Source organism: Zonotrichia leucophrys, chromosome 1, assembly GCF_028769735.1.
Source record: "Zonotrichia leucophrys gambelii isolate GWCS_2022_RI chromosome 1, RI_Zleu_2.0, whole genome shotgun sequence".
NCBI lineage: Eukaryota > Metazoa > Chordata > Aves > Passeriformes > Passerellidae > Zonotrichia > Zonotrichia leucophrys.
The window spans coordinates 5,095,417-5,153,320 of record NC_088169.1 but is presented as its reverse complement, the minus strand read 5'-3'; the positions used below and the strand labels follow the sequence as shown (position 1 = coordinate 5,153,320).

At 42.5% G+C, this 57,904-nt stretch overlaps 1 protein-coding gene across 6 annotated transcripts; it reads left to right on the top strand.

Moving 5' to 3' along the window:
* The first annotated feature begins 2,093 nt into the window (after window positions 1-2,093).
* Window positions 2,094-37,804, top strand: PRDM15 (PR/SET domain 15). 6 transcript variants are annotated; one of them, XM_064705613.1, is made up of 25 exons: window positions 2,094-2,156; window positions 5,926-5,972; window positions 8,937-9,030; window positions 11,211-11,364; window positions 12,082-12,334; window positions 13,464-13,589; window positions 15,900-15,998; window positions 16,811-17,038; window positions 17,673-17,808; window positions 18,833-19,014; window positions 20,317-20,411; window positions 21,172-21,259; window positions 21,946-22,113; window positions 23,317-23,411; window positions 24,708-24,839; window positions 25,207-25,341; window positions 27,620-27,783; window positions 28,227-28,306; window positions 28,888-29,007; window positions 29,713-29,844; window positions 30,347-30,430; window positions 30,617-30,792; window positions 31,893-31,973; window positions 32,308-32,520; window positions 33,573-37,804. In XM_064705613.1, the coding sequence occupies exons 2-25, from the start codon at window positions 5,936-5,938 to the stop codon at window positions 34,053-34,055; spliced, it is 3,555 nt and encodes a 1,184-aa protein (XP_064561683.1). In that variant the 5' UTR covers window positions 2,094-2,156; window positions 5,926-5,935; the 3' UTR covers window positions 34,056-37,804. The 6 variants fall into 6 exon arrangements, with proteins under 6 accessions (XP_064561683.1, XP_064561714.1, XP_064561705.1 ...); XM_064705644.1 differs by lacking the exon at window positions 2,094-2,156 and having other exon boundaries at window positions 5,142-5,972; window positions 18,890-19,014; XM_064705635.1 differs by lacking the exon at window positions 2,094-2,156 and having other exon boundaries at window positions 5,142-5,972; window positions 18,836-19,014.
* Window positions 37,805-57,904: the final 20,100 nt, after the last annotated feature.

Here is a 57,904-nt window from a genome sequence, read left to right as displayed (position 1 = left end):
CACCTGTACATGAGGCAGAACTTCTCTATGCAGTGACCAAACCCTAAATAGATTGTCCAGAGAGGCTGTGGAGTCTCCCTTGCTGACCATGGTGGAGGCCACCACTGGATGGTTGGAAACCTACCCTGTGTCTCATGCTACAGCCCTGAACACCATCCTGGGCCTTGAAAAGCAAGTTCTGTGGAGACATGGCACCCCTGAGAGGATCGAGTCAGACAATGGGACTCATTTCAAGAACAGCCTTATCAACACCTGGGCTAGGGAACATGGCATTGAGTGGGTGTACCATATCCCCTACCATGCACCAGCTGCAGGAAAAGTGCAGGACTACTAAAAACCCAGTTGAAAGCTTTGGGTGGGGGATCTTTCAAGAATTGGGAGCAGCATCTGGCAAAAGCCACCTGGTTAGTTAACACCCGAGGTTCCACCAACCGAGCAGGTCCTGCCCAGTCTGAGTCCCTGAATGTAATAGAAGGGGACAAAGTCCCAGTGGTACATATCAGAGGTTTGTTAGGGAAGACTGTGTGGATCAATTCTGCCTCGAGTACAGACAAACCCATTCGTGGGGTTGTCTTTGCTCAGGGACCAGGTTGCACATGGTGGATAATGCAAAGAGATGGAACAACACGATGTGTACCTCAGGGAGATCTGATTGTGGGGTAAGAATGATATTGGGATAAGGGGTGGAATGTCCTTGGGTGACGTTATGATGCTTGTATATCCCCATTCATCTGTTCTGTGCCTTTAAGACCGGCTCTGAAGAGTGGAAGTTTTGTTTGGGTTTCTCTTATCAGGGACACAGAGACGAGCAGTACATAGGGCTATTTTTCACTTCTTGCTTCAGCTTGCTGCTTTGCTTGCTCCCTTTTCTGCTCTTGCTTCCGCTCTGCTTTGGCCTCTGCTTATTAGCTAGTTCTAGCTAAACAGTCCACATTCCTTCCTGGACTGTTTCTCCTCTCCTGTTCCTGTGACCATCTCGAGCCTGCTCCGGACTGGGACCCGGGAACACCGAAGGTTTGGCTGCAGCAGCTGGCCCAGCGCCGGAGGGACTGAGAACAGAGCAACCACCCCCGAAAGAGACTTTCTGATTTTGTCATCTTTCTCAGAGTGGTGTCATCGGGTATTGTTCATTTTGTGTGCTGGGGGATGCTGGGCCAGTCAAATAAACAGGTTCTTTCCACCTCTCTCCAAGGAATTTTTTCCCGAACCGGTTGGGGGGTTTTGCTTTCTGGAGGGGCCCTCCTTTGCAGATTCTTTAACAAATTTGCCCTAAACCAGGACATTATTACATTTTCTGGGCAGCAGAAAAAGGACGCTCATTAACAAAGGATTAACCCTTAAAAACAATAACCTGTTGCATATTGACACACCTCATATATGATGCATAAATTCCATTCAAATACAGGATTCTGTCTGGTCATCCTCAGCTTCTTCCTCTAAATCCTGACAGTGCCTTTGAGGTGGGAAGAAGTTAGTTTCTTCTGATAATGGAGCAATAAATTCTTTTTCTGTGAAAGATTTAGGTCCCGTGGCTGCTATCTCACTGGAAGTCCTTTCTTTAAAGAAAGTATCTTACATAGCATAGTTTCTATTTTAACATCTTTTATAACCTAAAACTATATTTAACACAGTACTTAAGAGAACTAATACAGCATTACTTTCTGACACAACACATATAATATTCATTTTAGTATTTGTGAAAAGCCAATCATAAAATACGCATTTTTCACAGACAGGGTGGTGTTGGGTCATAGCTTGCACTGGATGGTCCTGGAGGTCTTTTCCAACCTATTCGATCCTGTGGTTCTGTTTCAGCCACCCCGCTCCCCGGCACTGCCCGTGAGGAGACGGGAGAGCCACCCGGGTGCTCCTCTACCTTCAGCGCGGTCTCTGCGCCTCCAGCCCGGCCTGGGGAGCTGCGGGGGCTCAGGGGTGGGATCCGCCCGGGAGGGGACGCAGGTGGCAGCCCCGCAGGCGCTGAGGCAGGGCCATGGCCAGGGACGCGGCCGGGGTCAGGCCCAGGGCCGGCCCCGCCGCACTACACTTCCCGCCCTGCTCCGCGCCCGCCCGCGCCAGCTTCCGCTGGCGCGTGGTTTCCGGAGCGGATCGGAACCCGGAGCGCGGATCCGATCCGGGTCTGGCCATTCCCGGGGCAGGTAACGCCGGCTCCCCGCGCTCCTCCCGCCGCACCCCGTGCACTCCCCGCCACCCCCGCCCGGGACCCCCCGCGCCCGCCCCGCCGCCCCTCCTCCCGCCGCTCCCCGGGACGCGCGGCGGGGCCGGGGCGGGCGCGGCGGCCGCTCCGAGCGCTCCCGGGGCGGCGGCGGTGGCTGCGGCCCCGCCGCCTCCTCCTCCTCCGCCGCCGCCGCCTCCTCCAGGCCGCCTGTTCTTTGTTACAGCGGCCGGGAGGGCGGTAGCGAAGGGGGCGAGGCGGGTCCGAGGCAAAACCCGGCGGAGCCGCTCCCGGATCCCGGGCCCCGACGGGCTCCGGGCGGCGGCGGCGGCAGCGCGGTCCCTGAGGGGAGGGCGCGGAGCGGGCGCGGGGCGATCCCCGCGGGCTCGGCCGGGCTGGGCACGGAGCCCTGGCGGCCACGGGGATGCGGGGCCGGCAGCGGGGAGCGGCTTGGCCGCAGGGGATTGGGGATGGAGGGGGGTGGGAGCTCCCAGGTGCGAGGGCGTGATCCGGAGGGAAGAGGCTGGGAGCGGCAGCAGGAGGAGGAGGGAGGTGCGGGGATGCTGCCCTGCCCCGGTGTGTGCCATGGGAGAGGGTGCGGTGAGAGCCCGAGGAGACAAAAGGAGCAGAGCCGCGGTCTGCGGGGCTCCGCACACGTGAAATTTCCTGCAGCACGCTCGTTTTCTGCTCGGGGCCATTAAACTTTGCGCGTAGTTTATTCGCAGCATCGCAGCAAGCGCTGGGAAGGGCAGGTGGCACAGACCCCGCCAGCTGCTGTGTTACTCCATGCCCCCCTGACTGGCCTAGAAATCGGCTCCCTCCTCAACAATAATTGATAGAATGGCCCTAATTTTTTTAAGAAATACAAGGCCTCGCTGTAGTTCACCAGATGTTCTGCAATTCCTTTGAGCGGTAGCATGAACAAGTTTTACTACATCATGAGGAAAATTGCATTTTTAAGCGCATCCTTCCACATACATATGTGCAGCACCCATCTGCTTGTACTCTCTAGTTATTCACACTCATAGAAACCCATTCTCAGACTGAAGAGAGGAGAATTTTAATTCTACCTTGTTGATCATTAAGTTCAGACACAGATTTTCAGGTCTTCTGTTAATTTTTCTGACCTACTTTTTTTTAAAAAAAAAAATCCATTAGCTAGATCAAAATGGCTCAACTTAGCACTTGAGCCTGATATCTTTATTCAGCAGTTTATAAGGAGAAAGTGTGATTTTACATCCATTCTTAAATTTTTACAGCTCAAGTAGTTCCCTGACAGTATTTCTGTATATATTGGGCTGCAAACAGGTACCTGTGATGCTGCAGCTCCTCAATATCTTAATTTGGGTTCCCTCAAGTTCCAGATACGCTCCAAGGCTTGTGTTGCAGCTGGAATTTTTGTGCATAGCTGTGTTGCTCTACTCTCAGGCATAAAATCATTCATCTAATTATAAAAACCAAAAAATGTAGTTTTCTACTCTTTTGCTGCCATCATAATTAAGCTTTGTACCTGGTTTCGTTTCCTCTGTGTGGCTTTTCTCCTGATTATTGACTGCTCATGATTACTCTCTGTTTTATGTAAAAAATACCTGCGACTCCCAGAAGCTTTGCAAGACAAGAGCAGAACTAGGAACAGTGGGATGAGCGATTAGTTTTCTGTTACAAATGTTTGAAAAGAAAAAAAAAATAGACCCTGTGGCTCTTAGCAGCAGCAGTGAGGGCAAAACCAGCCTTGTGTTCAGTGCCACCATGTGAGTGGCACATCGTGACTCTGTTTACAGCTGGTGGCATCGTGCTGTGTGGTTTCTTTCCAAAACCCCTGGGAAATACAGCTGAGATCAGGGAGGAGGGGCTGGAAAGCACTTGGGTGAGCAGGGTGTAAATCAGAATTGTGGAGCAGGCAGCAGTGTGTGTTGGGGAGCAGGGGTGAGGCTGGACCAGGCGTGTTGGGAGTGCAGAGCAGCACGAGTCAGTCCTTGCTGCAGAGAGGGAGCTGCGCTAATGCAGAGCTGAGGCTGCCCGAGGCACCTGTGAGGGCCCTTCACGCTCCCTCCCCATCACCTTGAGCAACGCTGCTGATTTCTCCACCCCTTTGGTGCTGTTCTCATCTCTAGGCTCCTGTAATGTCACTTGTCCCCAGTCTGTTTGCCAAGGATACGACACAGCAATGTCCCAGAGGCTGAATGCCTTTGGTGGTGTGGCTGCACTGAGCTTCTGAACCATTGATCAAGGCCATTATTTCTTAATTCACCCATATTTAGGATTAAAGTTTTGTCAGGACACAAACTATCTAAAAACAGCTGGGCATACCCCTCTTGAAATAGTGCAAAGCATAAAAAAATAAGTGTGTTTAAAAAGCAAAGCAAACCATTTTTGACAACAGCTTACATCACTTGTTTTTGCAGCATTGTGCTTGGACTCCCCTCAATACCTGTTGCATTATTCAGGAAAAGAGCTTTTGGGGAAATTTCCTGAGTTGCTGTTCCTGCTCAGCACTGAGCTTTTGTATAAATGTTTGTTCTGTTACTTGAGCTTAGTCCCCAAAAGCTGCAGCCCAGAAAGGCCCAGCTTGTGCCACGGATGGGAGCGTTTGCCCCTGGGAGCAGTGAGTGTCAGGGAGGGATCCTGCTGCTGACAGTGGTGTTAGGAAGGGCAGTGCTTGGAGAGTCCTGATCCTGAGCAGTGCCTGTGCTCCCACATTTCTGGCTTGGCTTTTGTTGCTTTATCTGTTTTCAAGCAGGTCTCTGTGAGTTTGGTGTGTCATGTTTGCTCTCCCTCTCAGAGATTCAGGCTCTTACTCCTTCCTGTCCTCCTCTTGCTGTTTTGCAGCCTCACACCTCTCAGACTTGGGTCATGATCTTTGTGTTGCTTTGCCTCTCTGCTGGGGCACTGGCAAAATTGTTTATTTTAGGAGGAGAGCGTATTGTGGTCTATTGTGGTTTATTTTAGGAGGAGAGCGTATTGCTTGTATTGTGGTCTTAGCCATACGTAATCAGACATTGTGCCAACCATAATTTAATTGTTGAGGGGCAATAGTGTTCATGCAAGTTTTTAATACAGACTGACACTAATGAAGTGAATATAGATTAACCTTATTTAACTGTGAAATCAAATTGGTTAGTTACCATTTCATAGAATGAAATCCTGCCTCAGTGACAGAGGCAGGATTTTATTTCCCCAAGTTTTCTGGTGCTCAGTACCACAATATGCCTTTGCCTCTGGAAGAGGTCTGTGCCTGTATCTGCAGTTTTTAATATTACTGTGTTTATTAAATAAGTTATCTGCCTCTCAGAGATAATGTTTTTAAGCTAAATAAAATGTTGCAGTGTTCAATAAAATGTTGCACTGGGCCTTGTTCCTGCAGTGGTTGCTACTGACCTGGATTATCCTCTGGCCCTGAATGTTCTGAGACTCCACAGGAGCTTTTTAGCAGGGGATGCAGGAGTGGCTGGAAGTTTGTCAGAGATGGGGAACAGCAGGAGACAGCATTTCCTCACAGAGAAATGCCTGAGAACACACAGACATTGAGGTTTCCTTGGTAGGGATGTCTGCAACACATGTAGTGATGCAGCAGTCTCTGGGGCTTTTAAAAACTTGAATTTCTTTATTTTCCATTGATACTCCTGCAGAAACATTAATGTGTTTGTGTGGGCTCTGGGTCAGTCAGCATCATTACTTCACAAAGGAATGTTTATATGATACAGAAAATAAAAATCAATTCAGAACTAACTTTGTCTTTTGTGTTTTGGCAGGTTTAAAATAATGGCTGAAGATGGCAGTGAGGAGATTATGTTTATTTGTAAGTATTACGAAAAGGATCTAATTCTCACTGTGTGTGACTTGTCTACTCAGAATGCCTGAAATTAAACCAGACTTAAGATTTTATTTAGAAAAATTGCTCTTTGTAAAGGAGGCTCATGCAGCTAATGGGTGAATAGAGAGGAGTTTGTGTAATTTAAGCATACACATTCTGATGCTGTTGGCAAACACACAATGAAACCTCTGAATGTGAGTGAGCAGCACAGCTTTTTCATGGCTGAAGTGAGTGAGATTGAAGGTCTCACCCTGGTGTAAGCCCTTTGTTTATACAACCAGCTCTAGCAGCCAGGGCTGTCTGGGGATAGCTCTGACCTCTGGCCTGCCTTGGGGATTGCACCTCCACAGCAGGGGCAGGCAGACTCAGAATTCCTTCAGAATAAGCCCAGTTTGAGATGCACCAGCTGCCCTGGCAGGTTTCACTCATGGCATTCACTGCCTGTGCAGCCTTGGGTGCCACACTGATCCTGTCCTTTGTCAGCAGCCTGGGCAGGCAGGACCTGGTGCCACAGTTAAGGGATGTAGAGTCCTTGTGTGAGCACAGAGGGCCCAGATGTTGTGGATCCAGTCAGGGCAGAGCAGAATGGAGCACATCCTTGATTTTAGGATCCACATATTTTACCTCTTATGGTTCCACAGCTGCATTTATGGCAATTGTCAGAAGTTGAATTTTCTCCCTCCACCAGTTTCCTTCAAAACTAGTGTTGGCTGTTTGCCTTTTTACTGAGATGCAGATACCAATAGTGGTTACCTTATCTTCCCTTTCACAAAAGGATTCTGGTGGACAGCAAAAAAGAATGGGGATGTGATGCCACTCCTAATTAGATAGAAGGTGTCACACAGAATTATTTTATCCCTTCCAGTGGGGGCTGTGGTCACTGGACTTTTTCTTGTGCTCTCTGCAATTAGTTTTTCCCATGGAATATGAGGACTGTTTATGTTCTGAAAAAATTAGTTGCTATAATGGCACTGTGCACTCCCAATAATAAACATCCTTGAGTATGTATTTCATAGACAAGAGAATTTGGGAATTTTTCTTTTTATGAAGTGTGTGAGTATAGTCTCCCTGGGGTATTTTTTTAATATTCCCATGCTTGTTTTTGTGTCTCTCCTGTGGCTGTAATCTCTTGAAAGTGTCACATATGGTGGGTGTAACAGCTTTGGCTGCTGTAGGACATCCCTTGGATATTGAGCTGTGCCACGCAATGTCACTGTCATATTCCCCTGGCTTTGCTCATTGCTCTGCAGAGGAGAGGAATGTGTGCCTTATTCCTGCCTGTAGCTGTGGCCAGTGCTGTCTGCACCTTTCAGAGGCTTATCCTTGCAGAGGTGAGGAGTGCCCTGATGCAGTCAGATGAGGAAAATGACAAAGTGCATTTTTCTTTGGACAGCAAAACCTATTGGAGAAGCTGTTACTCAGGCTATTCCTTCCTGTCCCCTTGGTTATGACAACCCTTTATGGATGACAGTCCATTTCTTTTCAGCAGTCAGGTTTACACTCTGTCCTCTCTGGTTTGGGAAATCTGCGTTTAGCCCAGATTATTTCAATAATATTTTCAGTAATATTATTTCAGTAATATTTTTCAGTAATAATTTCAGCAGCCTGGGCTACAGGCACACCTGGAATGGTGGAACATTGAACAGCTGTAGGCTGAGCTTTGGTGCTGCTGCTTTGTGAGTAGTACTTGCCCATTTTTCTCTGGTACAGCAAGCCAGGCTGGGAAATTCCTCCTTCTGAAAAACCATGTGAAGAGCTGGTTGTTTCATTCCTTGCCTCACCAGAAGGCAGCACAAACAGGAGGCAGTGACCAGGCTTGGGGGCTGCACCAGCCAGAAATGCTGTTTGTCAAATATATGTATTTTTTCACTACTAAGCTGGTTTTGTTGCCAGAAGGAATGTGAAGCAGTTTAAAATCCCTTGTTTTAGAAATCCTTTTGTTCACTGGGATGAGTAGAAGCTTCCAGTTGGGAGCACAAAGTGGCTTTGCCAGAGGGGATATACCTTGGAATGACTTGGATTTTGTCATGTCTTCCCAAAAAAGGTGTAGTGACCCTTACATTACACATTTTCTGGGGTTTTACTGACTTGCCCTTGTAAGCTTGGAGCTGAGATGCAAAAGGCAGCACAGCAATATAACCCCTGTGTGATGATCTCTCCTGAAGCTGTGTCAGCAGCTGACCAGGCAGGGCACTTTGACAGCTATTTTTTTCCCAGTGAAGCAGTGTATAAGCATTTGGAATCCTGTTAAGTTAGCTTATTTTAGAAAGCCTCAAATTATCCTCGCCTGAAAATTGTTTCTTAGGAACCACTCAGTTCTGGGTAATTTACAGGCACTTAAACTGAAAGTTAATTTAGCTGAGCTGACAGTGAATTAGGTGGCCAGAGTGTGTTGTGCAGCAGCTGACTTGTCTGGAAAGGCACCAGGAGGCACCTTGGAGGTGTCTGTCCTGCCCTGTGGGTGAGAAATGTGTGTGGCCAGGCAGGGCTGGCCCTGCTGGTGCCCTGCTGAGCCCTGTGCCAGTTCTGCTGCTGGTTCTGGGTTTGTGCCTCCTGTCACTGGAAACACCAAGCTGTTCAGATCAGCCCAGCTCCTGGGGAAGCAGTGATGTGGTTTTCTTTAGCTGCCATGTGTTGCAGCACTTTATCTGAAGAATAATGCCATCTTTAAGCAGAATATTTACTGTGGGTGTAAGGCATTTATTTGCCTTGGTGAGAGGATTTAAACAATTGTCTTCTGATGTACTGATCACAGTGTGTGTTATCTCACCTACACAGGTGCCAGCTATCCACTCAGTGTTCAATTATTTATGTTCTTTTAAGCAGTATAAATAAACATCTGCTTCTCTGTGTATGTATTTTACCTGGTGCTAGGTTTCTTTTGAAAGAGAGAGGAAACTGTCTTAGAAAAATGTTTTCCACCAACCTTTTGTGTCTGGTTCCTTGCAGGGTGTGAGGACTGTGGGCAGTACCACGATTCAGAGTGTCCTGAGCTGGGCCCAGTGGTGACAGTCAAAGACTCCTTTGTATTGAGCAGGGCAAGGTAAGAAATGTTTGTGTTAATCCTGACTAACCCAACACCCCCATGTTAGTCCTTTAAAGCATATTTGCTGTTTGGTGGCTGTCACACTGACAGCTGGAAACTGAAATCCCAGAGGATGACAGAAATCTATGGAAAGCACATGGCCTTGATTAAATAGAAAAATTGATGCACACACTTAAGTGCTGCACTGAATAGAAGCCAAAAAAATAACTTGCTGCTCATCAGGACTCTGTTTCTTTGCTGAGGTTTCTGGCACAAAGTCAGGGTGCTGCCAGATGGGGTGATGATTTCTGTCACAGTTGAGTACCTGCCCCTTTTATCCCCCTTAGATACACCAGATTCATTTCAGAGAAGTGTGTGAGGATTTCTCATTCATGTGTATGAACTCTCTCATTCTTCCACTTAGAAGCAAAACAAGTTGTTCTCATTATTGTGGGGCTTTGCAAACGATTAGGGGTAATAGTTCTGTCAGCAAATCTGTGACAGCACAGCAGAAACACTCATGTTTGCCAAAAGAAACAAATAGACTCAATCTAGTTGGGAGAAAACAACACTGAGTAGTGATTTTTACAGGGAAAGACAATCAGGCACTGTCAGCAAAATTCATTTTAAGATGCAGAATGTAAAGCTAAGGAAAAGAATCAACTATTGTGAAGGTGTAGTGCAGATCCAAAAAGGGAAGTGTTCAGATGGCTTTGTGTGTTATATAATGTGTGCAGGGCTTCCATATTTCTTCTTGGGAAGTCACAGGCAGAAAACAGGCACGTGGGCAGCAAGTCTGGCACGTCCTGCCTGTGTGGGCTGTGCTGTGTATTCCCAGCATCATTTTGGAACAAATTCTGTTGTGCTGGATCTGCCCCCTGGGTGCCACAACCCCTTGGCCAGGGCAGGATGCTCCTGGTGCCCCACCAAGTACAGTGACTGACCCTGCTTTTCTTGGCCTTCCCAGAAGAGGAATTTCCCTGCAGCTCCTGCCAGGCACTGCCTTTCTGTGCCTGGAAACCTGCCCTGGATGGTCCTCTGCAGCAGCTGTGCATGGATAACAGCCCTGGCACTACAGGTGCTGAGGGTCATTTAAAAATACCCCTTGGAATAATAGAAGGAGAGGTGCTTTTATTGTATACAAAAAATGGGCAGTGCAGTAATTCTCTAGCCTGTGCTACACACATTCCATGACAAACTACTATTTCCTACCTTTTTCTGGTTTTTAACTTGCACTTTCATGTCCAGATGTTCCAACTGGGAGTGTTTGCAAATATGGTCCATGCACTGGTTTTCAATCTCCTTTTGACATGCAAATGCAAAGTTTTCCCTGGTGGAAGTGTGGGCTGCTGGACCACAGACTTGAAAGCAGCATTTTAAATTGATTTTTTACAGATAAATGTATTTCTTTTCCTGAAGAGTTTTCAACTGAAATCAGGTAAGGTAAGAAAAGGAAAGAAGAAATTTAATTGTAGCCTTTACATCTGGGGAGCAGTAACTGAAAATGAGTTATCTGAGGTTGAGGGCAAGTTAAACCACAAACTGGATATGAATCTTTTAAAAACAGTCTGCTTGCTTAACCATGTTTGTTGTTCCCTCTGTCTTACTGAAAAGATCAAATGGATGCTTTATGTTAGAAAAGAAGTGCTGAGAAACATCTGCTGAACTTCTCTGTCTCTAACACTGCTCCTTGTATGCTTCAAACTAAAAGTATTGTTTTCAATACATTTGTTTAGCACTGTGATTGCAATCTTTTTGTATTTCTCTTTATCTGGGCAGTAAAGCAGTTCTGCCAGTGTCAACCTCAGGGTAGTCAGTAGCCTGTCTGATTATTTTAGCTTTTCATCTGTTAGCACAGACCTAAAAAAAACAGAATTACATTTGGTTTGTAAAACCAATACAGTGGGGCCAGTCTAGTGAATTTTTGGGAAGCTGTTCTCTGTGTATTATACATAGTAACACTCTTTGCTACATGTAGTTTTCTCAGAAGCTTGTTTGGGAAAAGAGAGAGGCTGGGAGCACAGAAACACTTGAGTTTAATGCTGATTTCTTTCTTCAGGGGTTCCTGCAGTGCATAACTGTTACTGGCTGAGGTGGTGTTCAGCCAAAAGTTGAACTTGCTGATCTTGGAAGTCTTTTCCAACCTAATCAGTTCTGTGATTTATTTTTTTTTCCTCAATTCTCTCTTAAATTTTTAGATCATCTCTGCCTTCTAATTTGGAGATAAGGCAGCTGGAGGATGGGACTGAGGGAGTGTTTGCTCTGACTCAGCTGGTGAAACGTACCCAGTTTGGCCCCTTTGAATGCAAGAGAGTTCTCAAGCTGGAGAAAGAATCAGTTTTTCCCCTGAAGGTAAGACACAGAATTTGTAAAGCAATAAATAGCAAGGAGTCAGTTTAACCTGTGAGGAATTAATGCTGGCCAACACTATGAAAACAAAGATACGAAGGGGGATTATTTGGCACATCTTTTAGGTGTGCCCTGTAAGGGATGAGCTAAACAAACATTCTCTGGGCAAAGAACAGAAGAACCAAACTAGAAGCTCAGTTCTTTTAATGAGTCTCTTCAATCTGATTGAATTTTCCTAATGATTCCCATATGTATTAGGTTTATGGAACATGCAGAATAAGTGGGTTTTTTTCTGTCTTGCATTTGTTTTATTCCTCTCTTGACAAGTTTTGGTAAGAAAAATGCTACATTAAGAATGGAATTCAATCTTAGTTTCCACTAATACCTCATGCCCTCAGAAGTAAAGATTTAGAATTGTGCCTTGGGCTGATGGCTGTTTGGATACCCTTCCACTCATGTATGCAGTAATTTTTTGGGAAACTGGTGGCTATAGAAGAGTTCTTGGGATGATTTTGTTCAGTTTGTTCCAGTCATGCTCCTGGTTGTCTTTCTCATCTGAAGGTATGGCTAAATAAAAGATTCCTGATGCAGGACTTGAGGTTTGCTTCGTCCCTGATGTCCTCTGAAAAGAAACCACTGCAAAAGCAGAAAATCATTTATTTCCCCTTAACTTTATATCACTCCTCATGGTTTTTATTCTGTGCCCATTTTGCTTGGCAGGTGTTCCAGAAGGAAGGGCCCCTGGTGTATTTTGACACCACAAACGAAGATGATTGCAACTGGATGATGATGGTGCGCCCAGCCACCGAGTATGAGCACCAAAACCTCACAGCCTTCCAGCATGACAATGACATTTACTTCACCACCTGCCAGGACATCCCCCCAGGAACTGAGCTGAGAGTGTGGTATGCAGCTTTTTACGCCAAAAAAATGGAAAAGCCAGTGCTGAAGCAGGTCACTAGTGTTGCCAATGGTATGTGTGGGGGCCTTTCTTCCTTCCTAAGGGCCCAGTGCTGGCAGGGACTGATAGTCCCTGCCTGTTGGAGTTGACAGTGCTGTTTATCCAGTGGGTTCTTATCCTGCACAGTCAGGCCAGCCTGCACACGTGGGTGCCCTGCAAGAGGAAAGTGTAGATTCTTCATCATGATACAGCCAGGTTTTTTTAAAACAGGTGGCCTAGTTACTGATTCAGCCTCTTCAGAGTGGACAGACTGCAATAGTCCTTAACTAAAGATTTGGTGTATCAAATCATTTCTGGGTGGGTAGAACAGCAAAGGAGCTCAATTATCAGAGAAATCTGTATACAGATTTGATAAAGAAGCCATTCTTCAGTTACAGTGAAAATGGTTTGGTTTTGCACAGAACTGTTACAGAGTTCTATAAAACTGGATTTCTCTTAAGCATCCTCACATGGGACCCACTAGAGCAAGATCCACGTGGCTGTGCATTGGAAAGAAAGGCAGCAGATATTTTAATATCTGAATTAAAATTACCACAGATTCCAGTGTTTCCCCTTTGTTTTCTCCTACTTTTCCATTTCTCCAGCTGAAAGGCAAGGCCCTTTGACATTGTAAGGGCGTTTTCTTCCTGCTCTTGAGCTGGGAGTACTCCCTGGATGTTATTACTGCTCTGCTGGGTATAATTTGGGGTGACAAATTTGGGAAGAAGCCATTGCCACCAGTGTCAGCTTTATTGCTGCCCTTGATCCTAAGCAGAGTCTCAAGTGCTGCAGCTGAATCAATGCAGTTGACATGTTTCTGAGCTCTGAGATGTTTCCACTTGGTATTAACTGAGAGGTTTCATATTTTCCCTCTTTAATTTAACCTGTTCATGTATTTTTTGGGGGTTATGGGTGTTTTAAAATACTGTTAAAATATGCCCTGCACTCTCTGTTCAGCACTTCATGGTTCACTTCAGAATATTTAAGGCACAGTGGGTGAGATTCAGCTGTAAGAATGCCCTGGTTGAAATTTTCCATGAGAATGTTATTTGCAGGCCTGTTACAGAATAAAACTTTCTGACTGTTGTTGCTGCCCTCAGCACAGAGCAAGAGTCAAAGGGAATGGGCAGTAAAAATGATGAACTCTTTTTCCTCTTCACAGATACATCCTTGGTAGCAATGGAGTCTGATAAAGAGGGGAATAATAAAGTCTCTTCAAAACCTTCATCTGCTGTCTTACCCCATAAAAAAAACAAGAAATCCAGCATTTTGGCAGCTGATCCAGCAGGTATGCAAAATTACTGTGCTCTTAAGGAAGAGAGAGGACAGATACAGGTGTGCAGAGCTGTTAGGTCAAACACTCCTACATGTCTGTTATAGATATAGAACTTCTGGCAAATACTAATTTAGAGAGGATTTGAAAGCCTGATTTTTTTCTTTTCATTTTCATGGGTACAGTGCTTAAAGTACATACACAGGTTAAAAAGTGACAGAGGGGCCAATAAACTTTTAGGCAGATTATTTTCATGAAAACCACAAATGCTCCTGACTTTGGAGATGGTTAGTGTTGGGATGGGGGCAATCCCCAATAAAATCTTCATTCTGCCTGTGCATGGTGTAGTAATTCAAATGATCAGGCCAAGCTCTAGGAGAAAACATTTCAAATATTTGGAAATGACAAGAACATTGGCCATACCCAAATTACAACAATACCACAGTATATGCCACTATTAGAGCTCAAACTGTTCTAAATTACAGAAATTAAAATTTCAATAAACTTACAAGCAATACATGTCCTCTTGGCAAAGAATACATGGCTGAGGAAATACCTGGTAGTGCCACAGGAACTCTGTCCCAAGCATTCTTTACAAAGCAGTGCTCCCCTCACCCAGTCTCTGCAAAGTGCAACAGTGAAATTAAAAACCTACTTAACACAAATTTCAAAAATTACACTCAGAGTACACAAGATCAAAAGAAAACCATTCTAGGTGTGTTCTTTGAGAGGTTATTTTCCTAAGCTTTGCTTGTTAAAAGTGGCTGGGAGGAAAGGAGGGGAGTTGTTGCAGGTGTGTGCAGAGCAGCTGATCAGAGGATCCATTTGTCAGCCAAACTCTGAAGTTGACTGAGGAGTTGTTTCAGTTTGGCATTATTGATTTTTCCAGAGGTAAAATGAAGAATTGGAACAGCCCCTCCTACATCCTTCACCCTACTGCCTGAAAGTCCAACCTCAGTAGAAACAAAAAGCTGCCTTTTATATTTGGGGAACCCTGAGGTGTTCCCACTGATTTGGTGCTTCCAAAACAACATTTTCTTCTTTTGATTTTGTTTGCCTCAAGTCATATACCTCAAGCAGTTGCCAGCTGTCAGATTTGTGGTTCCAAGTCAGCCAGGTTGCCCTGCAGCTGCCCTGGAAGCCTGAGGAAGTGGGAATTTAAGAAAGACCTGACTTTTCCTGACAAACCAGTACAAGGAGCTAAGGAGCAAGGGAAGTGCAGAGTCAGGCACAATTAACTTACACAGAATCTTGGTTTGCTGCTTTTGTCCTCCTGGACAGAGCCCTCAAGAAGTTCTTTATGTAGCCTCTGAAGAGGGAATTTTTGTTGCTGTATTGCCAAGTGATTTCTTACTAATTTATTTATTGCAGCATGGATGAGATCACACCTCTGTAGTGCAGAGTGTTGAATGTATCTCCTGTAGCAGGGAACAGCCTCTGCCTCAGAGAATCCTTTATTTTGGTTCAACAAAGAAGGAAGAACTTTACTGTCCCTTTACAGATGGGGTCCTCAGGCAGAGAGAGATGAGCTGCCATGTAATGACCATCTAGGAAATCTGTGGCAGAAACTGAGGCACAATTTGAATTCCCTGTGCTGCCATTCACTTACCCTGACTTCAGTGTCATCCTCCTCCTCTGCAGAAGGAGTGTTACTCAGCTTTTTGTGTGCCAAAAAAATCTCTGAATCAGTCCAGATTTATCAGATCCTCTTGACAAATTTATCGTCTAAGGACTGAAATACAAAGGACTGTGAACAGAGTTACTCTTCCTGTTGTTTTTTTTTATTCCAGTTTCATTTTTGCCCTAATTTCTTCGCCTTTCTTGAGCTGATGTGTTAATTAAAGTATTAGTATGGTGATTTCATAGCACATGTAATTAATGAAACTGCTGAAACCCAGGTTTTCATTGTCCTCACCCTTACTTGCACTAATCCAAATGTTCTTACTCTGCAATGCCCTTCACAGAGGTTTGTCCTGCTTCTGTCCTCAGCTAATCCATAAGAAGACTGGTAACTCTGGTTTTAAAGGTGCTAAAAATTGCTTTATGCCATGCCTTTTATGAACTCAGTTCTTTAGAGAGTGATAAAGGAGCCCTCAGGATTTTACAAGGGCACTGATATTCTCTCCTGGCATCATTTTTATCTTCCAATAGTTCAACTCTTCATGTTTGGAGAATCCTGAAATGGTCCCAGCTTCCCCCAGGGGCCTCTTGCTGCTTAAATTATACCTTGTGATACTCAGGGAGTTACTGCAAGATAAACAAAGCTACAGGGCTTTACCACCTCCCCATTTTCAGAGTATTTCAGTGTTTCTTGTTGTGATTTAGTGAACACTCCAGAAGGCAGTGGAACAGCAGAAGCAAAGCCCAACCAGTGGACGTGTAAAGTGTGTTCATCTGCTTTCCAAGAGCCCCAGCTGCTGACAGGTAGGAAGTGCTAGAAATTCATGGGAGAGCACTGAGAATCCTCAGCAGAGTTCTGCTCTCCCATGGCTGTGAAGCCATGCACCACCCATGGTGCAGGAAGAGAAAAATTTTAAATTTTGTGTTCCTTAAAGAAAAGCAGTAGTAGGGAAGGTAGAACAAACATATTTTGACCATAGCAGTGTTCTATCTCTGGACAAACAGTTGTAATGTTGAATCTAGTAGAAATAAAACTGGAAGAAATAAAAAAAAATATATATATATAATAAAAAAACTAGAAGAAATAAAACTAGAATGTGATCTAGAAGATGATGTGACTGTCAGGAAAATCAAGGCTAGGGAGCTGCATGAGCAGTGTAAAGGTCAGTGATGCCAGGTTATACTTTGTGATATTGTCCATCTGGTATTTAGGGCACAGATTTAGTAAGGGTAATGAAGTACATATTTTGCAGTTATTTTATGCAGTTTTTCAGAAGAGCTTAAAATTATTTAGAGGCTTTGGCCATTTGCTGAATGTTTTTTTAAAAGGGGGCTTCAGTCAGTAAATAACTTGGACATTTGGAAAAATGTGCTCATTATTAGAAACACGAACTTTTTGCTGTGATATCAACCAATCTCCTTAAAAATTCAGTTCTTGTGTCTGTTGAATAAACTGTAGGCTTTGATTTTTGAAGGTATTGTGACTGCTTTTGAAATAATTTGAAGTAAGCCACTGCGAAGTGAAATGGACCTGATAGATGGGCTTCAGCTAGTTCCATTTGAGTATTTTAAGGATAATTTCCTCCTTACTCTCCTGTTCTTCCTTATCCACCCAGAGCACTTGCTGAGTCACCTGGAACAAGCCAAAGGTGCCTCCCCAAGCAACCAAAATGATGCTGAGAAAGCAGAGAAAGCAGCAGAGGCTGTGCCAGCAGATCAACCAGTGGCAAGTGATACAGGCAGTGCCAGCACAGACTCGAGGAGAAAGGCCAGGAGGGGAAGAAAAGCCAAAACAGCAAAAGTAGAAACACCTCTTGTCATTGATGAGGAGAAAGATCCTGCAGGTAAGACAGAAATCTGGAAAATGCTAAGCAATATATCTGTTTATACATCTGTGATGATGCCTTTGCAGAAAGGCCTGAAAAGCAGCAGAGACAAGATGGAGGTTTTTAGTTAGATCACTAAAGCTGCCAATTTACAAGTTTTGTTAGTTATTTCTGAGAGCCTTGAAGGCAGCACCCACAGAGTCACCTGCATTCTTCTGTGATGTTTGTAGAGAGCCCCAGGGAAACACAGGCTGTGAGAACTGCAAGAAGGAACAGGAGAGGAAGCATTTTTCCTCTCAGGAGGACAAATCTTTCTCTCTCTCCCTTGAGTTCAGTTTAGAAAGGGCTTTACCTTCCTTAAGGGATGTTCTAATAGGAAATTTCATGATGCTTTCAGTAAAGCATGACCCTGCAGTAAAAGTTTGGAAAGGTAAGAAGTTAGAAAAAGGTGAGATGTCCCTGCCTGTGGCAGGGGGTTTGATTTGATTTTTAACAATCCCTTCCAACCCATGCTGATCTATGATTATTTGAATTCTTTCCTTGTGAACAATTGGTTTGTCCAGTGCCACCTCTTATTACAAATCCTGCATTTGAGGTTTTGTTTCCAGCTGTCCACATTACTGCTGTGTTTATTTCTTTGGTGTGTGTGCAGTGGAACGTGTGGCTGACGCTGCCCCTGAGGTCCCTCCAGAGGAGGTGGCCCTGCCCCCAGCTCCAGAAGAGAGCATCATGGACCTGGTTTTAGGAAAGATGCCCAGCACCACAAACAGCATCAGCTCAGTGACAAAGTAAGTGTTCTGGGATGCACAATTTCCTTTTACTTGTATCTAAGATGATGTAGCATGCAACAGTTCTGCTCAACTTCTGGCCACACAGATGCTCTTTTTTATCAGCATAAAATTGTGTGATGCTGCTGCTTCAAGAGGTGATTTTGAGTGCCACTTGTACACTGGTAGGATTTTGGAACATAACATAAATGAAAATTTCTTTTTTCATCATGTTACTGCTTTTATTCTGTGTTTCCAAAAGCCTCCTGCAGCTGCAAGGTGAAATTTACTCCCATTGAATGTTAGTGATAAGACAGGCAAAAAGATTTTTCTTTCAGAATATGTTACTAATTTTTATTATTATTCAGTCTTGCTTGTCATCTTAGCTCATGAATGACTTCATGTTGATTTTGCTGTGATACTCCAGATTTGGAGCAGTAGGAGGGGAAAACTTCAGTATAACAGAACCTCAGGGAGACTCTTAAGTATCACATGATTAATTCAGATTCTTTGATGTCTTTTTGTCTTGGTAAAATTGGCCTTTTGAATTTTATTTTTTTTTTATAATAGAGCACTCAATTTTTATGAATTAGCTAGTAATGGTATATATTGAAGTCCTTAGCAGACACAGAGCCATCCACAGTCATTTCAGCCGGTGGTTGTGCTGGGGAATGGCACAGTGCTGCTTGGCACCCTGCTGTCCTCTGCCCAAATACAGCTTTGACATGGGGGCTGCCAAGCTTCCCAAGCTGAGCTAGAGCTGATGTTTTCAGAGCAGAACAGACCCTTTCTGTCCCTCTGAAGGACCTGCAAAGAGAATCTCTGCTGTTGCTTTTTGCATCACTGGTTCTGGGTGAAGAAAATTTGGAAGGAGTGACATCTGCAGCTTCCAGGGGGTGGCCAGGGGAGCACCTTGGAGCTGGGCAAGCTCCATCCAGGCCCCCTTCCTCCTGCCAGGAGCTGAGTTTAACACTCCTCTAGCTTTTACTAGCTCTGTTACAACCTGTGGGCTAGCTTTCAGTCCCTGCCTTTCTCTCTAATCCAGTAGGTTTGCTCATCACCAAAACACCATGTCCCTCAAAAGAAGTTTCATTCTCTCCAGTAGACACGGGATTCGGCGGAAGCTGATAAAGCAGCTGGGGGAGCACAAGAGGGTCTATCAGTGCAGCATCTGCAGTAAGATCTTCCAGAACAGCAGCAACCTCAGCAGGCACATCCGTTCTCATGGTGGGTTGGCTTTTCCCTTGGCTGGGATTGATTTTATGTCTTGATTGTCATTGATTTTATGTCTTGGTTCCACCTTCGAGTTAAACAGCGGGGCTCGTTTTAGGGATTGGGATGTGTATTTATAAGAGCTGCTTTGGCTTTTTTCTTTCTTTCAAGTCTGTCTAGGAAATTTAATTTTTGAGACCAAAGCATGAGAAGGTATCTATTCTGAGATATAGAAGATATCTATCTATCTATCTATCTATCTATCTATCTATCTATCTATCTATCTATCTATCTATCTATCTATCTATGTTATCTATCTGTGTTACCTATTGCAACAGATAAAGCCAAATTGAAGTTGAAAGTATTTAAAGTATTTAAAATTTGAATTAGTTACATCTTCTAAATGAGGGCAAGGATGTGATGTTTTTTCCAAAACTTTTATTGCCTTTAAATTGATACATAAATATCACCCCCACCTTCACAGGCACGTGGGTGAAGGAAACTCTTAATTTTTCAGACCAAAGCATGAGAAGACATCTATTCTGAGATATCTATCTATCTATCTATCTATCTATCTATCTATCCATCTATCCATCTATCATCTATCTATCTTATCTATCTTATCTATTGCAACAGATAATGCTGAATTGAAGTTGAAAGTATTTAAAATTTGAATTAGGTACATCTTTTAAATGAGGGCAAGGATGTGATGTTTTTTGCAAAGCCTTTATTGCCTTTAAATTGATACATAAATATCACCCCTACCTTCACAGGCACATGGGTGAGGGAAACTCTTAATTTTTCAGACCAAAGCATGAGAAGATATCTATTCTGAGATATAGAAGATATCTATCTGTCTATCTGTCTATGTTATCTATTGCAATAGATAATGCTGAATTGAAGTTGAAATTATTTAAAATTTGAATTAGGTACATCTTTTAAATGAGGGCAAGGATGTGATGTTTTTTGCAAAGCTTTTATTGCCTTTTAATTGATACATAAATATCACCCCCACAGGCACATGGGTAACAGCTGTGTAAGTGTCAGGTGTTTTTCCACTTGTGATCTGCAGTTCCAGGGGTCTGTGTCCTATTTTAAGGGTTCTATGAACAATCATCACTGAAAAAGGGTGGGGGAACCAAACCAAAATTGTTGGAAATGGTTAAAATCCACTGGTTAGATCTGCTGAAATACTAAATTTTTCATCACTAGCCTGTGTGTTTGCAGTTGCTTGTGCTTTGGTTTCCCCTGCCTTGCCTGGAGTTGGTTATTTTCAATGACTGACTACTTCCCTTTCATCTTGATTGATCCCCTCAGGTGACAAGCTGTTTAAATGTGAGGAATGTGCCAAGCTGTTCAGCAGGAAGGAGAGCTTGAAGCAGCACGTTTCCTACAAGCACAGCAGGAATGAAGTGAGTGCAAGGGGCTCTTGCAGGGTTTATGTGCAAAGGCACAGTGAGATTCCAGGTGTGAGCATGCCCTGCTCATGTGAGCAGGTATCCCATGGGATAAAAAGGACAGAGAGGGAGTGTTAACATCTTATTTTAGAATAATTGATGGATTTGAGAAGTGCTTTTGAGCATGTGCAAACCCTTTTCCTATAGAAAATTGCTTTCAGGCATCAATTCCAGCAAGACAAGCTGGAGTTAGCTGGATCTGCATGATACAGGGGTGAGATCTGACTTGAGTTATGCTGCTAAATAGGGTTGTTCATTCTTGTTTGCTTGTCCTGTTTGATTTTTCCCCACTCATCATTCCTTTAACGTGTGAACTCTGCCTTTTGATGCTGCTGCCATAGAAATACCAAACACACCTTTAGTGGCACCTTATTAGTGACAATTTCCATTGTTGCTTGGCACCAGGGTCCTTAACTCTCAGATTGCTGCCACCTCTTCTGGAAGATGAGTCAGATCACATCTTGCTTCTCAAACCTTCTGTGTCTGTGTTGGACCAGATGTTCCACATCCACACAGGAGCATAATTTTTGGGGTTTTTATAGCTCAGATGTAAGAACATGGCAGGATAATACAGCATTGGAATTTTGCACCGCTATGTAAATAAATGCCCTCTTGAAGGATTAAAAATTGGAAAGGACAGAAAACAGAGGTGGTGTTTGAGGTTTAGAATTTCTCTGTCAGATGTGACTTGGCCTTTCCTGTTTGTGATCCTCAGGTGGACAGTGAGTACAGATACAAGTGCACCACGTGTGAAAAGGCCTTTCGGATAGAGAGTGCACTGGAATTCCACAACTGCAGGACAGGTGAGAATGGAAACTCTTCCTCTGGCATCTCTGCTCCATTCTGGGAAGATGTCCCCGAATCCATCTCTGCAGAGAAACTACAGAAAGGGAGTAGGGATTTAGGTTTTTGTCATCATCACAACAAGCAACCTGGGTTTTTGATAAGAAAAGTGTAATAACCAATGATCTGTAGAGCAACACATCCACTTAGGAATTGGGTTTTTTAGTATCTCCTGCTCACCTGTGTAATATCCTCACTGGTGTTTCCTTTGTTCACAGATAATCTCTGTTTAACTTTTTTCCCTAAAACTAAATTCCACCTCACTCTGAAACAGAGGAACTGGAAACAGCATCAATATTAGTGGTAATTTGTAGTTTTTTGGGATTGCAGTTTTCCTCAGTTTTCTGCAGTAGTCTCTAAATGTTTTTTTCTTAGTATCACTCCAATCTGTGCTTTTCTCCCATAGCCAGCCCTTGTGGTTACTCATATTATTTCTGCTGTGATCTTGTGCTCAGAAAATTCCATCCTGGTTACTTTTATGGTCCCACAATAATGTTCAGTCCAGAATCACACAGGTAATTGCCCTTAGAGCAGAGTGATGGGTTCCATGTTTAACACCCAGATCCAACAGAGGAACCACCTGTCTCACAAACATACAAAACCTGTTTTCAGCTCTAAAGACCTGCATGCTTTCTCTTGCTTACAGATGACAAGACATTCCAGTGTGAGATGTGTTTCAGATTCTTCTCTACAAACAGCAACCTTTCAAAACACAAGAAAAAACATGGGGATAAGAAGTTTGCATGTGAGATCTGCAATAAGATGTTCTACAGGAAGGATGTCATGCTGGACCATCAGAGGCGGCACTTGGAAGGTAAATTTACTGCAGATCAACCTAATTATTTCTCCTGAAACAGCAGTGGAGGTGAGCAGGTTAAGGAAATGATAGTGTGCATTATATCTTGAAATGGTGGCTGTCTTTTTATTAATCAGTTACCTGATCAAGAGTTTCAAGTTTCAGAAAAATGTGAGATTTATGAAAAATAACAATAGTGGGTCCAGAGGTGTTAACAGTCATGTGGAAGCTGCATGGCTTATTTTGCAGCAGTTTAGACTGGCTTATTTTAATTTTTTTTTCTTTCTTTGCATCCAATTCTTCCTTTTTTAAAATTTGTGTGGTAACTTGAAAATCTGAAGGCAGAGAGTTAACTTGCTGAGAGTGACCACTATACAAATACAGTGTCAGCATGTTATCTTTGAAACACTTGAGAATATATGAAAATGAGATTATGAGAGTTTGCTGTTCAAAGTCTCAAGCATCTGAGGTTATTGCAGGTACTTAAAGACTGGAAAAAGTTGGTACATTGCTCAACATGTATTAGAATGTGGTTAGTGACTTAGATGATAAAACTAAAAGTGATTAAAAAACTAAAAGTGATTAAAAAAAATGATAAAACTAAAAGTGATTAAAAAAATCAAAAAACTAAAAGTGATTAAAAAAAAAAAGAAAAGGAAGTGAGATTGTTTATTTTGTGTCCTGAACCAGAGGACAAGGAGCTGTATGACACTGACAGTGTCTCATTTTCAGCTGTCACAGAAGAGCAGGAGCCCTCTGCCCTCCTGAAAGCAACAGAGAAAGAGGTCTGAAATCCTCTGTGAGCATTACAGCTGATGCTGGATGGTTGCATCTCTCCTTAGAGACTTCTTTTCTCTTTTTCTTAGTGAGGGTGAATTTCTGGGCCAGATACCACATTGAAGTGCCAAGGCCTACTAGATCTGCCTGTTTCCTGGTGTTGACAAAAATGTTTTTTACAAAAATGTTTTCAGTCACTTTCTAGTTGCTTTAATAACCAATAAGCCATAACACATCACTTTGGCAGACTGCTTCTATATTCTTAAAACACATTTTAATTTAGAAATCACCCTTTTGTTACCAATTCACCCCTGCATAGAGGCCCTTCCCAGTGTTTCACTCTCTTTCCCAGTCTCCTTGTGAGCAGGCCTGCAGGCTGGAGTGGAAAGCCATGGTTTATTTCTTGTTTTGTGGTTTTTTTTTGATGGGGACTGCTGTGTGAAGGGGTGAGGCGTGTGAAGAGAGAAGACTTTGAGCACAGCACGGAGAGCATGGTTCGCTACAAGAAGGAGCCCTCGGGCTGCCCCGTGTGTGGGAAGGTAGGAGCTGGTGCCAGTGTGCCATGAGAGGCTCTGCATTGTGCCTCCAGGGTGCTGCAGTTCAGTCCACACAGGAGAAAACTGAGGGGATCCATCCATCCATTTAAATCTCTCCAAGGGGCGTCAGAGGAGGGTGCCAGACTCTTTTCGGTGGTGCTCAGCTGTGGTATTCACATTCTCTGAACAGAGAGAGACATAATTCTCCCTCCCAGGATTTTGCCTGAAGAAGCACAGAGAGAAGAAGAGAAAACAATTCTTATCTCTATTTTCTCTGTGTTTCTTTAGGCAAAATCCTGGGAAAGAGAATTATGCCTCTCTGTTCAGAGAATGTGAATACCACACTCAGCAATGGCACGAGGAGGAGAGGCCATAAAATAAAACACAACAAATTCCACCTCAGCATGGGGAAGAAATTCCTCACACTGAGGGTGGCAGAGCTCTGGAACAGCTGCCCATGGAGGGTGTGGAGTCCAGTCAGGATATTCCTCTTCAAACACCTGTAGCTCCATTATTTATCCAAGCCCACTGTGGCCATGGGTGGTGGGAGCTGTTAGCACAGAGATGAGAGCAAAAGTGCATTTCAGGACATGCAGCACAATGGAGTGTCTCACATGGCCACTGTGTGTGTGTGTCAGTGAAATCTCATGGCTTATGTTATTTAAAATTGAGTTTTTCTGACTGGTTATAAACGGCTGGAGTTAACATTGGGAATCCTTTTCCATGGGGAATAAAAGTGAATTCATGGTGTAGTCATGGCATGGTTGCATTTGAATGTTCAACACTCATGATCATAAGTTACTGTTGTCACAAGGAGTGTGGGTTAACTTGTGATTTTATAGATGTTTAATGATTCATGGTGCAAAAGGCACTCAAGGACTCTTCAGCTGATCTGCAGACCTCTGATTTTGATGCTTTGGATATGTTTCATACCAGTCAAGGTAGATTTTGTGGTTACATCTTTTTAGAGATAGATGGAACATTGGTGATTCAAAAGATGCTGTCTAAATATTTCAAATTCTACTCTGTGTAATTCTGCTGCAGCTATTTTTTGGAAGTCCACCCCTGACAAATGGCCAGTTTCAGTCAGTTCCTTGGAACTCTGCCCCTGGATTTTGCCATGCCAGCAGTTCTGAGGCAGACTGCTAACAGGAGCTCCTGCATGTTTCTGGCCAGAAGGAATAAAAAAAGACAGTAAATGTGACAGTAAATGTGTTCTGTCACTGGATAGGTTTCAAAGAACTGTAGCCCTGCTGGACATGATCCAAAAATCCTTTTTTCCTTCTCTTTTCCTTTTAGGTATTTTCATGTAGGAGCAACATGAACAAACACCTTCTAACACATGGAGACAAGAAATACACCTGTGAGATCTGTGGACGGAAATTTTTCAGGGTGGATGTGCTGAGAGATCATATTCATGTCCATTTTAAGGTATTGTGTTAATAATCAGATTGTTTTGCCAACACTGAATTGTAAGGAATTAAATTAAATTAAAAGGGAATTGTATCACTCAGTGGTGCTGATAAAGATGCTTTTATTGATGTAATACTGAACCAGCTGAGTCTCTTTGCATGAAAATTCCTTTTATATGCAGAAAAAATAATATTAGTTGTTTGAATAAGTTATTCTTTATATGATAGAGAAAGGATTGAATGAAGCAGGAGGATATTTTAAATAAATAATATTACAGCAGTTAATGCAAAGCAGTCTGCATGGAAGCAAAAGGTGACCAGGCCTTACTTTTTGAAGAAGTTTAATAGATTAAAAACAAAATATTCTTTCCCTTTATTTTACACAGGACATAGCCCTAATGGATGATCACCAGAGGGAAGAGTTCATTGGGAAAATTGGAATCTCATCAGAGGAAAATGATGACAACTCTGATGAAAGTGCAGATTTAGAGCCTCACAAGTATAGCTGCAAAAGGTGCCAGGTAGCTTTAAATACTTTCAAATTAACTTGTTTTGGGATGGGGGAGGGAGTGGGGGAATTTATAAATAATTCAGAATTTGAAATAACATTAAAGCTCTCAAAGAGAAGGCAAGTTCTCAGGTCTGCTGTCTTCTGCAGTGCTGTTACCTCTGATCTGTGAACTGAGGCTGTTCCATGAGAATTGAGGTGGTGTCCAGTAAGGGGGATGATAAACACTAAAGAAAGGAAAGACAGACACATTCACTTTTTCCTGTGAGGAAGAAAACAAGCAAAACTGGAGGAAGGATCAATAAAGGAACACTCACATCTCAGACTGCCTTTTAATTATGTGCAACTGGCAGCATTTCTGATTGATAGAGTCCACAAATTGATTAATTTTTATGAGATCAGAAGGTTCTTTAATGGATATCCAGTTTGGAGGAGTAAGATTGCTGCTTATGTTCAGAGTGACTTTATTTTCACCCTGCTCCATTGCAAACAGGATGATGTTGGAAGTGCTGCTGGAATGGAGTTCACTCAGTTGTCAGCTGAGAGAGGAAGATTTTTTAAACCTCTCACTGTGTGGCTTTTGCCATTTTCTAAAGAAATAATAATGGGTCCTTAAGGACTCTGTGCCCTCCCTGGGTGAGCACACTGTGCTGGGGCAGGTGTGGTGCAAAACCACTCAGTGAGAACAGCAAAACTGACTCAGGGACAGGGGATTTTTGGTTGTTCAGCCACTGGAAATCAGTCTTACTTCACAGCCCACACTTAATGTGGTGAGAGTTCTTAATTTACCTTCATTTTAAGACCTGGGGATAATAATATTTCAGTTTTCTTCTCTGGGAGATGGTTTTCAGTGCAAACTGATTTTAACTTTGTGTCAGTAAATATGTGAAGTTGTGGTTTCACAGCAGTTCATCATGTTCTTGCCTGATATTTCATGGGTACATAAACTATATAAAAAGTGAGGGCAGTTGGGCTATTCAAATCAGAAAGATCTTTTGGGAAGTTGGGGTTTTTTCAGTACTTTTGCAGGTGTTTGTGAAGTAAACAGTTGTGTAAGGGCACAGCTGTGGGAAATGGGATTTGATGTGAGGAGATGGGGACATTAAACAGCCAAAGGGAGAACAAATACAGGTAGCTCCTGGAGAAATCTCTTTTCTGAGCTCTTAAAAAATCTGGTTTACTTGGTGTCAAAGTACATCTTCACCCAGCTGTGCAGTGCTGTTAGAAATGCCCTGACTAGTTCCAGAATTGGAGGAAAGACCATGTCAGTAATGGCACCTCACCCTGGCATGCTGGAGCACATCTGGATGTGCACATCTGGAGCTCAGTAGTGCAGCACCTGTCTGTTGTAGCTCCAGGAGCTGAGCCAGGGTCACTGCCCTGCAGTGCCTGCAGATTCCAGCCCTTCAGGAGCTGCTGCCAAAGCTGCTGCTGCAGGCAGGAGCTCACCATGGCCCCAGAGCCCAGCAGGCATTTCCTCCATCTGTGGTGTCCTCCCTCTGCAGAATCACAGAATCATCTGAGCTGGAAGGGACCCTCAGGGCTCACTGAGTGCAGCTCCTGGCTCTGTGCAATCCCACCCTGCAATCCCACCATGTCCCTGAGAGCATTGCCCAAACACTCGTGAGCTCTGTCTCGCTGCAGTGACCAGAGCCTGGGGAGCCTGCTCAGTGCCCAACTACCCTCTGGGGGAAGAACCTTTTCCTAATACCCACCCTAAACCTGCCCTGACACAACTTCAGGCCATTTCCCCACATCCTGTCAGTGTCACCACAGAGCACAGATCAGGGCCTCCCCCTCACAAAAAGTTGTAACTGCAGTGAAGTTTCCCCTCAGTCTCTTTTCCAGGCTGAACAGACCAAGTGCCCTCAGTGGCTCTCCCAAAGCTTCCCCTGCAGACCCTTCACCATCTCTGTAGCTCTGTGGACACTCTCCAGTAATTTAATATCATCCCTGTACTGTGGTGACCAAAACTGCTCACACAGTACTCAGGGTGAACTGGTGGACGTTAAACCTGGCCATTCCTCAGTGCATGAACAACTCAAGGTCCTCTTCTTGTGCAGAAGTGGAGACACCATCTCCATCTAGAGAAATTGAGTGAATTGATGCCCTGTAGCAGCATGCTTGTAATGTCCAAAGAGTTTGAGGCCTAAACCCAGCTGTCACAGGTTTTTCATCCAGTGGCACACAGGATTTTAGTGCTACACAGGATATTTATGTCTGCTCAATGTTACTTGCTTGTGCCCAAGGACTTTTTTTCCCCTTGCATTCACTATTGGTTCATTCCCCAGCTGACCTTTGGCAGAGGGAAGGAGTACCTGAAGCACATCATGGACGTGCACAAGGAGAAGGGTTATGGCTGCAGCATCTGCAACCGGCGCTTCGCCCTCAAGGCCACGTACCACGCGCACATGGTCATCCACAGGGAGAACCTGCCCGACCCCAATGTGCAAAAGTAAGGCTTGTTCCACTGGGAAGAGCTGCCTGCTTGCAATTCTAACGGTTCTGCCACCTGGGGTGCTCTTAGGGAATTTGGCTGGGCTAAAATAACTGTGAAATTGGGGTTAAAATGTTTTATTATGAGCTTGAAATGTGTGTGGCTGGTGGTTGGCTTCACAATGGTTGATGAGTCAGCAGCCCCCCAGTTTGGGCTTTGCAAAGTGTAAATCAGTGATTTTAATAAATGGTTTTGGAAAAAAATTGTATAGCAATGCCAGACTGCTCCAAGCTTGCAGTCAACTTGGAGGTTTCTTAAGGCTCATTTAGAAAAACTTGTGTTTCAAGGAACTTTTGGAGTAATTAGTATTAACAAATTGAAATACACTTAGTGACAGAGATGCCTGAGAATCACCTCTGCCTCAAGAGAAGAATCACAGTTTTTGGTCTCTTTGGTTTCAGATACATCCATCCATGTGAAATCTGTGGCAGGATTTTTAACAGTATAGGAAATCTGGAAAGACATAAGCTTATACATACAGGTAAAAATGTTGTTTCTTTATAATTATCAATACCAAAGAGAAATTTCTGTTGCCAGTGCCTGCCTTTTTTTTTTTTTTTTTTTGCTAGAGGATTTTCACTCTACATTACAAGACAAATATAATATTGTTCTTTTAGAGTAAACCAGTTTTCCAAAGCAGGTAGTATTAATGAAGAGATTTGATCTGGACACACAATCCAAATTCCTAGTTAATGTCTTTGCAGGATTCACCTAATTCTGTATTCTGTTCTTCCCCAAATTCTTCTCCATGCCACCTTCTCACCATTACACAGGCTGAAACCTGCTATTGCAAAATCATTTTTAACAGCTCATTACTATTTCATGCTATTCAGTCTTCTCCTACCTCAGGCTTTATCTGTTTTTTCTCACACAAAAAGCCAGCTTTTCTCTCTCTTCAAAGTCTTCTAATTTAATTTGGGCTACAATATCCATGAAAGGTGTGCTTGTCAGCATAGGTGGACTGTTGCCCTCTAATTCACCACTTTAATTAGTTTTTAGGAGATGCACATTACTCATTAACTTTTTTTTTTGTTTATGTTGTCTTTTTAATTTATTTTCAAGGTGTAAAAAGTCATGCTTGTGAGCAATGTGGCAAATCATTTGCTAGAAAAGACATGTTAAAAGAACATATGCGAGTCCATGATAATATCCGAGAATACTTGTGTGCAGAGTGTGGCAAAGGTATGTCTGCTGCCTTGTTTTCCATTCATTGTGATACTGAGTAGCAGGTGAATATCTGAATTAAAACAACTGCCATGCTGAGAGTAATGCCAGTGCTGTAAATCCTGCATTTTTGAGAGGTAGAAAATGGATTAATCAGGAGCATTGTTGTTACATGAGCTGCCCTAAATTTGTGCAGTTTGGTTTCATGGGCTATAACACAACACTGATTTTAGTAGAATTTGTTTCTGTCAAGTTGAGGAATGCCTGATTTGCAGCACAAAAGGAAATGTAAGTTGATCTTTTCATTATAGGCTTTTTACAGGCTTAAAAAATAATTTTTCTCTGTAAGAGCCTTAAGAGTCAAAGTCACTTTGACATTTTTAATTTCTCATGTTACAACTTGAACAAATCTGAGCTGGTATTTTAGTAAAACAGTAGTAAGTCTGACACCTCTAAGGATGTTTTATCTTTGCTTGTCCCTACTGTTTCTCTATCAGTGATTACTCAGATGTTCCAGAGCTTTTTTCCTGGAATTAAAATAATAATGATGAGGTGCATTGCTAAATGCATAAACAATAAAAATATGCAATCAAACAATTAAAAATATGCAACTGTGGACTTGCAGCAAATATAAAATAGAGCTGTTGGTTAACACCATGAGCCTGATTTCTCCCCTGAAGGTGGGAGTGGTGGACTAAGTGTCCTGTGCCTTCTGCCTGACAGGAATGAAGACCAAACATGCCCTTCGTCACCACATGAAGCTGCACAAGGGGATTAAGGAGTACGAGTGCAAGGAATGTCACAGAAAATTTGCACAGAAAGTCAACATGCTGAAGCATTACAAGAGACACACAGGTGAGGGCTCCAGAGATGGACAAAAGTTGCACTGAATCAGTTAAATCTTTCCCAAATGAATTCTTACCTGGAGCAGTCAGACAGTATGACAAAAACAGATAAAATGTGCATGTTCTGCTCTTTGAAAAGTGAGATTTTGTCCTGTCCTCAGCCAGGACCCCTTGTTCTACAAATAAATGCAGATTAGTTGGTATCAAGTTCTGCTTTTTTTAAAGGTTCTTGGTCTAGGGTAACTCTACAGTGTTGGGGGTTTAAATTAGTGCTCAAGTTGTGATTTCCCAAAACATAATTTTACTTCCCACATCAGTTTCTCTGATATTTATTTTCTGCTGGATATAGTGGAATGGTTTAGCTAAAAATAGCTGGTGAAGGTAGGCTTCTGCCTTTTTTTTTTTTTTTTGTCTGTGATTTTTATTTTTTTAATGTTACTAATAAAAAACTCAGAATTGTCCCAGATTCCTTCAGGCTGCTTTCACAGGTGCCAAATCTGCTTTTCATGCAGGAATCAAAGATTTCATGTGTGAGCTCTGTGGCAAGACATTCAGTGAGAGAAACACAATGGAGACTCACAAGTTGATTCATACAGGTAAACCCTCTAAAAAGCAGTATCCAGCAAAAAGACCTTCATTTTACTCCTTAATTTTGATTTAGACTGGCCAGTCTTGGAACTAACATTGCACATCCTGTTACCAAACATCAGTTATTGCTCTCATTGAGGTGTTGGCAATCTGGTGCTCATCCATTGGGTTTCCTTCCTTCCCTCTGCCACCAGTAGGAAAACAGTGGACGTGTTCAGTGTGTGATAAGAAGTATGTCACTGATTACATGCTGCAGAAGCACATCCAGCTCACCCATGACAAGGTGGAAGCCCAGAGCTGTCAGCTGTGTGGCACAAAGGTTTCCACCAGGGCGTCCATGAGTCGACACATGAGGCGTAAACACCCAGAGGTGAGTGAGTTTGAGTGCTGGATTGTGGAATTTTTAATTTTTTTTTTTTTTTTTTTATGTTTATGGCCTTTGGTGACTTGAAAGGAATTACTGTCTTTCCCTCTTTTTTTTTTGTTTTTCTGTTCTTTTGGGCCCATTTTTAAGTATTATCTGTCAAACATGGACTTAACTGAATCACCCATTTCACTATCTGATTCTCAGTCCCTAAAAATGAAGTTCTGATTATTTAAATCTCTTTTCTTTTTCTACCCTGGCTTAAATGTATGTTTTTTAATGTTTTGTCTCCATCCATTAGTGAGTATAATGGATTCTTTTTTCCCCATTGTGTTCTGTGTATTCAGAAGTGATCTGAAAGAAGTGCTGAATAGAGAGGTGATGGCAGCATCTGCTGATGATGCAAAATTATTCTCAGTATTAAAGATGAATGCTGACTGGAGAGAATGTGGATTAGAGGGATTTTTTGTCTGACCCCAGCAGAGTTTTTTCTGAGTTCTAAATATTGTTTCTTCTCAGCATTTCCTGTTTAGGTTTGATTAAGGCTTGTCTGTTCCTTTTGAGGCTTTTTAAAATTTTTTTTAACTACCAGTTTTTCATTAGCATTGCTTTGCTGTTTTATCATGATGACTGTGAAGGTAGTCAACAAAATTCTTTGTTTATTGATTTGGGGATTTAAAATGCAGCTACATATCTGAAATCCAGAGGGCAATTTGTCTCCATTCTTTGATGAGCTGAAATGTGTAGATTCATCTGAAAATAATGAAATGGGACACAGTTGATAGGTTTATAAATTGAAATGCTAACATTTCTTTTTTTCCAAACATGTTGGAATTCATCATGTCCCAGAGGGTTATGTTCTGTCTAGAATATGAAAATGGACATGTTCTTTTACTGTGTTTAAATTTTGCTGGATTCCAGCAAGAGGGAAAAGGTGATATGACAAAAGGTTATTTTAAAAAGCCACACTTAACTCCCTGTATTAAATACTACATGTAAAGTGTTAAGATTGCATCACTTTTGCTTGGTGATGGGGTTTATCAGGGAAATGCTGTGCTGTCTGACTGTGCTTTGCAGTTCTGCAGCTGACACCTCTTTGTGTTCAGATTCTTTCAGTGAGGATTGATGATTTAGAGCCGCTGCCAGAGACAACCACCATTGATGCCTCTTCAATTGGGATTGTTCAGGTGAGCTCCAGGCCTGCTGCAGGGGGAGGTGGGACAGCACTTTGTGGGTACAGAACACAGCTGGGCGTGGGCTGATGGGTGAGGAATGTGCTTTTTTAGAGAGTCAGCCCCAGTGGAACATGTCCAAGCAGCCACAAGCTGCTGATCTGCTTGGTTGTATAACAGGCAAAACATAATTACAGGGTGAGGTCTCAATCCCTGGAGTCAGGATTTTGCTAAAGTTTGTTTCTTTGCTTGAGAACTGACAATAAACCAGCTTCAGGTGATTGTCTCTTACCTGGAACCTCGCTAAGCAGAAGGACTTGATGTTTTGTTTGGAAATGTGTTGCTGCAGCCGGAATTAGCCTTGGAACAAGGTGAACTACCAGAAGGGAAGCAGCATGTAAAAGCTTCTAAAAGTGGCCAGAAAAGAAAACAAAAGTCAGGTGAGGAGGAGGAAGCTCAAGTGCCTGAGGACCCTGCCTTCAGTGAATACACAGAGAAGGAAGGTGAATTCACAGGGAATGTTGGAGATGAAACCAATTCAGCTGTACAGAGCATCCAACAGGTGAGCTGCTGCAGGAGGGTGATGGTGGCATTGCTTAGAGGGATAACCCTTCTTTTGGTTAAAAAACATCACAACAGAGTGGTTGGAACATTTGGAGCTGATTGGATAAATTGTGGTAACACAAAGATGGGTTTAAAAACCCAAGAAATTGGACCAATAAGCTCCTCATGTTTGTTGCATTCCCTCTTGTGTTGGCATCAGTTTGTTTGCTGAAGATATCACTGGCTGAAACTGGGATTAAAAGAGTGAAAGTTAATTGGTCTGTTTGTTCTGAATGTTCCATATCCCTCTCTCCCATCACCATCTTACTTCTACACTTGGAAGTTGGTACATTCCAAATTTCCTACTTTCCCATCTGTGTGTGGCTTCTGTTGCTGGCACCATGTGAGCCCACCAGCACTTCCCTGGTATTTGGTGGTCACTCAGAATCTGAGTGATCAGGTCACTGAGGCTGAGGTCACCTTTGTGTTTCTCCTCGGTGCTGGTGACCCTCAGTGACCTTTGTGTTTCTCCTCAGGTGGTGGTGACCTTTCTGTTTCTCCTTAGGTAGTGGTGACCCTCAGTGACCCTTGTGTTTCTCCTCAGGTGGTGGTGACCCTCAGTGACCTTTGTGTTTCTCCTCAGGTGGTGGTGACCTTTCTGTTTCTCCTTAGGTAGTGGTGACCCTCAGTGACCCTTGTGTTTCTCCTCAGGTGGTGGTGACCCTCAGTGTCCTTTGTGTTTCTCCTCAGGTGGTGGTGACGCTCAGTGACCTTTATGTTTCTCCTCAGGTGGTGGTGACTCTCAGTGACATTTGTGTTTCTTCTCAGGTGGTGGTGACCTTCAGTGACTTTTGTGTTTCTCCTCAGTTGGTGGTGACCTTTGTGTTTGTCCTCAGGTGGTGGTGACCCTCAGTGACTTTTGTGTTTCTCCTCAGGTGGTGGTGACCTTTATGTTTGTCCTCAGGTGGTGGTGACCTTTGTGTTTCTCCTCAGGTGGTGGTGACCCTCAGTAACCTTTGTGTTTCTCCTCAGGTGGTGGTGACCCTCAGTGACGTTTGTGTTTCTCCTCAGGTGGTGGTGACGCTCAGCGACCCGAACGTCTCAGCGCCCTCCAGCTCGGTGGGACTCACCAACATCACCGTGACCCCCATCACCACGGCAGCTGGCACCCAGTTCACCAACCTGCAGCCCGTGGCCGTGGGCCACCTGTGTCCCCCGGAGAGGCAGCTGCAGCTGGACAGCTCCATCCTCACCGTCACCTTCGACACCGTCAGCGGCTCGGCCGTGCTGCACAACCGCCAGAGCGACATTCAGCTCCCGCCGCAGCCCGAGGCTCCCAACCCCCAATCCGTGGCCCATTTCATAAACCTGACCACCCTGGTGAACTCCATTGCCCCCCTGGGGACCCCCCAGATGACAGAACAGCACCCCCTAAGCTGGAGGTCGGTGCCTCAGACTGATGTGCTGCAGCCCCCGGCGCCGGCCGCGCCGCAGCAGCCGGGCCAGCAGCCCGTCCAGACAGAGCAGCAGCAGCAGCAGATGTACAGCTACTAATTTATACTTGGCCGTGGACAGTACTCAGAGACACAGAAAAACACACTGACCTTTGGAAAATTTCTACTAGGATTGTTTGCTGGATACCAAACAGAGATGGGAATTGAATTTCGTCGTTTATACAATGAAATTTAAGCTGAAATTGGCAGATCACCCTGCAACACCCCGGTCTGAGGTTCACACGTTGTCTCAAGATCTTACACTTTAAAAAATAACAGAAAGGGAAAGAAAAAAATCTCACCACAAATTTAGCACCCCCTTGCAGTTGTGCACTAAGATTGAGATTTGGCAGGTGCATCATCACACACCTTAACCAAAGCAGGGAAATCCTAAATTTTGCTGCACTTGTGATGTACAAAAACCCTTTCAGCCATACCATGTCACTTCTTTCCAAGTCTGGAAGTGGCACCTGAAGATCTGTTCACAGTGGGTGGAATGTCCTTGTGGTCAGCTGGTAGAGACTGAAATGTGAAGACACAAAGGGGCAAAACAGGAATTGTCTTTGTTTCTTATCTTCTTTAGGTCTTGTATCTAACAACATCAGTAAAGTAGGTGGAATTTGGGGTTTTGGGGTGGGCATGAGTGTGGTGTGGAAGAAAATATTACCAATTATTTCCATTTTAGTCATGGGAAAAACCCTGTACCCATCAGACAGTGCTAGTGCTACTTGAGCCAGAGAGCTAATGCTGAAGCAAATTTTTATGGTCTTCTAGTCAAGTTTCAATCAAAACCAATTACAAACTGAAAGAAGAATGTGATACAGTTTTATGTAATTTTTAAAACCTCCTCTTTCAATCTTGCCTTTAGCTAATAGCCCTGAAGAGCAATCAGTCCCCTTTGATGAAATTCAGGATGTGAATTTTTTTCAATTAGACTTATTTCATCCTGTAATAAACATTTGAGAAAGCATTCTTTTTATATATATATATATATATATATATATATATATATATAGCCTTTGTATTTTACTGTGTGTTCCTGGTGAGTATTTGTGTGAAAAACTCTGTTACCAACACAATTCATGAATTCTTTCATCCCCATGTCGCCACTTCTCATGGGAAAAAAATATGGATTCTGTTCCTTCTGTTCCCAAAATTTATTTCCAAAGTCCACAGCCACACACATGGTTGTGTGAAGTGCAAGAAAAAGAAAAAGGAATGTCTGAAGCATATTCTGTGTCCTGCCACATGGAGTCAGTGTGCCCCAGTGTATAAAGGGCGAGGTTTGCATCACTGCTGGGGATGCAAATCCTGGGCTGGGTCAGAGCCCCTGCATTGCATTCTCCATCCATGGATGTGCAGTCTGGACTTTTGCATGTCAAGAATAAGAAGATAGTGTAATTCCCACAGGGAAAATGAGCTGGTAGCAAAAAGGAATAAACTAAATATATATATATATATATAATATACATATATATATATATAAAATGTTGTTGCTTGAAATCCTAAAGGGCAAACCCTGCTGTGGCTGAGGAACAAGGTCCTTTGGGGCAGCAGACTGAGCCACAGAACTCTGCTGGAGGGTTTTATTTTTCCCTGAGGATAAAGCAGCTGCTGTGTCTGACAGTGAGGATGGGTTGGTGGTTGTAAAAATCCTGTCTGTGCTTATTGTATTTATGAAAAATTCTATGTTTTAGCAGAAGTATGAGTAGGAACGACTTCAGCTTTGAAAGTCTCTATTAACATGGACTACTTGACCCTTAAAGGTTGCCTTACAATCTCTACAACAAATTCTCCCAAAGTATAAATGTCTGGATATTAAAATTAACCTCCAGTGCTTTTCTTGGTGCCATGGCTGTGTCCAGAGACTTGGGCTTTGTGTAAAGCTGCAGGACAGGGATAGCAAAGGGGTTTCTGGTGACAGAATTTGTGTGTCAGAGGAGCAGAACTACTTTTGATTAAATGTCAGCAGGTCTGTAAAATACCTGCATGGGAGGGAGCAGTATTTGATGGGACAAGGATGCAGATCAGAAAGAAAGGTACCTTTTATCACTGTGGGAAAGAGAATTTTTCATTCCCTGTTCAATTCTGTCTTCCTTAGGTAATTCTCACACAAATACTGTGAGATCCTGTAATTTTTCAGCCTCCCAATATCCTGAGAACAGTTCCTGGATTCTTTCACCACTGGCTTGAGCTAGTTCAGTTTCTCCTCAACTGTCCTGCCAAAAATGCTTCTGTTTCACACCAAACCAATGGGCAAGAGGAAGCCAGGTTTTATTTATGAAATATATTGTTTATGTACTTGAAACTTCTTTTTCCCCCTGTGTTTGCCTAATTGGTAAAGGCACATTATCTTTTGTCAGGTGGAAAAAGGGGAAAAAAGGGGAGGAAAGCAAATTCTGTGATTCTGTGAAATGGAGAACTCATGAGATTCTGTGAAAGAGAACTCCTATTACCACAACACTTGAGTTGTTGTGTTAATATAGAATTTTTACACAATCAAAGCTTTTCTGAGACACATGTCAATGGTGATTAGGCTTTTCATTGGGGAGGAAGAGGTTTTTTACCTTAGCAGAGTCCATCTTCTCTATATTGATACTACTGACAGTGGCATTTGTGCTGCATTTAATCAACCTGCATCATTTTAACACATAATTTCCTGCTTGATAAGAGTTGCACTCAGAGGAAATCAACCTTTAGAGACCTCTCTGGCTTCACAAAATCTCTATTCCAATGTAATTCCCTGGTTTTCTGTACTCTTCTGGGGTTTGGCATTGCTCCCATTCTACCTGGCCTCAGTGACCTCATCCAGGCAGTGGGATCTTCCCTTTCTGGCAGGGAAGGTTGATTTCTTCCATTCTAGATGGAATGATCCCACAGGAAGTGCTTGCATGCTGGTTTTCACATAGAAATGTCCCTCTTCAATCTCTTAGAATCCCCAAAATCATAGAACAGCCCAGGGTGGAAGGCACCTCCAAAGATGAATGATCTTGATCCAGCCTTTTTCTGGGGAAAGGGAGCACAGGTGAGGTGATAAAATCATAAAATCATCATTAACCTGTCTAATTGCATCTTTTACACCTCCAGTGACACAACTCTGGGAAGGTTGTTCCAGTGGCTGATTGTTTTTCCTGTAAAAATTACCTTAAATAATGTTCAGGAGAGGAAAATAAAACCACTGGAAAGGCTTAGAGTAGAAAACTCTGAATATGATCTTCCCAGAGCTCTCCTTTGAGCCAGGATTGTGAGTTTCTCCACAGCCCTTGCTGTGCTGCCTCATCATCGTCTCCCAGCATGATTTTATTATTACTCCTGTTATTAACATCCATATGAGAAAACAACTGTATCTTGGGTGTGCTGCACCACGGGGAAAAAAAATCCAGAACAAATTACTCTGTTTGCTTTTTGTTTCAAATGGTTTTGTTTGGAGATGTTGGAAATTGCTGCCTTTTCAGACAGAGCTTCCCTTGGACAAGCAGTGACTGCTCTCCCAACTAAGCCTTTTCCAGGTGAATACCAAAGTTGTACTGATGCTGTTTGCAAGCTGCACAAGAAATAAAACCACTCCACAAGGGATGTGCAATCTAAATTTCCTCTGCCAATTTGTTCCCTGCCTTTTCAGCTGTAGGATGTGAAGGCTTTCTTGTTTTGCATAACAGCTGTTCAGTCACAAACTGGAATTACTTTGAGCCAAAGGAATGATGTTGTGTGGTGTTCTGTGTATTGTCATTGTTTATTGCTAAAATTATTTAATTGAATGCTGTCTGTGGCACACTGGGCTCTGAAGTAAAGGAGCATCAAGGTACAGAATCCTTTCTCTGCCAGTGTTATTCTTTACTGTTCCTTAATTAAGATATCAAACCTTTTTTTCCATCAAATCTCTTAGATTTGCCCCAAAAGCAATAAGATTAACTCTCATTCCCATGAAACTTTGTACATCACAAATTAGAGAAACATGGGGTAACATTCTAAAATATTTATTCCGTAGCTTGTTATTGGTAATAAGAGAAAGCAAAAGAGATTGAATCTTTCATGGTTTCTGTGCTGAGTTCTCAGGAGAATTAACTGTATCAAGTGTTACCATGCTTTAGAAAGCTAATTTTATTTTTTAAACTATGAAAAATGGGTATTTTTGCAGAAACCCACCAGCCAGTTTCCTGCCATTCTAACCAGCCACATTTCTGTACTCTTTTATTGTTCCAGAGATTGTCTGAATTTAACATCCAGGTAACAGCTGGATTTATTTCAAGAACTGAATTCCCTGCCAGGTTGTCAGGGATTTGTTCTACATACACAAAGATGTCTCAATTTCTCATCTGGAAAACCAGGAATGGAATAAACACCACACATCCAAGTGACAGCTATATCCAAACTCTAGGTACCCCATGCAAATATTCACAAATACCTTTGTGAAATCTTGGCCAGTGATGAGATTTCCTTGGTGCTGTTTACAGGAATAATAATGTCCCTCCTGATTCCTTTTGGCCTGACATTTATTATTGATTTGGGTGTAAACCAGATGTTTACATTTGGAAACTTTTTGTAACTCTTTAACCTTTGTATTCTTGGCCCTCTCATGGTTGGCCTCATCTGTAAAAGGAGATGAATATTGGAGGAGGATCTGCTCATCCTCACCATGATGCACAGCAAAGCTCTGCTTGAAAAGCACTTTTGGAGACAAATATGCAGCTAAATGACTTGAATCTCTGAAATTATCAAGGTTTCTTTCCAAATAGGGGCTTTTGCCCTACAGCAAACCCAAAGTCTCATGGTGGCAGCAGGATAAAGGAAAAAAAAATATTTCTATCATGTTTCTCATCAACTTGACTTGATAGTCTTGAGTATTGATTTTGCACTGTTCATGGCAGGAAGTGCTAAAAAGTCAGTGCAGCCATGGTTGGAAAGGATGTTTCTTGCCCTAGGATGCTTTGAGAAAGCTTTTCTGCATTTATTGTCCCTCCTGGGTGCTGCAGGGCTGTTCTGCATCTGTTCTGCTGCCATCTCACTTCAGACAGGATTCTGCAGTGGAATCTTAAATCACAGAATGGCTCTGTTTGGAAAGGGCCTTAAAAATCATCCAATGCCACCCCTGCCATGGCAGGGACACCTCCCACTGTCCCAATGTCCAGCCTGGCCTTGGGCACTGCCAGGGATCCAGGGGCAGCCACAGCTGCTCTGGGCACCCTGTGCCCCTCCAAGAGAAGAATTTCTTCTTAATACCAAACCTAACCCTACTTTCTTTCAGTTTGGAGCCATTCCCCCATGTCCTGTCACCACATACCTTTATAAAAAATCCCTTTCCAGCTCTCCTGAGCAGCTGATGATGGCTGAAACATTGGATCCCTCATCCAAAGAGTCCAAGCTTGCTAAATTCCCAATATCTGAGCAGAAAGTGTCCTGGAGATTTCAGTGTCACCCCCAGAGTAAGAATTCCATCAACATTTGGGGTGTAATGCCCTTGTATTCCTGTTTTATCCAGGAGCTGTGTTGGCCAGGTACAGTGCCTTACACTTTTGAAAAGCTGATTATTGTGTGCAACATCTGTAGAGCAGCTGATATGAAAAGCAAGAACAACTACTGGATTTGGAGGTTTATTTCACTTAAAGTTGAAATTTTCAGTCCTAATATCTTTGCTGTCACTTGATGCTTTCCTCGTTTTTTTCTGTTTACTTGCAGGTTTTGATTCTAGAAGGTTTTTAAGGTAAAAAGAAAAAAAAAAAAATAGTAATGGCAGAATGAGGAGTTAAAATTAAGAAACAAGTGATGCTCATTTTCTGCAGATTCCCCCCCTCCTGCTGCCCACCTGAGCCTTAGGTGAGCTGTGCTGGGTGATGGAAGCTGGAGGAAGGAGGCAGCACAAGCTCTGGCTCGTTTGGCAGAGCTGTGGTGTGGGGATTGAGGTGCAGGGTGTTGTAAATGAGAGCAGGAGCTCTGCCTGCCTTCCCTCAGTGCAGGGTGTTGTAAATGAGAGCAGGAGCTCTGCCTGCCTCCCCTCAGTGCAGGATGTTGTAAATGAGAGCAGGAGCTCTGCCTGCCTTCCCTCAGTGCAGGGTGTTGTAAATGAGAGCAGGAGCTCTGCCTGCCTTCCCTCAGTGCAGGATGTTGTAAATGAGAGCAGGAGCTCTGCCTGCATTCCCCTCAAGGCACGTGCTCATGTCAGTGCCTCTCCCAGTCCCGAGCTCAAGGGAACCTCACAGTCTCCAGGACTTTTGTCTTTCATGTTCAGTGAATGTAAAATCAGAATCTTTTTAGGCTGGGAAAGACCTCTGAGATCATCAAGTCCAAACTGTGACCCATCCCCACCTTGTCCCCAGCCCAGAGCACTGAGTGCCACCTCCAGGTACTCCTTGGACACCTCCAAACCTTCCTGGGCAGCCTCTTCCAATTCCTGAGCACCCTTTCTGGAAAGGAATTCTTCCTGATGTCCAACTTGAGCCTCCCCTGGCACAGCCTGGGGCCTCTTGTCCTGTTCCTGGTTATCATGGAATGGTTTGGGCTGAAAGGGACTCTCAAAATCATCCAGTCCCACCCCTGCCATGGGCAGGGACACTTTCCACTATCCCAGGTTGCTCAAAGCTTCATCCAACCTGGCCTTGGGCACTTCCAGGGATCCAGGGGCAGCCACAGCTTCTCTGTGCCAGGGCCTCCCCACCCTCACAGGGAAGAATTCTTTCCTAATATCTAAACTAAACCTACTCTCTTTCAGTTTGTACCCATTCCCCCTTCTCCTGTCACTCCAGTTCCTGATGAATTGTCCCTCTCTGGTTTCCCTGCAGCCCCTTCAGGCACTGGAAGCTGCTCTGAGGTCTCCACACAATTTCTCCCCCCCAGGCTGAACAGCCCCAACATTCCCAGCATCAAGAAAGAGATTCAAAACTGGGGAGGAAAAAGGGAAAAAGGGGCCTGAGGGGCACAAGGCACATTGGAAATACAGCTAAAAATATGTGAGAGGAGACAAGCTGAGCCTGCTGTGCTGAACTGATGGCAGGCTGTGGCTGGCTGCAGGGCTGCTCACTAATTAGTGATTATTGCACAGAATCTGTGCTCTGTTAGCAGGGCTGATCACTAATTAGTGATCATTGCACAGAATCTGTGCTCTTGTTACCTGGACAGGGAAAAGTGTTGCTGCTCAGTGTGTGAATTTGCCCTAAAGTAAACCCAAATTTTGGACTCACACACTCTGTGTGTTGTTATGTGCAGCAACATGCAAAAAGCCAACAGGGGGATGCTCAGTGATAAGAGAATGAAGAAGGGCCACATTTCATGGCTTTTGGGAATTGTGGAAGTGAGGCTGTGAGCAGAGTTTTCTCAAGGGTGATTGTCCTTTCTCATGCACAAAATAAACCTCTGTGCTGCCTGCATGTGAGTCAGGCACAGGAGAACTGTCAAGGGAGTGACACTGGAGGAAAGGAGGGCTTTACAATCAAAAAACCTCTAAAAAAATCAAATCAGCTCATTACAGGAAAGGATGGGGAAGTACTAACCCTAGATCCTTGCTCTGCCAAGGAAAATACAAAAAAGAATGACTCTCAGTCTGTTACACTGGCTGGTAGATAAAAATAAATAAACTGCATATTCACACTCCTTTTCCCTTCTCTCCACACCAATGCCCTGACACTAATCAGAGCTTTCAAAGAATAAATACCTTTGTCTGACTGGCAGACAGATGGCACTTATGCCCTTGTTAGGGAGTAAAATTCAGGATTGCTGAACTGCAAACATGGGTGCATAGGCTGGGGGTGTTTGGGCAGGAGTGGGTTTCTTTTGGGGCTGTGTGTGTCATTAAAAGTGGAAAGTAGCTGCTTTATTGCCCTCCTGTGAAGTCCATGCTGATGCCCACAGACTTTTGCTGAAGAGACTGGAAGCAGTGACAAAGCACCATTTTTAAAGCCCAAGGAGAAAAAAAAAAAAAAAAAAAAAAAAAAAAAAAAAAAAAAAAAAAAGAGAAGGTCTTCTATTGCATAACCAAAGAGAAAAATTGGAAACTCTGTCCTGAAGGCAAATGCACCCATTTCTCATTCACTCTCCTCCCTTTTTCACTCCTTTTTTTCCCATGAAATTCATGCAAATCTCAACATGCACTAAGTTTTCCTCCAGGCATGATATACTTGTGTGGTTATTTAAGTAAGAAGTGGGTTGAATAGAGATATGAGGTGTTCCCAGCAGAAAGAACCTGCAAAAGAGTGCTCAGTTTACTGCTCCTGTTCTGAAGCCATGCACTCACCCCTGAGAGCATTTGCAGGTAGTAAAGGGGAGAGCTGTCATTCTAATTATACAAAACACACATTTCCTGCTTCATTTACTTTGTCTCCTCACAGTACAGCCGCTGTTTCTGAGTCTGCCTACTTGGAAAGGTGTCTAGAAATTAGGTTACAACTTAATTTCTAGACATTAGCACTTAATTTCTAGACATCTAACATTTTATCAAAATGAAGAGTGGTTTAAGGAGTCATTCAAGCAGAGCAAGAACTTGCTGTTATCAATTAATGCTTGAAAGAAATTACAATTTCTGGTTGCACAGGACACTTATCAGTCTGGAAGCAGCAAATCAATGTGTGTGGTCTGTAAATCCTTCCAGGATCCTTCCAGCTCTCCATTGCCTTTAAAAATGTCTGTGTTTGGGGTGAAGGATATTGAAAAAAGTGGGGGTGAGCCTAAATTAACAAAAGTACAAACAGAAGGATTAGAGGGTGGGTGGGGTGCAGAGGGAAGCGGGGAGAGCTGTGGGTGCTCAGGTGGGATGGGGAGACAAGGAAAGGGCAATGTGGGAGGTTGAAATAAAATATAAAAACCAGAAATGGGATGTGGACATTCAGGTGGGATGGGAGACAAGGAAAGGGGATGTGGACATTCAGGTGGGATGTAGAAACAAAGAAAGGGCAATGTGGGAGGTTCAAATAAAATATAAAAACCAGGAAGGGGGATGTGAATGTTCAGGATAGATGTACAGACCAGGAAGGGGATGTGGGAAGTTCAGGTGGGATGGGAGACAAGGAAAGGGCAATGTGGGAGGTTCAAATAAAATATAAAAAACGGGAAGGGGATGTGAGAGGTTCAGGTGGGATGTGGGTGCTCAGGTGGGATGTACACACAAGGGGAGGCTGTGCCATTATGAACAGGAGGATTTTAAAGTTTCTCCCACAGTTTTCCCTCTGGTGGTTTTTGCCTCTGGTCCTTGGGATATTGTGGATACTGGCGTTGGTCCATTAGAATAATTATAACTTGAGATATTTTCTTCCAGTGGTATTAAATCCATGGCTGGAATAACTTTAATAAAGCTCCTTGACCACGGATTATTTAATGTCCTGCATAAACACTGCTCTTCCTGCCTTTCCCTCTGTCTTTAGGGATGCCAGGAGTTCCTGTTTCAGGGGAAATATTTTTGGTTGGTTGTAGAAGTTTGGATTGAGGAGAGTCCCACTTAGATTAGATTTTAGGGTTCCAGGAGCCTGTGAGCAGATCAGACCATCATTTCTCTGGGAAGCTCTCCAGTATTTCCCCTTCTGGTAGGAGAACACTTCCAGAGGGGGAATTTTAGCAGTTGGGAGTACAAAGAGCACACAGCCAGTCGTGTGGATGGTGCCTGTCTGACACCATGGAGCTGGCACAGAGATTCCTGCACGTTTTCCCACTTTCCCACTGTTTTTTTTCAGCCTGGAATGATGTCAGCACCCACGGGTTTTAATCAGTGGGATCAGCACGAGCGCCAGGGAAGGCACAGTCAGGCTTTTCCACCGGTGCTGGAGGCTACTGGGCAGAGTTTGTCTTCCAGATCTGGATGAGAAAGTGCAGCAGCTCCTCCCAGCTGCTGTTGCCATCCTCCTCCCAAAGTCTGCCCGAGATCCCTCAGCTGATCTGTTCCTGGAGCCCTCAAATCTCACCCAGAGCCTGGCAGAAAAGGCAGGGAGTGGCTCTCAGAGCAGCTGATCTGCAGATCTTTGCTAACACCGGCAAGGGGAGGGAGGTGGAAAACCCTGGAGAATGGGCCAGAAGAATTGTTTAATGAAGTTTGCTGTTGTATCTTGTACGTTGTAAATTTCACTTCCTTTCGGGAAGGGAAAAGGAATCTTGCGAATTCGAAAAGAAAGGCTTACAAACACTCTGGAAAGGAGATAGGATCAAATGAAATGCAATTGAAAAAAAACTCAAAAAACCAGAAAATCGGGAGTTTTAGTGTCTTCAAAAAATAGGCTGTGAGGAAATGAGCTGCATTGAAAAGGACCAAAACATGCCAAACCTAAGCTCACAGATGTTGCAAAAGCAGGGGAAAAAGTCAAGGAGGAAGACAAAAGTTGGAGGGGAAGATAGGAGGGACATGGCATGGATACTTAAAAAAAAAACAAAAAAAGAAAAAATCTTTCCTTAAGTCAAAGCCATCAAAAGGCATGGCATGGCATCAACTGCAGGGACATGCACCAAAGATTCCCCTATTGGTCCCCATTGAAATCGCAAGATTCCTTTTCCCTTCCTGAAATGAAATGAAATTTCATTACTGTTCAGAGTAACAAAAAAAACAGTGGAACTATTTCTCATTGGCTTTTACATTCCTATTAACTTCCTTATATTACTATGCATCCAGTTGAGCAGAAAACTGATTTCTCTCCATATCATTCCCCCCAAGAATCACCTCTTTCAGGTGCAAATCCTTTTTTTTTCCCTTTCTATCAATTTTCTCATCAATTTAGCAGCTGTGCCAATTCCAGAGCTGCATCCTGAGAACAAGAAAATGGACCTAGCCCAGTTCAGTGGGATCCCACTCTGGTGTCAGTGACTGGAATTGCACTCCTGGTGATGGTGATGGTGGCTTTGGCTCTCTGTGTGGAAAGAGGTTTTACAGCCCTGCCATGGAGCTAAATTATGAGAAAGGTGAGGCAGATGTGGTTGTGCACCCTCAGCAGATATTTGGGATGGTGATCACAGGACTCTCACCACGTGGTTGTAATGAAAATGCTACAACTGTGGCTCCTGGCAAGGTGTAAGTGTTTGTAAAATACGGCCTTAGATACTTAAAGTAAGGTATCCAGTGATTAAAAAAAAAAAACCAACAAAAAAAGTTCATGTTATTGGGGAGACTCTAATCTTGACTATGATTTTTACAAGAGAAACTCACAGAAATGTAACATAACTGAAACTTGTAGGCAATGGCCCCAGGAAGCAAATTCGAGAGCCCTGGATGGACGCTGCCACGTGTGAATGCTGCTTTGAAGGGAGATGCACGGAGGAGTTTTGCAATCCCACTGGGGAAGGAGCTCCCACAGCTGGGAACAGCAGATCATTCCCTCCTCACCTTCCACACAGATTCTGGGAGAGAATATTCCAAGATTAGGAAGTAATTCTGACTTCAGTTTACCTGGAAAATAACACTGATTTCAGTTTACCTGAGCTTTGCTAAGCCCCACCTGCGTGAAGCCCTTCAACAAGGCCTTATACCTTTTTTTTCCCCTTCATTCCTGGTTATTCTGGATTTTTCTTTCTATTGACAACTCTTACTGATATGGAAAGACAGTGAAGAGGTGATGTCATGAGAACTTCTGCTGAGGTTTTTTTCCCTAAAATCAGGTCCTCAGCAGGTGCAGATTTTAACAAATTGTGTTTAATGGCAGGGTTTTCTTCCCTTTCAGGGATAAGAATTTTAAGTTTAAATTAAGATTTGTAGGAATCTTTACAGAAAAAGGGAAATTTTATTGTTTCTAGGGTGTTGTCCTTAATACACTGGTGTTATCATGATGGTTATTGTATTTTACAGTTTTTAAATAGTATTAAATGCACTCAAAAATAAAACAAAAAAATTCCCATTCTGCAGAAAATTACAGGTAGAGTCTGTGGATATAATAGCAATAATATACCAGACTTTTTAATATAACTGGTTTGGCTCTTGTGTATCCTGCTCTTTATTCTTAACACTGTAATCAAGTGTAATTACAGGTGTAGACATTTTAATTAAAGGTGAATGAGTTTTAATTAAAGGTGAAAAAAGTAGAATTGGACCAACATTAACAATGTCTCTGTGACCTAAGCTGAAGAATGTCATAGTATATACCTACGAAAATACTGATTTTGACAAAATTTTCCTGTTGAATCTATGAAATTCCTTTGTGCAGAAAGTTGTGCTTTAAGGCACAAAGCAATCAGGTGTTGCTGCATTTGTGGGACAGTGGGAAATCTGTTTGCCACTGAGATTTGCAGGTTTTATTTGGTGCATTATCAGCAGATAGCAATTAGCAGCTTCTCTGCTAAGGCTACTCATGGAGTATGAAGTTACTACACTTGTTGGCACAACTGTGATGTGAAATATTTGATATGGGCATTTTATTTTCCTTTCCTGACTGCAGCATTCTTTGGACTTGGCTCCCAATGGGGAATTTTTGCTCAGTTTTACCCCTGAACAAGGTGTCCCACTGTCCTTGTAACACGAGATTACCAGGGCAGCAAAGACAAAAATGCAAAGCACAGGAGCAGATAATGGGGATATTCCATTTCTGCCTGCACAGAATCCTCTGCTCCCTCATGGGGATATTCCAGATATTCCTGCACAAAATCCTCTGCTCCCTCATGGGGATATTCCAGATCTGCACAAAATCCTCTGCTCCCTCATGGGGATATTCCAGATATTCCTGCACAAAATCCTCTGCTCCCTCATGGGGATATTCCAGATCTGCACAGAATCCTCTGCTCTCTCATGGGGATATTCCATTTCTGCCTGCACAAAATCCTCTGCTCTCTCATGGGGATATTCCAGATCTGTTTTCACAAAATCCTCTGCTCCCTCATGGGGATATTCCAGATCTCTCTGCACAGAATCCTCTGCTCCCTCATGGGGATATTCCAGATCTGCACAAAATCCTCTGCTCCCTCATGGGGATATTCCAGATATTCCTGCACAAAATCCTCTGCTCCCTCATGGGGATATTCCAGATCTGCACAAAACCCTCTGCTCCCTCATGGGATATTTCAGGTTTGTCTGCACAAAATCCTCTGCTCTGGAACTGGCACCAGATGAGCCACTGAGCTCCCTCCCATCCTGACCCACTCTGTGATATTTGCATAACATTTGTGACCTTGAATTCAAGTTTTCTTTCTCGGCTCTAAAATGATCTTTTTGACAAAGATGCAACTTTTCCACTGTTTTAAAAGCATATCTGAAAAACTTTAATACACCCAGTTCAGTGATAATCTTGTAGTTTGTAACCATATCGAGAGTGTTTATTGTTGGTCTGGAAAAAAGGCAACAAAATCTCTTTCCTTGGTTAGTTGGAAATGTTTGGGAATTTTTCTTTACTCAAAGAGAAATCAAACACTTACACCAAGCTCTTCATGTAAGTTTGATGTTCAAACATTGCCAAGATTAGTTTCAACTAAAAATGGTTTGTACCTTGACCACTTTTAATGTACTGTGTTAAATAAAAGAATTTATCCTTTCTGTGCTCTTTCTGTACCCAGCAAACCAAGACAAGAGTAGCTGCTATATTTTTATTAACAATGTTAATAAATAAATAACATAAATACTGATGCCTATATAATTTTCTTTGCATCTTGAGGGTGTTTACTCCTGATCAGAAGTAATTTTCTATTGATATGACATTATGGGGAATGTCATATAATTTCCTTTCCATCTCCTTTGGTGTAACTCTTGAGCAAGACAGTTCTTAAAGAAAAAAATATTGCAGGAAAATTATTTTTCTGGTCCACAACAATTTTTTTTCACAAGTTTTGCTCTTTCATTTAAGTGATATAACTGAAAAAATAATGGCAAAGAAGAAACAACTGAATTGAGTTACTGAGAAACTGGGAAATGAAACAGTTTTGCAAACCTCACTTGGACAAATCTGATGTTGATTTTGAAATAATGAACTAATCAATAATAAATAATCAATACCAAAATAATCAATCAAGAATAATCAATACAAAAAATTCATTTTTCAGAAGCCTTTGATCAGTTTTCCTTATGTCTCTCTATGTCTTTCAAAGATTCATAGCTTATCTTCCTTAAATCCCATTCTCTATTATCTATGATTTTTCATATCAAAGTTTGTGACAATATTAATGACATAATCTTTTTGAGGTTAAGAACAAACACTAATGATGATGAAAATATTTGCATGCAAGGGAATGTCAGACCAAAGGGTGGTGCTTTACAAAGACATTTTATTTCTCATGTGTGTCACACTAGAATTACAATCAGTGTGATATTGGAGTATTTATTATCAGAATTTTTTTGAATAAATACACTGCAGTGATGGAGCAAAGTCAATTCTGTTTTCTGATTGTTTCTGCAGTCCCTGCTTTGCTTTACTGAACTTTGCCTTACTGGGTCTATAATCTTTTCCAGTTTCATCTTTACATTTCAGATATGATGTTTAAAAACATCCTTTTGACCCTAAATTTAGAATATCTATATTCACATAATGCTTTGATACCCCTCTTTTATTAATTTTTCCTTTAATGAAATAAGAAATGGCATACAAATTCTGTTTGTAGAGAGAGGTAATTCTGTTGTTAAATCAATCTGTGAGAACCTCTAAATAAAAATATTAATTTACAAGTGGATTACACCTGTAGCACCCCATTGTCATATTTTAAAAGCTATAAAACTAAGCATATAATACAGATAATTTATGATACATTTGGATTGTCTGAATAATTTGATTACAAACTATTGCTACAAACAAACCTTGTTGCTGTTATGTCTGATCTCTTACAGGAATCATATTTCTTCCAGGAGTTATTTTTGATACTGATGGCCTTTAATGCACACCAATCAGCCTTTACTCACACACTGCCATGATTGCTTTATTTATTTTAAAAATGAAGAAGGTTCAGAAAAAGTTCAAAAAAGTTCTGTCACTGAGAGCAGTCTTGGCTTGAAAAACAAGCTTAAACCCCAGCTAATTGATTTAATATTCCAATTTTTCTATTTGTCAGTGGGCAGTTCAGGCTGGTGGAACCCTTGAGCCCACAGCATACTCCAAAATCCTTTTCCCTGCATGTTTTTTCAAGTCCCAGCTATGCAGTGAATTTTGTTAATTAGAAGAATGTTTCCCAACCCAGCAGGCTCCATCCCCAGGAGCTGGGGTAGGGCACAGTGTGAGAGAGGAGAACTTTGAGGGCAGGGGAAGCTGCTCACCTCTCCCATCCACCTGCACGTTTGTTCCCACAGTTATAACTCTCCTGTTAAAATCACCCATGCAGCCTCCCCTGGCATCGTGGCACCTCTCACTGTGTCAGGCTCATTTCCCCCTGTTATGAATGAGAAGCTTGACTAGGCCAATATTCAAGCAGCAATCAATTTATTATTTAAATTAATAATAAATTTAAAAGCATGAGCAATACAGCGCTGGGTACAGTGAGGGAAGTTTTCCCTCCAACTGCACATCAATAGTTGAGGCTTACAGGTATTTATAGGGGTACTCATCAGCTTTTTCAGCAGTTTCTATGTCCAATTTTTTTACTCATCAGCAATTTTTATTCCCAATTATTACATCATGATTCTATACATTATTGTGATCTTAGTTGCTCAAGATGTATCTCAAAAGGAGGATCCCAGATGGTGGCAGTCCGGTTTCCCTTTGGTCGAAACCGTAAATCCTTGAGGTGATGTTCATCTTCCTTTCTCAAGCTGTTTTTCTTTGCTTCAATAAGGCATGAGATAAGCATATTTCCTTTATATATATTCCAAAGCTATAGTTTCAAGGATATAAGTAATATCCTAAAATTGTACTTCCAAAGGTAATTATTAAATGCAGGCAAAAAGCAACATCTTTAACACTTTAATTCCAATGCTCCTAAATCAACCAGGGTTAATTGCAAACAGAAGATAGGTTCAAAGGCCTTTTTCCATGCTTTATTCTCCTCAGTTATTATTAGAATTCCCAGCTCTCCTATTGTCGGGGTCCACACATTTTGCATTCACAAATACACACATTGCCTGTTTGTACCTGACACGAAACACAACTTTGCATCTCACATCCCACACCTGAATTTCCTGATTTAAAAACTTCTCCCCTCCATAAAGAATATTTAACAAAGTTCCACTGAAACACCCCAACTTTTGGTACCAACCAGAATTAAAATGAGTTTGAGCCCCACATGCTGAGGTGGTTTTCCATCTGTCTGGCTCAATATTTCAGTTGACTCACCTTTATGTGCCTCTGTGTTTCCATACACACAGCACCTTGGATTTCTCAGATCCTGTTTCAAGCCCTTCCGAGGAAATAAGGGCTTGTCTGCCCCGGGGAGCTGTTGTGAAATACTCTGGAGTGTGAATTTAAAATGCAGCACTCTGCCTGCATTAACTCCTTGTGGGAATGCTCAGTTCTGCACACAAAATGCTCAGCAGCTTCCTTAAATCCGCTCTGCTAAGATTGGAATGACCAAAACCAGGTAATCCTATATAAAATAGGATATATAAAATATAAAATATGCTTAAATTGATGTATTTTTTTCTTTAAACAACCTGGATGATATTTACATTTTAATCAGCTGTTATCATCCTAAAGAGTTTCACGCATTTCCCATTTTGTGTCCCCAGTATTTGATTTGGTTGAAAGCAGTTGATTGTGGTTGAAAGCAGTTGATTTTGGTTGAAAGCAGTTCCTGGCTCCAAATTCAGTATGTAGCCTTACAAAGTTGTTGTGTCATCACAGCAGAGAGGCTGAGAGTTAAATTGTTGGGAACTGAGGGGTGCAATTTGAATTTGGTGTGTCACTGAATGGCAGTTTCTGTTTCACACTGCAGAAATGCAATATACAGCCCACTTTCACTCCCAGATTTGGGGTTTTGTGGACTGGATAATTAAGGTTTAGTCCCCCCTTGTCACATAAATCCTGACTCATGGGATGCTGCATCCTGACCAAATATAAACCCATATAAACCAAATTTATTTTAATCCCTGTGCAGCCCTCCCATTTCTGTTGGAATTACCTGCACTGCCCTCATAAATCCTGAGTAGGAGCAGGGAGAAGTGAAGGGAGGGGACAAGGTTAAAATATACAGAGAAATAAACCAACAAAAATTAATGAGTAGGCACAGCCCTGCTCAAAAGAATGAGGAGCATTCACCCAATTAGTCTGGACAGATTTTTCCACTCAGGGATGGTGGGTGAGAATGCAGGACCTGGTTTGTGTTGTGGATACTGCAAAATTTTCTGCATTTTTGTAGTCGGTGTAATTGTCTCTGTGTTGGAGTGAGTTAATTAAATGTTACTGCAATATTTACTGGTGTCTGTTTGGTTTTGAAAAACACTTAATTCTATGTTCCTGTCAGTTGATTTGCTGCCAAAACCATCTTGTCTTCTCCATGCTTCTATTTTGGTTTATGTTACCTTCACTAACCCAGTGTGGTTGTATGAAGATGTTGCTCTACATGCCTCTGATAAGGAGGAAGAAACTGTTACAAATTAAAAAAAAAAAAAAGGGTAAAAAAGTTGTTTAATGTTTATTGTCACTGGAAAGGTGGTTCACTAAGAAATTAAAACATACTATCTCAAAAAGTATTTCACATATTAATGTTTCTTATAAAATTCACTTAGTGCTGTATGTGCACAGGAACTTTGTGAGAGATCTTTGATATTTTTTCACCTATCTGAAATAGTTGCAGGAACATTTCTATTTTGTGGGCACCACAATTTAAGTAGGGTATTTCCTACTTATATAGGAAGAGTAACAGATAATTGAGCAGGGTTGAGTTTCCTCATGATTCTGCTTGCGGGTGACCATAAACCATCCCAGCAGATTTTTTACTTATTTCTACCAGCCAGGATCAAGGTAATATTTCATGGTGAGCTTCCTTCTGTGCACCTGACCCTTTCCAATCAAGGCAAACACACCCGCCTCCTGCTGCCCCAGTTTTTCTCAGCTCTGTGGTAAGAAAGAGCATTTTCAATGCATTCTCTATATTGCAAACCACCTCTTGTGTTAAAATTATCGTCGTGGCTTCAAAGGCCATGTCCTGCCCGTGGCTGTGCTGGAGCCACATTCCAGGGACAGCCTTTCATAGCAGATGCCTGGACTGTTTGAGTAAGGGCTAAACTATGGGCTGCATCTGCTGTGCGTGCCATTCAGCTCCAGAGGAAGGAGCAGAGCCTCTCCAGATGAAAAGCTGGAGGATAACAAGGCAATTTGTGGGACTCTGCTCCTGGAACAGGTCGTTCTCTGCTTGCTCTGAACGAATCCGTTTGGCTTTGTTTGGTAAAATGTGTCAGCAGAGCCCACATTTCATTGGAAACCTCTTGGTGAAGCCACAAGCTGGGTGTCTCTTCAATTTATGGGCTGAAGTTGCTTTTTGGGGTAGATATCAATGACAAAATCCCATCAGTGGATGCAAGGCAACACAAATGTGTTCATTTTCCCTCTGGAGATCAGCTGGCAGATGCATTTCTGTTTGTCACTCAACTCAACTCACTCCAGCAACCTGAGAGTGCAAAATTTCTAGTCTTTAAGAGGAGCAAAAATCACACATAATTGTTTCATAACTTTAGAAAATAAAGCCCATTAGGACAGATGGAGGGATTCCTCTGCCAGTGTAGCCTAAATATGGGAATGGGAAAAAGATGTGCAAGAAAAAGAATATGGTTTGTCTTCAAAGATGTTTAGGAACAGGGAAACCACTTGATCTCCATGTCTAGAAAAGATGAGAAGTAATGAGCATCAGTTACAAGAAAGGTGCAAGATGTATTGTAGGTGAGGTTTCAGGATTTCCTGTCTTTTAATAAAGGTTTGAAGGTTCTGACCCTTTAATAAGTACACGAATCTGTAGCTCAGAACTCTGTGCCAGGAAATTGCCTGTGTTCCATGCACTGGAGAGGTTGTGGGCTGTGATCAAGGTTTTACATTCTTGTTCTTGAGAGAATGTCCTGAAGAAGAGCAGAAATGGACTCACTCTGCATCCACTTGGTTACATGAGCTAGGCAAGTCTTTTGTGGTAAATTAATTTTATGTATTCATTTCTGAGACCTAAAGATATCCCAAAGTGTCATTTTAATTCTTATCATGAAGAACATTTTCTTTCCCTGCCTCCTGATCTTGAATTTGCATTTAGTCCTCTTGATTCTTAAGTCTTTGGGTGCAGGCTGTGATTTCACCTTGCTAAAAAGGGAGATTTCTGCATAGCTGTCACCTTTGTTAGGCAGATGAGAGACACTTGTGGCTGCTCCTTGCATTACATGATGGGACATTCCTTTACATCTGTCTGAAGTTTTCTCCTGAATGTAGTTTTTTAGCTCTATTTACACCCAAACACAAAATCACTTGGGATTTTCCCCTTGACACTTGTCAGCAGTCAGAGTTTTTTACTTCTGCTGTTAAAATCACATTGCGTCCTCAGTATCAGAGAGTTCCTGAGCTCAGGAGATCAGAGGACAGAGCTTTTGAAATGCAAAGGTTTTTTGGTGGCTTGCTGATTGCTTGTGGTTAACCACTATGCGAATTTAAATACAAAGACAGAAAGTGCAAAGATTTAAACAAAAACAGTCAGTAAGTGGAGTTCTGGAGATGTACAGCTGACATTTATTCCCTGTACCATCATCCTGATTCTCCAGGGACTATGAGGACTGGAGATATTCCAGACCAGTCTGGACACGATGCTGTGCCATGGACATTTGCAGGGTTAAATGTCCTGTGGTGTTTGCAACGCTGCTAACATGACTTTTGTTTTTTAAGAAGCATTTTGTGGATTTCTAAAAATATAACAGCCAGACATAAGTATGTGATTTCTTCTTCTGCTTCTGCATAAGAAAGTCCTCACGTGCAGCTTTTTATTTTTTGGTTGGTTGGTTCAGGTTGTTTAGGTGTATATAAGGAAAGTGTAGGGTTAGCTGTAGTATTTTTATCATGTACAGAATTAAGTTTCAGAAAACAGCACAGGGTTATGCTCTTATTTCTGTTTCTATTTCTAAGATTTTCATTTAATGTGCATGTGTAATTTAATAAATATTTCTACTTGCATAGAAGTCAATTGCATGAGAGCAGAGTTTGCTGCAGGAAGGTTGCTGTGTTCATGAAGCACAGAAATTCTCTTGCCTCTGTGTGTTTGGTGAGTATTTTCCTCACCAGAACACTCCGTACCTTAACTGTCTATTACATTGTGTGCTTTTCTACAAGCTAAAAAAGGAGAGAAATGTGGTGGTTTTGCTCTGGTTTTAAGGGCTTGGAATATATTTATGATTTGTGGATGTTTTGGTGATGGAAAGTGGGTGCATTGACAGAAGATCACAAATTTCGTTGTTTTTTTGAACAGGTCATTATTCTGTTTAGGATTTTACTCACTGATGAACAATCCTCTTCATTTAGCCTAAACTAAATTTGTAGTGAAAAAAGAATATTGGAACTGTCTCAATGCTATATGACTGTATTAACAAAACTGGCAGCTTAATTAATAACAAGTAATTAATTAATAAATCTTTCAAAAGTTATTTGTATTGCCACTAAATAGTTCCGGTTTAAATTCAGAAAAAATATTTGCTTGGCAGAACGGTCGGAAACATTCTGCCAATGAAAGGCTGCTGGGAGATAACATGAGAAAACATGATTAGGTAAGAGCTTCCTAAAATAAAACATACTTTTCTCAAGGTTAGATAAACTGCAGGTCAGATAAACTACAGAGCTATAAGCATTGTTATATCAGCTAAGAAAATTGATTTATGAACCTGGATCAGCTGTGCTACAAATGCTGGAAAAAGTAAGAACTGCCTGTGCCTCTGAGGCACGGAAATTCCATTCTTTGTGCCTTCAAGCCCAAGAGTTCAAGGGGCTTTTCTCCTTTGCAGCGGCTCCCGTGCAGATGTTTATTCTCCTCCTGCACCTCTGTTTGTTCGCGTTCGGGCGGCAGGGCTGGGTGATGCCCAAGGTGCGTTCCTGCAGCGCATTCCCAGCCTCTCTCGCACAGCCCAGCCCTCCCCTGACCTGACCACAACCTCCCTCGGGTCCCAGAGATTCCCACAAGCGGCGATGACTGGCTGGGAAAGAATCCCGGTGCATCCGAGCAGCAGGAAAGCTGAGCCCTGGCTGTGGGACACGCAGGAAATGCAGGGAGCAGGGTGGGTCTGCCTTGGGAACGGGAATATTCCAGCCACGCAGCCAGACCTGGCAGCCTTCGGCTTCCATAAACACTCAGGGAGCTCTGTGCAGACTTGCTCTGCCGGGCACATTCTGCTTTCCAGTTGCATTCTTAAGGAAACATGATTTTCTTCACTGACTACAACTCCACACATTGATGCTTAGACACTCTGCATTTCATTAGATTAGACTCAAAGTGCTTTTGGAAAGGGATTGGAAATAAATCCAAATTGAGATTTTTATTAACTAATGAAGCAGTTTAAATATGCTGTTTGTTTTTTGGTGTTTCTTGTTTTTTATTTTTTTAATATATATTACAGAATCACAGAATAATGAAGTTGGAAGAGACCTCCAAGATCATCAACTCCAACCTATGCCCTAACAATTAAAAAGCATAACACATTAAGATAGATTTGTTGTATTAAATAAAGCACATGGCTAACAGAACTGTTTGTATCTGTGATTAAAACTTTGTGAATTGTACAATGTGCCTGGCTGTCCTTGTCCCCTGGTAACTCTGGCTGCGCTCTGCTTGCACAGGCAGGGAAAATCTCAAGGTGGCTGGAGCAGGAGCAAGGCTGATGTGAAGCTGTGTCACATCCCAGTGAGTGAGCGGGGCTGAGGGAGCTGGGAGGCATCCCAGGGTCCCAGCTGCCCAAATCCATTCAGGTTCTGAAGGCAGCTGCATCCCTGGGTCATGATTCAGCTTTCTTTAGCAATTCTGGCAGCACACACGTCTGCGTGTTGGTGCAGAGCGCCAGTGCAGACATGACATTCCCATATTCCTTCCCTGGTGGATTGCATAACAGCTTGCTGATAAATATTGAAATTCCCTGTTAAAGAGCTTGCTTACCTATAGGAAATTATTCTGAAATAAGCTGTGGTGTGAATGCAAATGTTGTAGATATTCTGAAATCTTTCCCTCCATGGACATATTTACATGGCAGACAGCTAAGTAAACTTGGATGCTCCCATTCCAAGAGTCTGCTAAATTCACTGACACAGTTTTGCAGATTAAATTATTCCAGACAGGTTCTCCACATGAAGCTATTTATGTTGGGGAGAAAAGCAAAACAAAATTCCTGGTCTGAGACAAACTATGAGGAAAAATACCTGTGCAGGGAGTGATTCTAGAATATTACAATGCATTATTGTGGCATTCACATTCTCTGAAAAATCCCTTCACCCAGGAGTTTTCTCCTGAGAAGCTGAGAGGCCTCAGAGAAAAGGAAAACAATTCTTATCTCATTTGCTTCTCCTGTGTTGTGCTCATGTGGAATGTGTTTGGAGATTGTTCACCCACAGGTGATTGTTTCATTGCATTCTGCTGTGGGTTGTTTTCACTCTTTGGCCAATCAGGGCCAAGCTGTGTCAGGACTCTGGAGAGAGTCAGGAGTTTTCATTATTATCTTTTTACCATTCTTTCTGTATACTTTCTGTATTCTGTAATGTATAATATAATATAATATAATATAATATAATATAATATAATATAATATAATATAATATAATATAATATAATATAATATAATATAATATAATATAATATAATATAATATAATAATAAATTAGCCTTCTGAGAACATGGAGTCAGATTCATCATTCCTGCCTTTGTTGGGACATTCCATGCAAATACAATTTTTTTTTTTTTTTTTTTTTGAGACAACAAGACTTTTTCTCTGGACATCTGTAAATCAGTGGGCTGATTATAAAACAATGAAAGGTTTCAAGATCCTATAAAAGCCAGCTTTTGTCCAAATTCAAGCATTCTTTTAGAGACTCTCCCTCAGGCATTCCCCACCTTGCTGATTCATAGCACAAAGCAGAGTTTGTTCAGGGTAAATCCTTCCAGCCCTGCCTGCCCATCTGCCAGGGGCTGTCCCAAATCCAGAGCAATCCCACATCTCAGCCTGCAGCTGAGCAAGCCCAGGGCACGGCTGTGGAAATAAATCCTCTGTGGAATGGGGAGGCAGAGGATGGATGCTCTTCCTGCTGTCCCTGTGAGAGTGGTGATTCCTCAAACACCAAAAACAGACCTGACAGTGCTTGTCCCTCAGAAGGCCTCCAGACAACATCCACCTTTTAAAAACCCTCCAAAAGTGCCAAGGGCAAAACAATAATCATCCTTTTTGTGAGGGCCTAGAGGGTGAAACGTGATCTTACCATCTATTGTTTGGAAGTAACCTGAAACTCTGTAAATCAACCATTATTCCAGTGCCCTCTTTATTTGATCTACATTTCATTTTGATCTCATTCTTTCTCTGTATATTTTATTCCCAAGTGTATTATAATATGCTAATTTTAAACTGACATTATCTCTTTTCTTTGGTCACGTAGAAGACAAAATCCTGGTGAATATTATAAAGAACAGAAAGTATGTTTTTCTCTAAATATTTTTTCTAGTTAATTGTATTACCTACAGCCTTTGTGGGATGGTGAGCACAGGGGCCTCCTCACTGAAAGCATACATCCAGTTTTGACACCATAATTCCATAATTCCATTGTCACCTCTGTGACAGCAGGTAAGAAAATCCGAGGCTCATGGCCTGGGGATGTGACAAACCAAATTGCACACATAAGCACTGGCAAATTATTTTAATTTTTCTTGAGAAGATGAGAGGCCTAGGCTTTGGATGCTGGAAATGGGGTAAAATGCATCAATATTTAAGTACTTTTCAGTTCCCATTGTGTGTGGATAGAAGGAAAGAACTGGAATTTCTCCATAGAGGATGATTGGTAATGGACAAGAATTTTCTCTACATGAACATAAGGAAAGGGTGATAGCTGTGGAAAAATAACCTGGATTTGGGCATGGTGTGGACGTGTGGGAAGAAAGAAAGAATGGAAAAAGAAATTAAGA

Coding starts and splice junctions, on each gene's coding strand:
- PRDM15 (XM_064705613.1), top strand. CDS start 5,936: ATGGCTGAAGATGGCAGTGAGGAGATTATGTTTATTT. Junction 20,412..21,171: donor ACAAGCACAGCAGGAATGAA/GTGAGTGCAAGG, acceptor TGTGATCCTCAG/GTGGACAGTGAGTACAGATA. Junction 27,784..28,226: donor CCCGACCCCAATGTGCAAAA/GTAAGGCTTGTT, acceptor CTTTGGTTTCAG/ATACATCCATCCATGTGAAA.